At 60.8% G+C, this 68,482-nt stretch overlaps 2 protein-coding genes across 3 annotated transcripts in view; one reads left to right on the top strand and one right to left on the bottom strand.

The window, feature by feature from the left end:
- TP63 (tumor protein p63) overlaps positions 1–5,716 on the top strand; it is an 88,190-nt gene extending 82,474 nt beyond the window's left edge. For both annotated transcript variants that reach the window (XM_044456200.1, XM_044456198.1), the window contains exons 10-13: positions 2,008–2,165; positions 3,066–3,210; positions 4,609–4,702; positions 5,420–5,716. In XM_044456200.1, coding sequence (XP_044312135.1) covers positions 2,008–2,165; positions 3,066–3,210; positions 4,609–4,702; positions 5,420–5,716 — 694 coding nt within the window. The remainder of the gene's footprint in view (positions 1–2,007; positions 2,166–3,065; positions 3,211–4,608; positions 4,703–5,419) is intronic.
- Positions 5,717–24,494: 18,778 nt separating this feature from the next.
- On the bottom strand, positions 24,495–50,544 carry P3H2 (prolyl 3-hydroxylase 2). The gene is made up of 14 exons (XM_044456207.1): positions 50,412–50,544; positions 48,870–49,059; positions 45,477–45,608; positions 42,565–42,707; positions 41,546–41,635; positions 39,314–39,354; positions 38,745–38,839; positions 33,087–33,214; positions 31,740–31,835; positions 30,336–30,486; positions 29,883–30,000; positions 27,626–27,701; positions 25,699–25,839; positions 24,495–24,638 (listed from the first exon to the last, which is right to left on the bottom strand). The coding sequence occupies exons 1-14, from the start codon at positions 50,493–50,495 to the stop codon at positions 24,546–24,548; spliced, it is 1,578 nt and encodes a 525-aa protein (XP_044312142.1). The 5' UTR covers positions 50,496–50,544; the 3' UTR covers positions 24,495–24,545.
- Positions 50,545–68,482: the final 17,938 nt, after the last annotated feature.

Genomic DNA, 68,482 nt, shown 5'->3' with positions numbered 1-68,482 from the left:
ACACTCTTGTGGGTTCCTGAAGGGCTCATCAGGAGAGCATCCTCTTGGAATGTGCTGCTTCCGTGTGCAGCATGTGCCTGCAGAGGCCTCCGAGGGCTGGCCGGCTGGCTGTGGCGTTTGCCCTCTGCCCTCCAGCCCCCTGCCCTGGCGACCCCCTGCCGCTGCTCATCCCTTCTGCGTAGAGCACGTGTCCAGGACGGTGCGCACTGGTCCTGGGGCCCGGCCCTTCGGTTCCTGGGGGCAGGAAGCCTGCGACGCGCTCCTCCGGCGGCCCAGTGAAGGGCGCAGGGCTGCGTCCACTGAGCGCCTCTGCCGCGTGTGCAAGAAGGCCGCTTCACGGGGCTCTTCTTGCGCGGCTGGTGCGCAGGGGAAGGTGCCTGGAGAGTCTTGGCAGAGGCGGCAGCTGCCGCGTGAAACGGCGCAGGAGGGCTGTGGATCGGTCGGTCGGGGTGGCGCACCGGCACGGCACCGGCACGCGGGATGGTGCTGGCCGCCTCTGTGCGGCCCAACGGCTTTTGGCAAGTGAGAGGGACAAGGGCTGGGCCGAAGTCCAGGGGAATGGGCCATCGAGCAAGGTGGCCAAAGGGGCGGGGGCACAGGCCTGACCCCGCACCGGGCAGCTTCAGGGCTGGAACGCTGCGTCGCGCTGGCTTCTCCAGGTCTCGGGAGGCCGTGTCCTGCCGTTTGCCCGCGTGGAGGGTTGGTGCTGGGCAGTCGCTTGCAAGATGCGTTGGAGCCGCGGGGGTGTCCATGGGAAGGGGGCCTCGGGTGGCTGCCCCTCGGCAGGGCGGGCCCCTTTGCTGCTCGCCCCACTTGCCCTGGGCAGGGCGTGCCCAGGGCATGGGACTTCCCGCACCCGGGTGCCAGGCCTGGCAGGGGTTCCACAGCGCCCCCACAGCCGTGGCGCTCTTGCCGGCCCGGCTGGTGAGCAGAGGCGCCTCGCTCGTCTCTCTCGCGGCCCCAGATGTGCGCGCGGGCGGCAGGAAAGCTGCCGGACGCTCCCAGGGTAGATGCTGCCGGAACGCTTCGCCCACTGAGGAGAGCGACCCCTTCGGCTGCACGGAGCCCCCCCCCCCCCCCCCCCCCCTGGCGGGCGCCCCCTCCCAAGGGGGGGGCCCCCCCCCCCCCGTGGAAGACCAGCATGCTGAGCAGAAGGGTCCCCGTCTGGCGGTCTCCTTGGCAGGCTGCTTTTCAGTGAGCAAGGAGGGATGGATCCGCTGGGCAGGTTTGGGTTTTTTATCTCATTTTCCCAATTTCAAGTTGATCTTTGACTTTTGGGGTTTTTTAACAAGTCCATATGAAATTCTGTCTACGTTTCTCCTAATACTTGCATTTTTCCAACATGAGTTGGTGAGACATGCGCAGTCTCTGCCAGCCATTTCGCTGGAAGAAGTGCCATGTTAGGCTAATTTTCACCAAGGCGAGAGTTTCTGTCTGCGCTTTCTTCCAGGATGCAAATTTTTCTTTGCCTTTTGCTGCATTCGGAAGGAACTCATTTGCAACCTTTGGAGAGATGCAGACTGTGGGGTGGGGCATAAATGTGATACATAAATATTTTTACGCTTAAGGGGGATCCCTGACCTGATCGGGCACTTGTGTTGCGAGTCGCTCTCCCCACGTGCGCCTCGGAGGTGCTGGTGTGCCCGCCCTGAAAGGCCGGTCCTTCGGGGCACACCTTCAACATGCCGCCGTCTGCCTGCCCTGGCGGTTCTTCCCCTTCGCGCTGCATTCACCCCCTACGGTTTTATTCCGATGTGCCTCCAGAGAACTGCCTGTGGGATCCCCCACCCCTCCTCCAAACTGGGGGGGGGGGGTTGTCCACCAGACCCCATCTGGGTAGTCCTCGTCCTCCGAGTTGCCACCAGGGTGTGCGAGACGCCCGCTTCCCGCCCTGGTGCTGAGCCAGTGTGGCCGGGGACGCCCGGCCTGCCCTGGACGGGACGGGACGGGACGGGAGCCGCTGCTCCCCCCGCGTGGCCCTGACCTCCCCTCCGGTGCTCGCCGCAGGAACGCCATCCAGTCTCCGTCGTCGTACGGGTCCAGCTCTCCCCCGCTCGGCAAGATGAACAGCATGAACAAGCTGCCCTCCGTCAGCCAGCTCATCAACCCGCAGCAGCGCAACGCCCTGACGCCCACCACGATTCCCGACAGCATGGGAGCCAACAGTAAGCGGGCCCTGCCCTCTGGCCGGGGGAGGCCGTGGGGAGCGAGGGAGCCGTGGCCGGTGGCCTGGGCAGGGGCCACGGGGCCGCCGGGCAGGCCTCTCAGCCGGTCTTTGGGGAGGGCTCTTGCGCAGAGGAGGGTGGTGACGTGGCACGTCCTGGCATCCCGTGGGCCCGCACCGGAGGCCTTCGTGGAGGCTTCTGGACCCAAGGATGCCGCCGGGGGGAGGAAGGCCCAGACCGAAGCCCAGTGGGCTCGGGAGCTGCCCCGTTACTGCCGGAAGCCCTTCCCAGGGCAGCCGCCCCCTGACATTCTGCGGATGCTTTTGCCTGCGCTCCGGCAACAGTAGAGGACTGGCACAAGCACTTCGCTGAGATGTTCTAGCCACCCTGGAAGGCAGGCGGGACCCTCGGGGGGAGCAGGAGCCCCCGAAGGCCCCCTCCAAGGCCTTCGGGGACCTGTGCAAGCCCAGAGATTGACTGAAGAGTTCAGGGCTTCCCCAGCCGCAGACGTCCTCGGGAAGCGCACGGAAGTGCGGCTCCACTCCACGCAGAGTGGGCCACGCTGGCTGAGGATGATGGGTGTCGTTGGCCCCGCATGGCTGGAACTTCGGGTTAGGGAAGGCGTTTCTCTTGCCGGGGAGGGCCCCGGCACGCTAGAGGATGATGCCATGTCCCTGGAGAGAAGGGGATCTCTCTAGCATGAAGGCTGTGGAGACAGAGGGAGCACAGCAAGTTCCTAGTCCTGTGCAAGGGACCTTTGCTCCCAGATGCCAGATCTGCATCAGGTGCCTCTCATCCTGGCAAGCGGCCGACTAGCGGGGGGGGGGGCTGTGTGGGGGGTGGGGGGGGGGCTGGGCTTTCCCCCCCCCTAAGGGTTCCCCCCCCCCCACTCCCCTGCAGTTCCGATGATGGGGACCCACATGGCCATGGCGGGCGACATGAACGGGCTCAGCCCCACGCAGACGCTGCCCCCGCCCCTCTCCATGCCATCGACGTCCCACTGCACCCCGCCGCCTCCCTACCCCACCGACTGCAGCATCGTCAGGTGAGTGCCGGCGCCCCGCAGCTCGCCTGGGTGGGCCCTTCTCCACGTGGCTCGGGGCCACGCAGGACACGCCGGGCCACTGCTCGGCCCTCGCTGCATCGCTTCCTCGCCTGCTTGCGCCTTCCGGGAGAGGGATCTGGCCTGGGCCGGTTGGGGGATGCCGCCGCCCTGGGGCTGCGGAGGCGTGTGATGCAGGCGGTGGCTGTGCCCGGACGGGGCCGCGCCCTCCCTGCGCACGCTGCAGGGCGAAGCGTCTCTCATCGGCTGCTTTGGTCGCGTGCACTCCTGGCAAAGCAGCCGCCTGGAGCCAGGGTCAGACTAGATGACCTGGGAGGCCCCTTCTGACTCCCTCTGTTTCTCCGCTCTGGGCCAGCCGTGCTCCAGCCTTCTCGGCCTGGCTGCCACAACTCTCTGCGTGGGGCTGCCCTGGGAGGCAGGTCAGGAGCCGCAGGTGGCACGGAGCCCCGGGGGGCTCCCGGTCAAGACCCGGGGGGCCCTTGAAGCCCTCGCAGAGGTGCTGTGCCCGGCTCGAGCTGCCAGCAAAGGCACGAGGTCCATCCCTGCAGCACCGCCGCCTCCGCTTTGCTCTTGGCCGGGCTTCAGTGCATGCGCCGTGGCTTCGTGGAATGGGCGCCTCGGCTGCGCGTGCGGGGTAGCCTGCCGCTGGGGAAGCAGCCCCCGGGCTGGGCGGGAGCCCCGGCCCCCTCCTGCCCCCCACTTCCTCCTCTGGACCGGGCCGTCCGGATTCCCTTCTGCGCTGTCACAGCTTTTTCGGGGCTGAGCTGCCGCTGGCCCGTTCCTGGTCCGCCTTCCTGCACTTCCATTTCCTTAAGCGCAGTGTTTTTACTTTGCTTTTCCACGCATTGCTTTGCGGCTGCGGAAAGCAACACTCAAAAGACTTGAGTGAGCCACAAAAGCTCTGGGGGGGGGGGGATGCCAGGCACCCGCCAGCGAAGCCGCAGATCCAGGTGTCCCAGGGCCCCCCCCCCCCCGGCAGCCCAGCCACGAGTTCTTCGGCTTTCCTGATCGCACAGGGAAAGGGGCTGGTGTGGGGGCCCGCTGAGCAGCCGCGTCTCTGCTGCATGGTCCCCGTGGCCCCACTTCTCCTCGTGCGCGGGCCGGGCTTCGAGGGCCGCTGGCTGGGGTGGGTGGCCCCCTCCGCACCCGCCCGGGTGGCATCCCCCCCGCGACCCCCGCTTTGCTGCTGGCAGCAGATGGAATGAACGGGGGGCCGGGGTGTCGGTGTGTGTCTGTCCGTCTGTCCGTGTCAAGGCTTTCGCGCAGCGGGGGGCTGGTGCGGGTCTTGCCACGTGGGGGCTGCTGCAGTCCGGGTGACCCTTCTCATCTCCGTTTCTCCCCCCCCCCCGCCTCTCGCTGCCCCCTCCCCGTCTCCTGCAGTTTCTTGGCGAGGCTGGGCTGCTCCTCCTGCTTGGACTATTTCACGGCGCAAGGGCTGACCAGCATCTACCAGATCGAGCACTACTCCATGGATGTAAGTAGCTGCCCCCCTTCCGCCCCCGGGGCCCCTCCCACCCGCTGCGCTTGGCCGGGGCACGCCGGGGCGTCTCAGGGCCCCCTCCCACGAGGGGCAGGGGACCCTCGGACCGGGATCGCGCTGCTTACCCCACAGCTGCTTTTGGCCAGAGCGTGGCAGCGCAGGGGGCCAGAAGCGTGGGCTCGGCTGGGAAGCCGCTGCTGGGGAGGGGCAGCTTCCGGAGGGGCATTCCCGCCCCTCTCCTGGCATGAGCCCCCATTTCCGGCAGCGGCTGCGGGAGCTTTGCTGGGGCTGCCCTTCGGAGGAGAGCGAAGGCTTCTGACCCAGCCCGGCTGAGCTGCGAGGTCCGCCCGCTCCGGCCTGCGCTGTCCGCTCGGCGGCACTGGGCGGCTTGTGCAGTTTCGGAGGACGGTCCGAAGGGTCTCGCGTCTCCCCCCCCCCCCCCCCCTTTGCTGTGCGCCCTGAACCCGGAGGCTTTGCTGGGGCTTGCTGTGGCCGCTGCTGCTGCTGCGCAGGGGGGCCGCGGCTCCGTGCCCTCGGGCAGGAGAGCTCTGCGTTTCCTCCGGGACCTGGCCGGGCCCTCTTGCTCCCGAAGTGAGTGGCCGGCCGGGAAAGCCGGAGCGGTCCATCCCGGGAAGGGCAGCGGGCTGCGGGAGCGTCCCCAGACCCGGCCGGGCCGCGCGCTGCGCTGAGCCGAACCGCCTCTGATTGCAGGATCTGGTGAGCCTCAAGATCCCGGAGCAGTTCCGCCACGCCATCTGGAAGGGCCTCATGGACCACCGGCAGCTGCACGACTTCTCCTCGCCGCCCCACCTGCTGCGCACGCCCAGCGGCGCCTCCACCGTCAGCGTGGGCTCCAGCGAGGCGCGGGGGGAGCGCGTCATCGACGCCGTGCGCTTCACCCTGCGCCAGACCATCTCCTTCCCACCCCGCGACGAGTGGAACGACTTCAACTTCGACCTGGACGCCCGCCGGAACAAGCAGCAGCGCATCAAGGAGGAGGGGGAGTGAGGGCGCCCCCCCCACGGGCCGCCGCGGCCCGCTACCCTGCGAGGGCGTGTGGGGGGGTGAGGAGCGCGGGGCTCCCCGGGCTCCCCAGGGCTCGTGGCCCCACAGGCCTGGCCGGCCAGCCCACCAGGCCTGCTCCCCCCCACGGCGCCGGCTGGGCGGCCGTTCCCGCTTTCTCGTGAGCCGCGGCTTCTGTGCGGGAGGAAGGGGTGCTTCGTGGCTTTTCTTCCGTAAGGACTGCGCGTTGTGAGAAGGGCGGATGCCGGGGACCCGCGGCTTTCCCCAGCGGTGGCGCTTACCCCCTCTTCCTTCTGCTGGACCAAGCGCCCGTCGCCCACGAGTGCGGCGGGTCTGACCTGGCACAGAGCACCCGACTCCCGCAGCGCATCATCGCTGTGCCTCCCTGTGCCACGGGCCATGCGCCTCTCGCAGCCGGTGCGGAGGTCCCTCTGGGTGCCTGCCCGGAGGCGGCATGGGCCTGCTGGGGCTGGCGCTGGTCCTCTCCGTGGCCTGCCCCTCGTGGCCTTTGTGCGCTTGATTGTTAAGCCATCCAGACAGGCAGATTGGCCCCGGGGCAAGGGGCACGGTACGCTCGGGCCCCACACTTCATCGGCCGGTCACTTCCTGCTGAACCGTTGCGCCACGGGGCACCGCCCTGCCTGTGGCCCCCACGTGCAAGCGCACAAGTGCCCGTCAGCTCGTGCCACTTCCACGCGGGGAGCTGGTGTGGGGAGCGTCAGCCGGCCCGGCAGCCGTTGCAGTGCCGTCTCGTGGTGCTCCGGGTTGCCTTCGGTGCGCGGCAGCCGTGCTCCCTGCCCTTCCACAGGCAATTGTGGGCCGTTCTGAGAGAGGGCCGTGCGCACCGGTCCTCCTGAAGGCAGCCAGGTCTGAGCGCTTCCTGGGTCTGCGCAGGCTCCAGGAGGACTCGGTCCCGCCCCGCCTTCCTCACGCTGGCGCCCAGGTCCCCGAGTCCGTGGCGCAGGACGGCAGCCCCCGGACTTCCCTAGCCAGGTGCCCTGCAGATCCGTTGCACTGCTGGCGGCTGCGGTCCAGCGCATCCGGCGGCCCCGGGCCGGGGAAGTCTGGCTTGCGTGTCGGCCACGGACACCCGGGCTGGCTTCTCCCAGATCGGAAGCCATTCCCCTCTCCCCTCCCGTGCTTCCCAGGGTGCCGCAGGCTGCCCGACGCGATGCCCTTGCTGCAGGAGAGCGCCTGAGCACGCCCGGACCGGATGCTTTGGCCTTCGCCACGACTCCCCCAGAGGCGCTGTCGTGCCTCCCCCTGCGGGAGGGAGGGGGCCAGGACCTCCCCCGCATGTGCGGGGCTGCAGGGTCCCCCCTTGAAGCCAGCCAGCCCGCCAGCCGGGGATGCCGCAGCCGCACTCACCATTTCAAGGGGATTCTTCCGGCCAGGCCGCTCAGGCTCGAGTTCCACGGATCACCTTTGCACACAAACGCACAGAGGGGGGCTTCCAAGGCTGGATCCCTACAGACATGTTTTCTTCCTCCTTTTTGCCATGTCCCCGCAGTGTCTTGGTTGCTTTGGGAAGTGCATGCCCCTTTGACTTCTGTTGCATATTGACTGGAGAAGTCAGTGAGGCAGATTGGTTGAATAGTCAGAGCCGAGAGCTTTCCGGGTGCATGCGTGCACGTGTGCGCGTGTTTCCTGCTTCTGCCATCCACTTCGCTGTGCAAGAAGTTGTGGCTTAAACTCTGCGCCAGCTGTCTGCTTCCTCGGCGCGTGCGTGGCCATGGCAGCGCCTAAGACCCTCCCCTGCTCTCCGTTGCCATAAAATGGTGATTTTAGGCGGGCACGTCGTCCTGCATAAGTTCTGCACGGATACTTGGTGCGCACACGTTCAGTGCGATGCGAGACATACTTCCCTGTAAAGTTTGTAAGTATGCGGTTGAGTTGTACGTATTACTGTTCTTGTCATTTCCTGAAGCAATCGCCTATAGATTTCTGGTATTTTTAATTATTATTTCTTCTTGGGATATCGGGCCTTTCAGAACCACATTTTTGTTTGCATTTTTTTAAATTTTTTAAATTTTGTTTTTATGGAAAAGGCTATCTGCATTACGACTTATAAAATGCTGGTGCTGTTTGTACTGATGAATCACAGTGGGCAGGGGCACATAATTCAAAACCCTCCCTCTCTGGAGGGCAGCGGGGCTGGGGGTGGGGGACTGGGGGTTGACTTCAAGAGTCCTAGATTTCAAAATAACTTCATTTGCTCAACTTCAAGTGGCAGGCATCCACAGGTTCTCCATGACTTGTAAGAAGTATTAATTCGATGGAATATACTCTGTTGTCAATGCCAATGTAAATAAAACCACAGTTCAAAAGCAACATGGAGCGTCTCCCGTCTTCGGGGTGGGCGCATTCGGTTTTGGGTGGTCTCGCAGGCTGGCTGCCGGTCTGGGGGCAGGAGGGACGGGGCTCGCCCAGGCCATGCGCCCCCCTCCCAGCCCAGGTGGGCGCTGCAGGGGCCTCTCTTGCCTCTGCCACAGAGTTCACAGGCCAGCCTGGGTAGCTTTCCAGTGCCGCCAGCGGGCCGGGCTGAGTCCCGCATCCCAGGAATGGGAACGGTGTGCTCCCAGAGGAGAACACGAGGCCCAGGCCAGGCCCACTGGGCCAGGGCTGGCACATCATCGAAGCAGTTGTGCTGCCGCCCCCGTTCAGCACGGTGCGGACGGAGACGGCACAGCCCGGAGGAATCCGAGTGGAGAGCAAGCGGCGCAACAGCGAACGAGGCCGAGATGCGGCATGAGAGGGGCGGAGTGTGCGACCGAGGCGCAAGTGGGGCCTCTGGGTCAGGCGGGGGCCGCCTTGTCCCGTTCTCTGTGCCCAGGGTCCACAAGCAGGCGGGAAGCTGGGTACTCCCTCTTGCCCCCGCCCTGCCAGCGGGCGGTTCTGGGGCGCTCGGGGAGCGCTTTGGGTTCTTCCGCCGGTCGCCATTCCTGTAAAAGGTGGGTGGGGGGTCTTTGAGCCAGAGGGAGAAATGGACTCGGAGATGCTCTTGGGCAGGCATTCCAGGGGGTGCGGAATCGAAGTCGGGAGGTGGGCCCGGGTCCTGGATGCTGCCTCAGGTTCACGTAGCTGAAAGAGCTGCGCCTTACGGACAGGTGTTCCGACCTGCAGGATCGGACTGGAGGCTGTCCAAAGCAGCGCTTGGCACCCACAGTGGAGCCAGCTGCCAACGGGGCCACCCAGGAGGATACATGCGAGCAGGATGCGTCCCCCTGCCCAAGCGCCTCAGCCACTGGCACATGCCCCTGCCAAAGGGAGCAGCCCCTGCGGGGCCAGCAGGACTGGGCACCCTCCGTACCCCCCTTTACCTGTCCCGGATCTCGCCCAGCATGGTCCGGGGAGCCCCTTTGGGTTCCAGTCTCGTGGGAAAGCAAAAGGCCGCCTGTGCATAATGCAGAGCGCCTCTGCCTCGCCTCCCTCCAGGACGAGGCCCCCGTTGCTGCAGCGGCTCCAGCCCCGCACCTCATCCAGCTCTGCCGTCTCTCGTTCGGAGTAGTGACCGCCACTGCACAGAGTATTCGAAGCGCGGCGACGCCGTAGTTTGCACGGCGGTAGCGTGACATCGGTCATCTCGCCTTGGGTCTTAACTATGCCTGACGCGGAGTTTGCCTTTTCCGCAGCAGGTGCATGTGGGGCGGACATGTGGCCCAAGCCGCCCCACCAGCCCGAGCCCCATGCCTTGGCCAGGGGCCACCAGCTCAGGTCGCACCGGCTCTGCTGGAAGCTGCGGAGCGCCGCCCCCTCCCTTGACCCTTGCGCCCACCGAACCACATTGGCCGCTTGGGTGCTCTTTCTCCCAGCTTGGGGCGATCCCTGGGGAGCTCCTCGCAGGCCCTAAATAGCTGGGTGCCATTCAGCGCTTACTGCTAATTCCAGGCGGTTTAATAATCGTCCTTGCACAGAAGTCGGTGGAGCTCCACTGGGGACACCCCTCCATGCGCAGGACTTGCCGTTTCTTTCCACTCTCTGCCTTCTGTTCTTCAGCCAGTCACTGATCCGTAAGGGGACCCCCCCCCCCCGTTTTATTCCATGGCTGCTGGTTTGCTCAGGGGCCTTTGGGGAGGGGCTCTGTCAAAGGCCTCTTGGAAGTCCAGGCAAACAACGAATTCTTCCAGATTCCCTCGCTCCACACGCACACTGACACTCCCAGAGAACACCGATAGGTTCGTGAGTGGAGACTAACTTTTCCAGAAGCCATGTTGCTTCCTTTCCAGCGAAGCTTGTCCCTCTAGGTCCTTCCTGAGTCTATCTTTAATAACATTGTCATCCAACTTGCCTAGAACAGACTTTAAACTAAGCAGTCTGCTATTCCCCAGATCAACCCTGGATCCCTTTCTAGACATTTATTTTATTTATTTTTCCATTTATATCCTGCCTTTTCCCTACAAAGGGCTCAAGGCAGCTCACATCATTCTCCTCCTCCATCTCATCCCCACAACAACAACCCTGTGAGGTAGGTTGGGCCGAGAGTCTGTGCCTGGCCCAAAGCCACCCAGTCGGCTCCATGGCTGAGCGGGGACTCGAACCCGGATCGTCTGGGTCCCAGTCCCATGCCTTAACCACTGCACAATGCTGCCTCTCTTGATGTTGTTACACTGGCCATCCTCTGGTACACAGGCTGGCCACAGGGGCATGTTATATATTTTCGTAAAAAGGGCAGTAATTTCGTATTTGAGATCTTTAAGAACGAGGATGGGCAGACATTTGGGCCTGTTGACTTACTAACTTTCAGTTTGTCAGTGAGGGGGAGAATACCTTCTCTGGTCCCCACGACCTGCCTGGGGTCCTCAGGCCCCCCTCCTGAGTTTGGGAACAGGTGCCTGCGCTTCATTCTCTGCATGGAGGAAGGAAGGGAACGAGTCACTCAACTCTCTTCAATCCTCTTCGTCTCCTTTAGTGCTTCTTTAGTTCCAGCCTCATGGAGAGGCCCAACTGACTCCCAGCTTCTGCTGCATTTGAAGAATTCTGCACCGTTGGCCTGGACGCAGCCGAGGGCTCCTCAGAAGGCTGCTTTGCATCTCCTATTCTCCACTCGCATCCCCCTTGTGCAAGGTTTGGTTTTCCTCATTTGGGCAAGACTTCCGTTTCCTGACGGATGCCTTCTTGATGAAATCCCCAACAGCCATGTGTTGGGGATTGCATGAGCGGAGCCGGGGTCAGACTAGACAGCCTGGGAAGCCCCTTCTGGCTCGCTCTGTTTCTACGTTTCTACGTTTCTTCTTCCCCAGCTCTACTTATAAACCCTTTGGGTGATCTTTTGGATTTCACGACACCTTTCCTGACATGTGGGATGCACCATATCTGCCTCTCCTTTACACTGGTCCTGAGCAATCTTCGAGCGTTTGGAAGGGACTTAATCCTTCCGAGCCGGCTCCCCCTCCAACTTCTTTGTTGCCCATTTCCTCACTTGTAGAGACGTTTCCTCTGCTGAAGTCGATGCAACTGGTGCCAGGCCTTTTTAACCACCTTCCGCCACGTTGTCCATCAAATTCGGATGTGCCGCCGTCGCCATTCCCCCTTGGCTCCACCCCTTCCACGCCCTGGAGCCGCACTTCCCCAGGGGCTGCTTGGAGGGAATAAGAGAACTCGCCAAATCTGTGAATCCACCAGGCAAGGCAGCTCAGAACCCCGGGAGGGTCCGGTTTGGCCCTGGGGTTCCCCCGTCCTGCTCTAGAGCCAGACCCGCAGGCCCACTTTTGCAGCTAAACGTTTGGGGCAGCTTTGGGGCAAGACTGAAGGAAGAGCAGGAATCCTTGCACAGGTTCTTCTCTGGTTCTGCCTCCAGGACCGGCCCCAAGAATCCACGCGGTTTCTGGACACCGCGGCTGTGGCAGGAGCCCTAACCCACCGGAGGACGTTCCAGGAGCGCTCGGTGGGGTGTGCCACACGCCTTGGGTTGCCTGAGGCAGCACGCAGTTGCGGAGTTGCGTGGCGGTGCCCTCTGGATTTGCGCGGGATCGCCTGCTTCTTTCCTAAGCCCCACTGGGGCTGTTTTCCTGCCCCGAATATCGTCCTCACGCTTACATATCACACTTCCCAGTATTCTGGGACTTTGCCCGATGCCGTGATTTGCGTGGGCAAATGCACCGGGGCAGATAAGCCTCCAAGCGCTCATCTTGCCTCGAGCACCCCGCTCTGCAGTGTGGAAGAAGTAATTTGCCACGCTCAAAAGCAGCAAGCCAAAGACGAGCGCACCTGCGCGTCTGAATCGGTGTGCAGCTCCCAGGGCAAAGACTCTCACTGCAGGATTTTCTTCCTGAGCTTGACTCCGGTACAGAAGTTTAGGTGACCATTTCCCCTTCTTTCCTTTGGACCCATTGATTGTGAAGTCAAATCAGCAGCTGCGCTGAGATAGAAGAGGGAACAACGTCTGGAAGGGGCACCATCTGTGACATGCTCTTGAGTCAATCCAAAGATGCAGCTTGGCCATTTCCAAGCCACAGGGTGCCCTGAGGGGCCAGGGGCGCATCTCGGACAGCCAGGCCACCATATATCCAGAGAACAGTAGAGTTGGAAGGGGCCAGGAAGGCCATCCAGTCCACCTCCTGCTGTTGCAGGACAACTCACACCATCCCACTCAGCGGGCTGCCCAGTTTCTTTTTGGATGTCTCTACTCTGCTACTGTTTACATGCAACTTTGCGCACGGAGACACATCCTTTCTGCTGACACATGAGCAGTGACACTGGAACGGGGTGCCCCAGGATCTAGGAACACTACTGAAATTCCTGATATTTATTGATTTACTTAAAGTTTTTCCATGCCATCCCATTATTTAAGAAGTTTCTGGACAGCTTACAAAGAACAAAAAAAAGGAACAAAAACCATAACAACAACAACAACAACAACAACACACTGCACACTGCATCTAGCAATAGTGATAAAAACAAGGATAAATCCAATTAATTGTTACAATACCGGGAAAATAAATAGGTCTTTGCCTGCCCCCGAAAGGAATGGAGTGACGGCGCCAGGCGAGTCTCCTTGGGGACCGTACTCCACAGTCAGGGTGCCACCGCAGAGAAGGCCCTCCTCCGCGCAAGGACCCTCCTGCCATGTTACTCGGACGTAGTGGCGCTGGGGCAAGAAGAGGGTGCGAGGCCGGGCAGCACTCGCGCAACCCTGCAGGGGCTGGGGAGGACAGCTTCCCGGCGCAAATGAGGGCCGCCCTCCCTCCCCGTCCCGTCCCGTCCCGTCCCGTTCTGGATCCATCCAGCCTCCACCCTCCAATTCTGGCTTAGCAAAGCCATCTGGGCTCCCGGGTTTGAAAGTCTGTGAGTTTCCCACAAAAGAAAGGGAAGGTGTTGCCACTTTCTGGCTTCTCAGCTGCCAGAGGATCATCTCCTTGAAATGCCTGTCCCGGGCCATGGGCGTCTGCACCTTCCCAGGGTGCGTTGCCTTCTGTGGCCTGCCCATGCGGCTGGAGGAGATGCTGCCGGCGCGCCCTTCTCACGCAAGCGTCGCCTGCGTCGGCTCCCCTGGGGGAAAAACAGATCTCGCGGCTGCCTTGTCCCAGAGCCAACCTCCGCTCCAAGTTCCTTGTCTGGTTCGGCGGGCCTGATGCTCCTGAGAACCGAGTACCCAACCAGCGGCTCCTGCATGAAGCAATCGCTGCGCTTGAGAAATTAGCATCTGGTGGGAATTCAAGAAAGATCTGGGACTGGTCCGTGCCAGGAGCATGACGTTCTGACACCAAAGGCTCCCGGTGCCAGCGCGGGGCCAGCCACGCCCTGGGTGGGGTGGCCGCTGCCCCGGGGAGGTTGCCGAGGTGCGGCAAGCGCGGGCCGAGCACTGAGGAGCACGAGGCACGCGCCCCCTTTCTGAGGAGGCCACCAGTCCCTTGTGGGCGCAGAGGGGGCACCCCGGACTGAATGCGGCCACGGGGGGCCTGCGAGCTGCAGGGCGAGGGCTCTGGGAGGCGCGCGAGGGCGAAGGGGGCGCATCCGGGGCCCTCAGCAAGTCGCTCCCGCGGAATGCCGGGCTGCTCTGGGACCGACGGGGGCTCCCCCACCCCAAACGGGTTGCATCAGCCCTCCTGCACCTGGGCCTCTTCAGATGTGCTGGACTACAAATCCGGAGCCACGCTGCCTGGGCTGCGCTGGGCTGCGCTGGGAGTTGCGGTCCACCCCCTGGAGGCATCGCGGATGCATAAGGCTGGACTCCTGCGGGAAGTCCGCCATCGGCCTGAGAGGAGCTGCCTGTGTGCGCGAGTTTCGCAGCGATGCGCACGCCACGTGCCCCTGCCCGCTTTTCCACGGATGTCGTTGCCCGCTGGGAAATGCGCAGGGTCGCACCACAGCCCGGGGCACGTGGCTGGGCCCATCCCGAACCAGGGGCCTTTCCCTATGGAGTGGCTTTCTCATCCACCCTTCATCCCGGGAAGGAGGTGGTGCAGAAAGGCCAGCGGCCGGCACCAGATGCCCCTGCGCCACGGAGCATCCGCCAGAAGCACGGGCGGCCCAGCCCGGCAGCGGGAGGGGCCCGTTTCCCCTTGAGCCACCGTGAGCCATGGCTGGAAGGGTTGCTGAACTGCACGTGAAGGGGCAATGGGCGCCTTTCCCCGGAGGGCCTCACAGTGCTCTGTGGGGACACCAGCCACAAGCCCATCTGACACCCCCCCGACGCCACTGCCAGAGGATGCTGATTGAGCCGAGCGGTTGGGCTGGGGGGGATCCGATGCTTCAAGAGCAAATTGCGCCCCCCCCGCCCGCCTCCCTTTGGGGTGGTGGGAGGCCCCAAGGCAGACTCAGGTAGCCTTTCGTGTATGAACCGGCTGCAGCCCCTGACACATCGGTGCTGAGAAGGAGCTGGAAGCCGCCAGCAGTGACCTCATTCAAGCCTCGTAAAAGGCCCGGCCTCGCCGTTTCCCACCCTTGCAGGTAAGCCAGAAGGTTTCTCCATCGACAGGGATGACGCAAAGCCCGGGCACCGAGCGCTGGCATTCCCTGTGCCCCTCGCTGGCATCCGAACCTGCCGTGCTTTCCAGCCCAGGGCTTGATCAGTCGGGCTCCTGCCTGGGCACACGTTGAAGCTACGGGTGATGCAGGGTTGCGGCATTGGTCCAGTTCCCCTGCGCAGCCACCTTAAGGGCCACTTCTCTTGGTAGGTGGGCACAAATCATGTTGGGGTGGTTGACCTGGCCTACGACTGGAGCCCCCTTCCAGGAGGAAAAGGCCAAGATAATGGATTGTCCTTCAGAAGATTCTTAGAGAAGCGCCTGCCTGCCTGCCTGCCTGCCTGCCTGCCTGCCTGCCTGCCTGCCTGGGGAGGGGACAGGAGGCCCTCAGGTCCCACCCCCTGCTAGTGGGGGCACTGGGTTACATCACCCCACTGAGATGGCTGTCCAGGCTCTTCTCGAACGCCTCCCGTGTGGGAAGTGGGCAGCCCCCCCGGCGATGGGTCCCACTGCCGTCCGGCTCTGACATGCAGCTGGCTTCCCAAGAGGCTTGGTGCCCCGTCAACCAAATGCATTTCCAAAGGTGGCAGTGCCAACTTGGCACCAGCAATTGTGAAAGGCGGGGGGTGCAAGCCCTCCCCACCACGGCCAGGTCGCTGCACCAGGATGCCCGGAAGATCACGAACAAGCGGTCTCTCTGGATTGGTCAGGCCTTAAACCGGGGGCTCGATTCTCCTTTTGGGCACGCATCTCCGATCCGTGTTTTGGGTGTGCTTTCCAGGAAGGGCGTCTCAGACTTGCTGTCTTCTTTGGGAAGAGGGTTTTCTTTGCAAGTCACCAGCAAGACAGAAACTTAGACGAGATGTTCTGTTCTGAGCAGGTGCTTAGGACCGTGCCGATATTCTCTAATGCCAAAATCTGCAGAAGAAGGAAAGGGAGGCATAAAGAGCAGCATTGCTAGCACAGACCATATGAATGCATTTGCAAGAAGTCCAGAGAACCACCCAAAGCAAGAGGCACTTTGGGTATTCCCAAAAGGGAAGGCGAATCCCAGAAACATGTGGTCCCTGCTCAGAATCCAGATGAACACCCAGCTAGCACGGAGTCCGCATGCCTTTGCCACACTGTCAGCCCCACCGTCAGATGTATGGGGCAGGGAGTCATGGGCCACGGCCTGTGCCCGCGGGGGGTCGCGGGCAGTCTCCGCAGAGAGGTTCTGCAGCCTCTTCAGTGGGCCCGGGTCTCTGGGGCTGGCCCAGCCTCTCCCTTGGCCTTCGGTGTGCCGGGGGGTTGGGGGGTCCCCGGCAGCCGCACCCCCGACCTCGGCAGGGCGATCGGCAGGCCGAGCACTTGGCACAGGAGCTGCTGGGGAGCAGCGAGACAGACATGCAAACCCGGTTCACGCCCCAAAGCCCAAAGGCTGCTTCTGAGAACAGGAACAAAGGCCAAATCTGCCGGGACTTCAAGAAGAGAGAGGGATGCCTCCACCCATCATCCATCCAGTTTTGCCTATGAATCAAGCCAAACAAACCCCGTTGCTGGCAGGATCTGGGCGGCCCTTTGCCAGCCCTGCTCTCCACCCTCCTCTCGCCATGCCAAAGGCGGGAGTGATGCAACCAGGCGGAGGCAGCCGGCCTCGGAGCACCCTTCCAGGCTCGGAGACAGTGCGGCTCCTCCAGACCAGGCCCTGGGAGAAGTGCTGGCCTCTTCTGTGAGCTCTGCATCTGATGTCCCCAGTTCCCCCGTGCTCTTCTGCCCAGGTGGCTGCGGGACAGCAGGGGTGGGGGTTACCTTTCACCCGAGGAGAAGGTACATCTAGTTTTCTAAGCAGGAGTCTTGCAAAACCTGCAGATAAAAACCAGGGTGATCTAAGGTGAATTCACGTAACTTGTGGGGTGGATGGCAGTCGATGTCGCCATCCTTGCTGGGTTTCTTCTGTCAGGCCTCCTCCTTGCTTCCCTGGAGGACGGCTCTTTCAGAAGGGCCCCCAAGACAGATCTTAGGAGCTGGGTAGGTACATTTGCGAGCAGGTGGTCCTCAGGTTCCCTGGTCCCAGGCCATTTATTTATTTTTTCCTATTTACTTAGGGCTTTATATGTTAGAGCAGGCAGCTTGAATTGAACCTGGAGCTCCAGTGGAAGCCAATGAAGATGGCGAAGCATTGGCGTCACATGTGCGCAGGGACCGGCTTGTGCTAGCAGCCACGCGGCCTGTTCTGCACCCGTTGAAGTTTCTGGACTGTCTTCAAGGGCAGCCCCACACAGAGCAAATAACAGTAGCCCAGCTGAGAGGCTGCCAGAGCGTGGCTGGGCATGGCCCGTCCGGATGGGGCCATGGTCGGTAAATCAAATGCAGCTGAAAGAAGGCGCTCCTGGCCACCCTGTCTACCTGAGACTCAAGAGACAGTCCTGGGTCCAGGAGCACCCCAGCTACGAACCCTGTTCTGTTACTACTGCGTGAGGAATTCACTCCACAGAGCTCGCTCGCTCACTTGCTTTCTGATTTATCTAATCCACACCTCTGGCAGCTGAACGCCAAGCTCAACATTCGATATGGTCCGAAATCCGTGTGTTTCTGAACTTGCAGTGCTTTCTGCAAGAGAGGAAACGGTGCACACATTTGAAAACAGTGCCAGCAAAATGGCAACGAGCTTTAGTCTCTGGATGCATCCAGAAGAAAATGCACGTGTGTAAATATGTGAACACCAGCAATGCACACAGAAGGCATGCCGTGGAGAGCCATGCGCCTCTGCGAGATCTTGCCTGGCAGATCCGCCCACCTCTGCTGAAGACCGCGGCCGGGCGGATTTGTGTGCCACAGGTGTCCACAAGGACTGGCAACGAAGCACCTCCGGAGAGGAGTCGCGCTGAATCGTGGAGCCGGGGAGCAGAACGTGCCCAGAGCGTCTCTTGGTGCGACTGCCAAGCACATTCTGTCAAGGAAGGACCCTCTTCTCGCCTCTGCCCTCAGGAAGCAGCAGTGCTGGGCTCGGGATGGAGCTGCAGAAGCCCGTTTTTGTTAAGAGCATTTCCACACCCGCATTTTTATATTCCATAAATTAGGAATGGGGACTCTCTGCTGACAGAGTAAGCAGGAGCCTCGGCTGAGCCCCAGCACCTCCCGCCAAAGCGGAACCCACGCGCTTGTCTCTGGTCACTGCTTGGAGGGCAGAGGGGGGTTTCCTCTCCCCACACACACGTGCCCACGGTGGTGCCTGGCCGGACCTGCCATGGTGGAACTCGCACACCCGCGGGGCCCACGCTTCTCCATGGAGCTGAGCTGCGGTGTGAGGCAGCAGAGGCGAAGCGGCCGGCAGCTGCCGCCAAGGCTCCCTGGCCAGGCACCTCTGAAGTTTACCTAGGATGACACGACCGAGTGCCTGGCTGGGGCGATTCCTTCCAGCTTCACGTGGGGACCAGGTGCATGTCCTGGAGATGCCGTCAGCGCCCGGGTGGCCCTCGCAGGGTATCCTCTCGGTTTATTGCAGTGTCCACTGCCAACTGCTCTTTGCATGCAGACACACGGCGGAAGTTGCTCCTGTACAGCCAGGCCTGCGGTCCTGTACTCCCAAATCTTCTGCAGTCACTGAACGCTCTCCTGCAGGAGTTCAGGGAGAAAATGGTGCCTCCCCTCACCTGCCATTTCAGCCCCTGAACGGGACAGTGCCTGCACGGGTGTCCTCTACCCCCGAGCTCAGGTAGGGCTGCCGGAGGAATCACAACAAGAGTCAAATGACTTTGGATTCCTATGAAACCCACCTGCGGATTCCACAGTGGCCGGCGTCCAAGTTGTGCAGCTTCCTTGGACTTGCAGGGCCTTTTTTAACTTCCCAGAATTGTACACAGGTTTAGTTGTATGAGAATACCAAACATGCAACCTTGCATGCACGCACGAGCCATTTTAAAACACCAAACCTGCTTGATGCCTCTCTCCTCTCTCCTGCTGTTGCTCTGAAGGATCCTGCGTCTGTGTGCTGTGCCCGCGAGGACGCAGCGGAAAATGCTACATGCCGGTGGATGTTCTGTAAGTCGCAACGCACATTTTGGCACGCTTTTCCGAATAGGAGAATCCTCACCGACTCCGTCAGTGGGTAGAAAGGCACCTGGGGAGCGGGAACGCCTGTCGAGGCAGTTCGGGAGACGGGGGTGAGAGAAGCCCGTCCGGTGCCATTGCACGCAGCGGCTTGGTGCAGGAAGAGCCTTCCCCTTGGCCCTCTGCAGCGCAGCGCCGGCCAGCGAGCTTCATGGCTCTTTAGAATGGCTGCAAGGGTTCCCTGGAAGCGGCCCGTCAGTCTGCCCTGGACGGCTGGTCTTGCTGCACTGGGGCAACCCCCAGCCCTCTCCTGAGGAGGGATGGAGAGAGAACACGCCCCCGGGGTCGCCTGTGGCCCTTGCATGCTGAGACAGCCCAAGTGATGCCCTGGGGCCCGAAGGGGGGGCACGGAAGGGCATGGGGGCCTTCCTGCCGCCGGCAGCTTCTTCCTGCTTTGCCAGGAGTTCTGGCCTCCGAGGCTGCGGGAAGGCAGGGCAGAGACAGCCTGGCCTGGGAGCCAGGTGAGGATCTGACCCGTCTCTTGGGCCAAGCCTGAAAGCCATGGGAGGGGGCAGTTTTCCCAGGAGAAAATGCTCCTAGCCAGCCTGGAAAGACCAGATCGGAGGGAAAAGCTCACGGCGGCTGAAGCAAGCCAGCCTGATTCCCAGGGCTGCGGCTCGCGCCGTTCTCCTCCCAGCCTTTCCAGGGTATTTTCCTTCTGCCGAGGGCCGCAGCATCCCCTGTGCCCCCACCAAGGGGCAGACAAGGAGCCTCTTCCGTGGGCCCAAGCGAGGCTGCATGGAAGCTCCAGAGCCCCAAGGTCCGTGGAAAGAGGGCCACGGAAAGGGGCCTTCTGCAGTGAATTTCTCCTGCCTGCTCCTTGGGGTTGCAACCAGGTTGTCAAACCACCTCTTAAGGTCTGCATGGCCCAGTAGCTCCGACTCGGCAAAGCCGACCCAAAAGTGCGGCGGAGCCATTCGCAATTTCCCCGAAGATGCTGCGGGATGCACTTGGATCAGCAGGCAGGGAGCTGGCCTTCCTTGCAGATTTCCTGCTAGCGAGAATTAAAATCTGCTCGTCAGCAAAATACTGTACGGGTGGAAAATGGAGCCCAAGAAAACTGGGCGGCTCGATATTGAACGTGCGATGGGAAGGCATTGCAGGGCGGCCCCGGGCACGTCCCCGCCCAAGAGCTGCGCCCATCCAGGCAAAGATGTGGCACACAGCGGGAAGCCGAGCCCCTGACTAGGGACAAGGACGTGGCTGGATCCGTCCTCATTCTGACAGGGCGGTAGGGAGCCAGCTCGTCCCAGTCTGGGCCATTTGGGGAGGGGTGCTTGGTTCCCAAGCTCCCAAAACACTGTGGTTTTCAGCCACACAGTAGCTGTACAATAAAGTTACCAAACCAGTCTGGGTCCCACCCTGCCCCGTTTTCAGCCCAGGGTGGGGCAGCGTAGGATAAGCAAGATTCCGAGCAGCACTCCGTGGCTTACCTCCCAGGGATAGATTTAATAATCCGTTTGCTTCAAACTCAGTGCACTGTATTGTAAATAAATCTTTCATCCTCTCAAGGTGTGGTAGACAATTTGGCAGCTTTTCCAACCCCACAGTGAAGGTTCCTTTCCTCACCCCGGAGCTTCATAGGTTTGGGTTAGCGCTTTTCATCCTTCAGGCTCGGTTAATCCGAGAAAGCAGCTGTGCAGCTGCCCCGCACCACTGCTGAATGATGGGACACCCCCACGGCAGTGCAGCCGGGCCCTTTGTCTGCTCGCAGCATTTCTGACTGTATGCAGTGTGGCAGTAGCGCCACCTGCTGCCAGCGCACTTCAATGCGCTTCAGCGTTGCTCACTTATCCATAACGCAGCCCACAGCAGGGATCCAGCTCTCAGTTTAGCTGCTGGCCAACTTAAAGGCACTTTTAAAGAATGTATCATACATAATCTAACAATGCGGTGCTTGCTATGACCGTCGAGGGCTGAGTGATCCCTGCCTGGCACTGGCTTCATCTGCCAAAGGGCTACGGGATGCTTAGATGCACCCAAACTGTCCAAAATTCGCTTTAAAAAGTTGCCCCCCTGCAGGAGCCGGTGGAGCTGTGGGCCGCTGCAGGTCCCCAGGAAGGCTTCGAAAACCCGCTCGCCTTCCCGACATCTGTGAGGTGCAGGTTTCACTGGTGCTGGTGTGGTCGCTTTTATGGGGATCGATTGTTTTCATAGTTACGGGAACAAGAAGGGCGGCTGCTTTGGGCGCTCGTTCTCAAGGGCTGCTGGCTGGACTTCAGAGGAATGGGATCCAGAACCAGAACCTGCAGGAGAGCAAGGGGGCGAGGGCTGTGGCCCTTCCCGAGATGGGAGAAGCAGAGACGTGGCTCTCGCGGCAGGACCCCCAGTGGGGCAGGCAGACGTGGGGCTCCCCGGCCAGCCCCTTGCAGGAGCCGCAGCAGATGCGCCTGCCAAGAAGCCCCAGGGTCCAGGTGTTGGGTCCGTGATGGGCGCATTTTCTGGGCTCGGGTGACACCTCGAGCCACCGGGGTGCAGAGAGACCCCCCCCCCCGTCCTGCTGCCGGTTCCCACCAACCAAATGTGACACCCTGAAACACCGCAACGGCGCTTGGACCTCGCGCTCCAGCATCGATGTACAAGCCCGTGGGTAACTGTGCCACGCAAACGCGCCTGTGGCCAGCTCGTGTGGCACCGTCAAACCCAGCGGGCCTGGGACTTGCAAGCAGCCGCTCGCCTGGCACCCCCCCACACACACACACACCGTGGCATTTGCTGGTGTGGGCAGCGAGCAGCTACTCAGTGAGGAATCGTGTGGGGCAGAGGCCAGCGCTGGGTGGCAGGCGGCCCACCCTCTGCCGCTGCGGCGACCTGCCCCTCCGGTGCCGCGCAGGAGAAGGCCCCGCTGCCTTGCCGGGCGCCCACTGAGTCGCGTGAGGCGCAGCTGCTCCAGCGGCAGAGGCTCCTTGGGGCGGCGTTCGTGGAAGCGGTGCCTCCCCATCGCGGGGAGAATGCGCGCCGTGCACTCTGCGGGGGGGGGGGGGTCGAGTGCCCCTGTGCTCAGGAAAGGCACAGGCAGCCTGGGTGGTCCAGGGACTGGAACAAAGCCCAGTGGGAGAGATGGGAAGAACTGGGCATGGGACCCCAAGGAAGGCCGGGATCTGCTCTCGACCATCCCAGAGCGCAGGGCGCCGAGTGACGGGCTCAGCTTCCAGCTGGACACCCGGAGAGCTTTGTGAAGGTTGGAGCAGAGCAACAGTGCGCACCGAGACCGGGGGGGGGGGGGCCTTCCCACAGGGGGGGCACTCAGGGTGCAACTGAGCAGCCCCTGAGCGGGAGGGGGGAAGTGAGGGTCCTGCCCTGAGCAGGGGTGGGCCCGGCGGCCCCCTGGCCCCTTCTGACTCGACCTGCCTGTGATCTTCCCAGCTGATGAGCTCCGCAGGGGGAACTGAGGCAACAGCTCAGCCGGCGCCAAAGGTGGGCCTAGTTGGGCACCGCTCCAGAGCCGAGATCCAACCACAGGACGCCCCCCCACACACCCCGCGTCGTTCCCCTCTCCCTGGGGCCGCCTGCCCGGTCACCTGCCGCTCGCTCACGGAGGCAACAGGCGACCGCCCCCCCCAGACACACGCCCACTCCTGGGTGCTCTGCATGTCTGGGAAGAGCAGGCGGGGGCCGAACAGAGGGCAGATGAGGCTGTTGAGTCAGAGCAGCCGTGAGCCATGGGGGGAGGCAGGCTCACCGAGGGAGGGGCCCGTGTGGGGTGTCTTGCCCAGGGGCCCGAAACCTGGGGCTGGCAAGCGGGTGGCATCAAAGCACCCATGGGGCCTCCAGGCGCCAAAGCCCAGCCAGACATGCCCCCGCTCCCCCTGCTTCCCTTTGCTCCTCCCGATTCCACATTCCCCAAGAGAATGGCTGCCTGATCGCCGGATCAGGAGAGGCTCCCGTGAGCTGGCACGCCAAGTGACCGGACGCCACAGCTGGGGGCCGTTTCCCCGGCTGGCTCCAATCCCAAGCCCTTCTTCAGCTCGGGGCAATTCCGCCAGCCCCCCCGTGCCCGTGCGCCTGCATCCCCACGGCCACCTTGGGGCGACACCGTCGTGCAGGAGCGAATCGCACTCCCCCCTGCGCACACACGCAAACCCCGCACGCCAGGCACCTGCCTCCCTCGGTCTGTCTGGCGACATGCGTGCCTGGCCCCCCCTCCCCGGGCCCTCGGCCCCCCGCGATTCCGAGGCGCAGGCTGTGGCTGCGCGGAAGGAGGGAGAGCCTGCGGCAAGGGGCGCGGCATGGGTCAGCTGGGACACACCAGGATGGTCCCGGGAGCGCGGTCCTGCCGAACCAGGAAGCCCCAAGCTCCAAAATCAAGTGCAGAACTTGGATCCGGAGGCACCTTTTCGCCGCACCCACGGGGATGCTGTGCCACCCGGGAAGGTGCACCGGCCCCCCCACTGCTCGCCTGTCCTGCTGCTTCTCAGAGCACCGAGCGGACGAAATAAAACACAGGGAAAGCACGCCAAGCCGTTTTCCGGTTTTAGTTTATTCCCCCGGTCCAAACACAGCTCAGTGCAGACGAGGCTCGGGTCCCCTTCGCCTTGCACGGGGCGGCCCGTTTCTGAGGAGGGTGAACGGGGGCAGGTGGTGCTGCCCCACCAGGTGCCCCAAGCCGGGCTCCAGCTCTCTTTCATCCACTGACTCTTGTAAGGTGGGGAAATGAAGGCACGCCAGGGGACCAACCCACAGGGAGAGCGGAAGGGACCCGAGTGGGGGATGGACCCGCCCCAGGCAGAGACCTTTCCCGGGGCCCCGTCCCGACCGGGCCTGGGCTGTGTTAGGACACTGCTGGGGCCCGGCCTCGGCTGCCCGGGCTCTGCTCTGCATCGGGGCAGCCCCGAGGCCCAGACCCCGACCATGTGCCCCACGCTTGCCCGGAGCGGAGCCCTGTGCGAGCTTTGCTGTGCTGCGCATGTGACCAGGAGAGGGCTGCCCGTGGGGCGGCCTCTGTTCTGGAGGGCTTGTGGGATTCCCCTCGGCCGGGCCGGGCCGGGCCAGCAAAGCGCTCCGACAGCCCTCCCAGCTTGGCCCTCGGGGGGGGGGGGGGGCCGCCCGGGAGGCCCCAGCTGCCCATCTGACGTGCCTCTCGAGGCCGGTGCTGCGGACGAGCTCCGTCGTTCTGCCTCACACAGCGCGGCCATCCCCGGATTCTGCGCCGACCCGGCCCTCTTCGCCATGGAGAAAGCCAACGGCCACGAAGTCTGGGCGTAGCAAGGTGGCGCCCGCTCCCCGATGGGGCACTTCGAGGGCACAGACCTGCGCAGCCCCGACGGACTGGAGGAGGGCCGCATTCTCGCCGCTCGGCCAGGCCAGGCCCCGGAGCAAGACGGGCGGTGCGGGGCGGGTGGGTCCTGACAGTCATACCAGGGGGCTCAGGCCTGGTGCGCACATGCACGCCTCGTGGGTGTGTGAGGAGCGTCCCACGAGTCCCACCAGCCAGCCCTGACTGCCCTTGGGGCTTTCGAGGCCCCCAAGAGCCGGAGGCGGCTGTGGGGAACGGCACCCCGTCCGTTTCTGGCACTGCCCGCTGCGAGCTGCCGGGAGCCAGAGGGGCCGCGGCTTCAGATGGGAGCCTGGAGCACGGCTGCAAAACCCCGAGTGGCGCTCGGAGGGCTGGGAGGAGGCGCTCCGGTGCGTGCAGAGGCGTGTGGGGAGCTGCGCTGGACACGGGGGGCCAGGAGGGGCCACGGGAACCTGTTTGCCCTTCCCCACGAAACCCGTTCATTAATTTATACCAAGGCTTTGTACAAAAATAAAGGGTTCTGATAAGATTTGAGACAAATATTAAATAAATATTTCAATTTGTGTGTCCTTGGCCTAGCTCAGAGCTCATCCTTGGGGTTGATGCCAAGCTCACGGGGTCCGAGGCGCTCCTCATCCAAGGCCGCGATGACTTCATCTGCTTGGATTCGCTCCTGAGGGGGGGAAGAAAGGAAATTGGGAAGCATTCTGGCTTGGGGGCGGGGGGGCGGGGATGAGGGTCCCTCTTCCAGGCACTCCTTCTGTGTGGCGAAGTACTTATTAATTGACCGGAAATCACAGGAGCATGCCTCAACAATTTGGGCAGAGAAGGTCCCACAGCTCCTGGCATTCCCCTGTGATGGCCATGCAGCTTTCTGAAGAGCTCTGTGTGACTCAAAAGCTTGCATATGCTTTCAGCCATTAGACTTGGTCCAATCACGGGTACAGCTACCTTGCCAGTTCTTCAAAGGAGAACACCGTTCTGGACGCCGTCCTGCTAATCCCCCAAAGACCCACGAGGTGGCGCTGGTGCCCCAGCTCAAGCCCCCCCCCCCCCCCCCCCCACCAGCTGCAAACCCAGCTGCAAACCGCAGCTGGGTCGCCTCACACTATCCCGCCTTTGAGGGAGGTTTTGCAGGCCGAGAGCAGCCCCCGGAATCGCAGGGTTCGAGCTATTCCAGACGAGAGGAGGGACCGGGCCATGGGACTGATAGGAACCCGGGCCTTTGCAACAGGCCGGTGCACACACTCTTCCCAGAAAGGGGAATCCGTTAGCGTCCCCAGTTGAACTGCAGCTGAAGGGCTTTTAAAAAGTCTCTCTTCTGAGAGCTTTACCACAGACTGTCATTTTAGGAAATGCCAGTAATTAATCCCAAGTCAAAACTCTTCCAGAGCAGGTCCAATGTCAGGACAAGACGAGCAAAAACATGGCCATAATACAGCTGCCAAAAGCCTGACCCTGCCAGAGCAGCTCTGGACGCAAGACGCGATTCCTGTCCTGACCGGGCGCCCATGCTGCCAAAAACCCCAGGGACTTTGCTCCTGCCTGCGCTTGGGGTAGGGGATGGGGCACACCTGCGTGTTTTGCCAAGAGAAGCAAGGTGTGTGCGTCCCTCGTTGGAGCCTTGGGGAAATGACCTCCCGGGAGTGAAACAAAATCGAGGCACGGGGAGGCACAGCCCCCCCCCCCAGACCCCGGGGCATCGGTGGCAGGAGGCCAGGGAAAACACTCACCAGCTCCCGGTACAGCGGGTTCAGAGTGAACCACAGGGCGACGGCGCAGCGCTGGCCTTTCGTGACCGCCTTCACGCCGTGCGGATTCTCCCCACCGGACGAAAAGCTGATCATCCGCCCGCATTTGGGCTTGACCGACGCCTGGGAACGGCGAGGCGAGAGAGGCGGGGGTGAGAGGCGAGGAGGCGTCCCGTGCAGCACCCAGATCCCTCCGGGGGGGCCGCTCCGCCACGGGGCCGACTAGCGGGGCTCTGGACACTGGGTCTCTCCGGAGGAGCAGAATGGAGTGGGCCGCCCAGAGAGCCCCAGGGCGACGGGGCGGCAGAGAAGCGAGGTGAAGGGGCAGGAGGGCACCCCTCGCACGGACACGCACCCACGTGGGCGGCTCATCGGCTGGCCTTTGGAGGCACCCCAGGATCTTCCATCGCCCTCACGGCGAGCAGCCGAGTCAGCCTCCGGGCCGGATCGCCTCGTCTCCGCCAAGCCCTCCGTGCCGGCAGGCCTCCCCGCGAGCTCTCGCGGCAGCCCATCCCGGCGTTGAACTGGGCGCCATGCACAGGGGCTGCCCCAGGGTGTCTGTGGGGGGGTGCGGCCCCAGGGTCAAGGGGCCCGCCTCACTGCTCTTCTCCCAGCAGTTTGCCTGCGGCACTTGCATGACCCCCTTTCAGAGCCCTGCCATTTCAGGAGGCAAATTCCATAAGGGAAGCTCCCACTTGTGGGGCAAAGCGCTCCCCCCAGGCCGTCTGAAATTGCCCAGAAGCTGCTGCATTTCAGGAGCACAGAAAGGGGAGAAAACCACCCCCTCCATCGTCTCTGCACAGTCCCCCCCCCCCCCGGACCGGGGAGCATCTTTCTAAACGAAGAAATTGCCGCGGCGCATCCCCTTTGGGCCCAGGTGGAGCCCCTGCTCCCAGGCCCACGGCAAAGGCGCCCTCGCCCCGTCTCGCCAGGGCAGCGGAGGCCGGGCTGCCCACCCTGCACAGGCCACGCTCCACGTTCCTGCACTCAGTCTCCCGCGGCCGCTCACAAAATCTACCGCCCAGCAGATTCCGCCCAAAAGGGCTTCACGGATTCTCTGAGCAGCGGTTCGACACAGCGCGACCTCCCACAGTGGCCGCCCTCCACAGATGAGGGATGCAGCTCCCATCATTCCCAGCCGGCACGGCCATTGCTGGAGGGCGCCAGCTTGCCCAAGGAGGGTCTGGCTGTTATTTGCCAGCACGGCCAGCAGGGGGCAGGACAAGGCTGCAGGATCTCCAGCGTCCGCTTGGAATGCTATTCCTAGCGAGACTACTTGGGCCAGTGGGAAACTTTCAGCCCCATGTGCCCCTCTGCAAGCTGGACCAAGGAGCTCCGGCAGCCTCTCCAGGGAGCTGGGCCACATCCCTAAAAGGAGCATGCCGGCGATCCCTGCAGGGAAGCCTCAGCCCGCTGGGATGCACATGCCAGCACTTCTGACCGGGAGCCGAGAGAATCCCATCCGGCCTGCCATCCCAGGGCATCTCTGCAGAACCGAGCAAAGCCGCACTCCCGGTGGCTCTTCGCTGCATGTTGCAAGCAAGTTCGTGGATTTAAAAATGTGCAAGAAGCATCTGCATGCTAGGGACATGTACACTGAATGCACGTATCAGGGAAATGCATGCAGAACCCTTGCATGGCCTGTGGGCGGGGGATGCATGCATTTAAAAAAGCGCACCCAAAATGTGTGTATCAGGAGAGACCTGCACAAAATTATAAATTTTCAGTTGGGCATTTAAAGATGGAAATGGTAAATTGCAGTTGTAACTGGGCAGGGTGAATGTGGGGGTCCAGCGGGTGGCATGAGAGCCTGGGCCCCCAGGTGGGGGTGCGGAAGGGGAGCCACAATGCACATCGAGCAACTTTCTGCACGGGTTGGTGGCTCACAGAAGGAAAGCGGGCCGCTCACCGTGACCGTCTTGGCATCCATCTCGGTGAAGATGAATTCTCCGCCTTCGAAGTCGCTGTTCATGTACAGGAGAGCACTTCAGGAGGGAGGAAACAGGGGTGGTTAGGGGAAGACCCGCCCGAGTGGTGTCATCCTGCCCAGGCCGGTGCTGGCGAAGCGGCCCTGGGTGCCCAGCGCTGCTCCGAACGCTGCAAGAGTGATCTTGGTCCTTGGACGGAGGAAGCCCCCGTTCGGACCGTGTGGCTTCCGTGGGCTGATGGCCCGCTTCTCGGACCTGCGTCAGTGATAGGCGGACTTGCCCGGTCTTACGGGGCTCTTGCACCCATGGCTCTGAAGGCAGGAGGGATTCACCTGCCAGCATCCCCTGGTTGGGCCGATTCGTGGCCCGCAAGCTCCTTGGCAACGGGAACCACCCCCAGTGGCAGGCAAACCTTCTTTGAGGCCAGGGGCTGATTTAAAGGGCTCCCCCGGCACCTGGCTCAGCGGCGTCACCTCACAGCCTTTCCTCTCTGCATTCCGGTGAGTTTTATGTTTCTAGGATATTGGCAGGTGCTGAATCAGCAAAAACCGTGCCGAGTTCCTTGCTACCACTATGAGATACTCCCAAAATACTCAGACGGGATGATTGGTTTTGAGTCTCATCCTGTGGAATGTAAAGATGCATTAAGAGAACATGGCTTGGGTTTCCGAGACTGAATTATTGGCTCTTTAGGGCTGATGGACTCAAAATAAACAACTAAAACTTGCAGCGATTTCCAAGAACATGCAGCCAGACACTGAATGCTCTAAAGCTCTACCTAAATTATCATGATCTGATCATTAGCAGCATTCCTGATGTGCGGGAGGGGCAGGGGGGGCGGCAGCTGCCTGGAGAATGCTAAGGTTCCCCAAGTCATGACCTAGGAGCTTAGCCCGAGAGCCTTCATCGTTTGCTCAGAAAGAAACTAATTCCTCATGTGAGGTCAGGGAAGAGTTCTCCTTGGATGCAAAATCTCACCCCATATATGCAGGCTTTTGCTCAAGCGCGGCATCAGGGGACTTTGGGGACCCCGTCGTTCGCCCCGTGTCACGTGGCCTGCCTTGAGTGGATGTCACGTGGCGCTCACTCGGCCTCGCCGACGGCGGGTACCAAGATGGCCACTGCGGAGCCTCCCAGAGCAGAGCGACGGACGCGACGGCTTCCAGGACTCTTGCTGGGGGGGGGGGGGGGGCCGGCGCAGCCGCCAAGTGGGTGGGGGGTCCTCGTGTTGCTTAACCCTTGTGCCAGAGCTCGCAATGCATCCATTTGCTAGCAGTGAGAGCGACGGATGTGCCGAGGCCGGAAGTGCAGCTCCCCTGAGCTCACCTGATTCCTCACCTCGCTTCCGACCCGACACCTGAAGGAGGCTGAGTGGAGGTTTCTTCACGGGCAGCCACTTGTACAACGGCCCAAGGTTTGCGTGCTTTTCCACACACACAGCTGGGAGGGAACGTGCCTTCAGTGCAGCCAGCACTATTGTGCAAAGTGTGTGAAGCCGCCGTGCTTTTCACGTGCCGTTTGGCACACCAACCAGCCACCCGTGCACAGAACGGAGCCCAGAAGCACCCGGTGCGGTGGCACAAGCGCGAGCCGGGCCGAGCCGAGCCGTGGAGGGCTTCGGAGGCTGCCTGCAGCGGCTGGCGCCAGCACGGACTTGGGGGGCTGAACTGAGGAATCCTGATGCATTTCCCCCACGGGTCAGATCCTGACCCGTTCCTGGCAAAAGGTCCAAGCTGCAACATGTCGGCACTTCGGGCATTCCTGGCATTTTGGCTCCCCCCCCACCTTCAGCCTTGCTCTTCGCCCTCCCCACTGGAATGCCGCCCCGGAGAGCCCCCCTCCCCACAACTGGACTGGGCCCTTGGGCGGCAGGAGGCATCCTGCCCTCTTCTGCAGGGCTCTTCCAAACCGTCTTTGTGCAAAGAAGGAAACACGAGAGCACGAGATGCTCCAGCCCCAGACCATTTCTCCCTGTTCTCCCGTCCACTGAAGCCCCTTGACCGGGCGGCTGGTCGAAGGCGCTGGGCAGAAGTTGTGGCCGTAGCAGCACAGCGCCTTGCTGGCCTGTCTCTGGGGCTGCCCCGCTGTCCTCGGCACCCCCTCCCGCAGGCAGATGTGGACTGAAGGGGGACCTGCCCTCCAAAGGGGCCGCTGCAAGAGCTGCTCAGAGGCTCGGACTGGAGACGAGACGGCCTGCAGCTCAGCGGCCCTCCGCCCTCCGGCCAGGGCCCGACCCACCTGTAATCCCGGAAGGTGTAGGCGGGGGGCTGCTTCCAGCACTCGTTGGCCTCGGGGTCCAGGAGGCAGTTGTCGGCGTGGATGGGGTGGCTCAGGTCATTCCTGCGCTCCTGGTGGCCTGGGAGGGGGCAGAGGGCAAGCTCAGCCGGGCGAGGGGCCCCCTGGCAGAGCACAGCAGACTGAAGGACCCTCGCGGCAGCTTACGGGCCAGTGCACGCCCGAGGCGGGGGCTTCTCTGGGCCTGGAGCGGATGCAGCCTGGGGGCTGAGGGGGCGTGGGAGCAAGGGGGCGCCTATTTGTGGGGCTCATGCCCCCCCCGAGCTTCCTGGTGCCCCCTTTTTTCATGATTGCGGCAAACAATCGGGGGGCGACAGAGTGGGGGCCCCGCCATGGTCGTGGGGGCCAGAGGACCCCGAGGGAGGCAGCCAGGATCCCTGCGCCCTCCAGCCTCACCTGACAGTGCCGTCCGGCAGACTAGGTGCGTGTACGAGAAGTAGAGGGTGGAGTTGAGCCGGAAGTAGGAGGCCACGATCCGGCGGGCCTTCTCGCTCACGTCGTAGAAGAGGCGGGCGCCCTTCAGGGGCACGCGGCCCTCGTAGCCGAACTGCGGGCAAGCCTCGGGGTTACTGCCGTGCCGGCCCCATGGCGAGCTGGCCCCACCCCCACCCCTCCGGGAGACCCTGCACCTGCCCACAGCGTTGGGTGCGGGGCCCCTTCCTCTGCCCCCGAGGCCAAGCCGGCCAGCGAGGGCCACGCAGCTCACAGCCAGGAGGGGCCCCGGGGGGCAGCAGGAAGGGCTCGGGAGACCCCACGGTCTGCAGGAGAAGCGGGGGCGAAAAGCGACTTCTAGGCATGCGAGGGGGTGTCACGGAGGAGGGCCGTGAGTTGTTCTTCTTCTTCTTTTTTTTTTTTAATTTATATCCTGCCTTTTTCCGACAAAGGGCTCAAGGCAGCTCACATCATTCTCCTCCTCCATCTCATCCCCACAACAACAACCCTGTGAGGTAGGCCGGGCCGAGAGTCTGTGACTGGCCCAAAGCCGCCCAGTTGGCTCCATGGCTGAGCGGGGACTCGAACCCGGATCATCTGAGTCCCAGTCCCATGCTATAACCACTACACCACACTGTTCTTCCTCACAGCGGAGGGCAGGATGCGTCCCAAGGAGCAAAGCTCAAGGAAATGGGCTTCCAGCGTGGCGTCCTACCACTTCCTGATGGTTAGGACCCCCTCGGATATGGGATGTGTTCCTGAGGGGGTGGTGGAGGCCCCCTCAGTGAGGGTGTTCAAGGAAAGACTAGACAGCCACATGTTGGGGGTTACTTGGGGTCAGACTAGATGGCCCAGGAGGCCCCTTCCGACTCGCTTTTTCTCTGTGCTTTGGTGTCTCTAAGCACTGAGAGGCCCGGGGCATGTCCAGGAGGGCCTGGAGGAAAAGCAGAGAACTGGGGGCAGGGGGCAGCCCCCCGCTGGGCCGGAAGCAGCTGGCCTGAGCCATGGGCAACGAGAGAGGCTCTCGCGCGTCCCCCCACGTGCACCGGCATTGTGGCCATGAAGGGCCACTCGTCATGGTGGGCAGCCACAGGCCCCCCCGTTCTGGGGTCAGCGGTCTCTCCATGCCAGCGGTCAGGAGCGTGGGCAGGGGGCTGCCGTTGCAGGCTCCCCCTCGGGACACAGGAAGTGGACCCGGCCCACCCCGTGGCCGACCGGGGCTTCTCCGCCCTCTGCCGGCGGGCTCCTTGAGCTGGGCCACCTGTGGCCCTGCTGGGCAGGCCTCTCCTCCCGCCCGCCAGCCCGTGGCGCAGCGCCACTGGTCGGGGTGCAGGCAGTCCGTGGGGCGCGGGCAGCTCGACGGCGCACCTTCAGGGCCTTGAGGACGGTGGCCCCCTCGAACCTCTCGTTGGGCGTGTGAGGCGACGTCTTCCCCCGGTACCCGTCTCCGGCCAGCACGATGCCCTGCGAGAGAGGGAGCACGGTCAGGGCGGACTCGGCCCTAGAGAGGGGGTGCTCTGGGCCCCCCCCCTGCACGCCGAGCCCGCACGGTGCCCCCCTGGCCAGAGCTGAGGCAGGGGCTCCAGCCGGGCTGCGTGAAGGCGCATTTCTGCCTCGGCTCGTGGAGGAGCCAGCGAGGGAAATACAGGGCAATTTTGTCTAATAAAAGCTAGCTTTTAAAAAGCAGGCTTCCAGTATAGGGGCTTGTTTGCTCAGCTTCTGACAGGGGCAAGCTGGGGGAGGCTGCCCCCCCCCCCGCCCTGCCTTGAAGAAATTCCAGTTGCTGGGATGAAAAACTGGTGACGTGTTTAGAGAAATGGGGAGGGTTGAGGTGCCCAGGTGGGAGCCAAGGAAGGTGTCGGGGGGGGGGGGGTTGGGATGCCAGGCCCGGGGGAAGGCAACCCCCCCCCCCCCCTGGTGGTTTGGCCCCCCCCCTCCCCCCCCCCCGGTGGCTGGAAATGTGACCCTCTGCATTTGGATCCACATGTATGGGGTGGGGGGGGAAGGGTGCGCATTTTCCTGCAGGTATTTTGCGGAAAGATTGGCAAACCGAGGCAGGAACGAGGCAGGACGAAGTGGAAAGCTGTTCCGCGCTGACCAGGCCTCGGCCGGCCGGAGGCAGAGCGGAGGGCACCCCACGGCCACATTGGCATCCCGGCTGGCCAAGCTGCGGGACCACATTCCTCCGAATCTGCCCGTGCCGGGAGCTCCCGGACGAGCCGGGCCGGCGTGGCAGGTGCAGGACGTCTGCCTGGAAGGAGGCGCCCCTCGCCACTACCCCTGCTGGCCGATCCGCGACCGAGTGGCGGAAGCGCCTGAACATGGAGATGCTCCGCTCTGCCTGCTTGCGTGCCAAGGGGGTCACCTCGTGTGTCGGCTGCAGCGGGGCAGTAAGCCCCCTTGGGGCACCTGAGCAGGAGCCCACGCCTTGGGGAATGCTGCAAGCGGGGCCGGATCGCGACCCAGCGGGCTCCCGGGCTCCCCTTCCCAGGGCAGAAGGAGGCAGGGAGAGGGCGGCACAGGCGTGGACGGGGTGGGTGTCCGAGGAGGGCAGCCCTTCCCCCCGAGGAAGGCAGATCCTGGCTGCGCCCCAGGGGTCTTCACGGCGCCAGAGGACCCTGGGTGGCTTCCGCTCCTAGAAGGGAGCGCCGCTACCCTCTGGAATTAGGGCAGTGGCCACTGCACCCCTGGGCCACCCGGGGCCCCGCTACTCACGCTGGCCACGTGCTGCAGCTCCCGGCACTCCTCCTCCGAGATCACGTTGTCCAGCAGCACCCGCTGCGACCCGTTCAGCTGCTCCGAGTTGTAGACGAACTGCACGTCGCCGAAGAGCAGGGGGCCGCCTGGGGGCAGGGGGGAGAGTGTCTTTCAGGGGGCCCTCCTGGCAGGCAGCGCCCCACGAGACCGGCGGGGGGCAGCCCCCACCTCGCGGTGCCCCTGGACCAGAAGCCAGGCAGGACGTGGGCCCCTGGGCGACTCGCCCCCTGCGGGCGGCACCCCCAAGGCCCCCCAACGCCTTTAGACAGGGAGAGAGGAGCTTAATTAATTTTGTTGCTGTTTATTGTTGACTGGCCATCTGTGCATATTTAACAGGTTTTGGGTATCGATCAGTGTCTTTAAGAGCGATGCCAAATTTATTATGTTGTACCATTATTAAGAACTACCAGAAGTACAGGCAGGATTTCGAAGAGGGAGAGGAACTAGAGATCAAATTGCCAACGTTTGCTGGATCATGGAGAAAGCTAGGGAGTTCCAGAAAAACATCTATTTCTGCTTCATTGACTACGCTAAAGCCTTTGATTGTGTGGATCACAACAAATTGTGGCAAGTTTTTAAAGAGATGGGAGTACCAGACCATCTTATTTGTCTCTTGAGAAACCTATATGCGAGTCAAGAAGCAACAGGGAGAACTGGACACGGAACCACTGACTGGTTCAAAATTGAGAAAGGAGTTTGGCAAGGCTGTATACCGTTGCCCTGCCTATTTAACTTATATGCAGAGCACATCATGAGAAAGGCGGGCCCAGATGAATCACCAGTTGGAATTAAGATTGCTGGGAGAAATATCAACAACCTCAGATGTGCAGACGATACCACTCTCATGGCAGAAAGTGAAGAGGAACTAAAGAGCCTCTTGATGCGGGTGAAGGAGGAGAGCGCAAAAGTTGGCTTGAAACTCAACATTAAGAAAACTAAGATCATGGCATCCGGTCCTCTCACTTCCTGGCTAATAGATGGGGAAGAAATGGAGGTCGCGACAGATTCTATTTTCCTGCGCTCCAAGATCACCGCAGACAGGGACTGCAGCCAAGAAATTAAAAGATGCTTGCTCCTTGGGAGGAAAGCTATGGCAAATCTAGACTGCATACTAAAAAGCAGAGACATCACACCACCAACAAAAGTGCATCTAGTCAAGGCGATGGTTTTCCCAGTTGCAATGTATGGCTGTGAAAGCTGGACCATAAGGAGGGCTGAGCGCCGAAGAATTGAGGCCTTTGAATTGTGGTGCTGGAGGAGACTCCTGCGAGTCTCTTGGACCACAAGCCGATCCAACCGGTCAGTCCTAGAGATCAACCCTGACTGCTCTTTAGAAGGCCTGATCCTGAAGATGAACCTCAAATGCTTTGGCCACCTGAGGAGGAGGGAGGACTCCCTGGAGAAGAGCCTGATGCTGGGAACGATTGAGGGCAAAAGAATGAGGGGACGGCAGAGGATGAGGAGGCTGGATGGGGTCACTGGGCCAGTGGGTGTGAGCTTGGGTGGACTCCGGGGATGGTAGAGGACAGGAAGGCCTGGAGGAATGTTGTCCATGGGGTCGCGATGGGTCGGACACGACTTCGTGACTAAAAACAACAACTGTTATCAAGTTGGGTTCTTATCCCGTGTTCATTGCAAGCCGTTCAGAGAGCCTGTGGCTACTTGTGGACAGTTTCAGTAACGAACGAACGAACTTGCTCATGGGTCTGAGCCGTTTTAGGCTGTGTGTGATCGGCTTCTCCAGGGCGAGGGGCCTTCCTGGAAAATGCACGCAGGCGCGTTCTCAGCACTCCGGAGGAAGAGCTTGCACTCAGCACGTGCAGGATGGATGCAGGCAGCCCTCTTCCCAGGGGGGTCAGGACAGCGGGCCCGCTCAGGGGCTCACTGCAATGGCAGAGCATTCAAGCACCCCTCCTCGGGGCGAAACGGCATGGCCCGGGAAAACCTGTTCCAGTTAATTCTGCGGACTGGGACTGGATGGACCGCTGGGCACCCGTTTCTGCAGCGTCTGAGGGCACCCTCTTGTGCTTGGCCTGGCCCTGCAGAGCTGGCTGAGCCTGGATCGAGCCCCTCCCAGAGCGGCTGCAGGATGTAGGGGGGGGGCGCTGCGGATCAGCAACCGACCTTCTTCCACCCCCGATGCCGCGGGCAGTGGCGGCCCCGGGGGCAGAAGAGGGACGCTGCTGGCCGTTGGCCAGTGCCTACAAGCACGGGGAGCGCCCACCCGGACTTGGACTTGAAACCAGGGGAAGAGCACATGAAAATGCATCAGCGAGGGAACTGGGCAGAAAGGGGCATGCAGGTAGGTAAGGTGGCCTGCAAAGACGCGTGTCTCGGAAAAGCAGGTACCAAAATGCACTTCTTAGGATATGAGGAGAAATGCACACCAAACTGCATGGGAATTTTTGCGCAGGCTTTTAAGAGAGTCATAAACTGATATGGAAACAGGGCTGCCCAACCTTCACGTTGGAAGAAGGAGAGCGACGCTGAACTTGCCCTTCCTTTGTCCAGGAGCGCTGCAGATTCCGAAAGGATGCCACGGATCCGACCCGCCAACGAATGGGCCATTTCACCCGCCAGAAGCCCCCGCTCCCCAGTTCGTCTAGCGAGTTCCCACCGGGACCGCAACCCTGTGCGAGACCCGCTGGGGTCCGATCGCTCACCACTGGCGGCAGGGAAGGGTGTGGGCGGCTGGCTCCCCGGGACGAGATGCCCACACCCTGCTTTTCTTACATCACAGCTTAGCCGGGTTGATGTTGCCCATTTTCTGGGCTGCTAAGCCATCCTGCAAATGGCTTCCAGCTGAGCAGGAGTCCTCCTTGGGACGGCTCAGCAGCCGCTGAGAGGCGACGGCGTCTCTTTCCAGCCCAGGCAGTGAACTCGTGCCCCTTTCTGAGCAGCAGAAGGAGCTCTCAGAAAATTCACGTGGGACCTGCAGTGAGCCAAGCTCCTTCGGTACAGATGGTCTTGCCGATAACCGGTTAGCCTCCAGTCGCTGCAGATAATAATAGGGCCTGTGTGTAGAGAGGGGCCAGCCCTGTGTTTCTCTGACCGCTTGTGGGAATCCGGAGGCTGCACTGGCATTCGCTGTCGCTTGGGTGGGAATGCCGTGTCTCATCTCGCGCACCGGCCTGTGCCGCACGCAACAGTGTGGGAAGGAGGCATCTGCCTGCTTGGCTCCAGGCCGGCTTGGGGCCTCCGTGCGATTCCCAGGATGTGGAGAGGAGCCGTTTCTTTGCGCTGGACAGCTTGACAGCAGCGGCAACACCTCCCACCCAAACCAAAATGCATTTGCCAAGCGAAGACAAAACACAGGCCCTTGGACACGCGGCCTCATGCGCTGGAACGGCGCAGCACGAAGCGAACCAGATGGAAGAAGGGGGAACGGCTCTCAGTCGTGCAAAATGCATTCACGCCCGCACCACTGCAAGGATCCTCTTTCCAGGGACTGGAGGGGGTTGTCTGCGCGTGCGGGGAGGGGAGGGGGAAACAGAGGAAGGACCTGCCTCAACGGCAGCTCTGCGGAACATTTCCGTTGAAGCAGGGTTGGCATCCGCAGCACAATTTCTGCCTGAGGCAGCTTAAAACCCCCCACCCGCTGCTGCAGGTTTGCTCTGCGAAGAGATCTGTGCCCTTCCCTCAGTCTCCCCTCAGTCTTCTCTTCCTGAGGCCAAACACAGCCAGTTCTTCATTCTGTCATCACAGGGCTTTGCCTCCAGTCCCCGGATCATCCTTCCTGCCCTCCTCTGAACTTTTTCCAGTCCTCTGCATCTTTCTTTGACTGTGGTGCCCAGAACTAGACACAGGACTCCAGATGAGGCTTCACCAGTGCTGAGTAAAGGGGAAGTGGTACTTTGCAAGATCCTTCAAGGAAACAGAAGAGAGTAGCAAAAGGGGAAAACAGGAAACCTCCATCAGACGTTCCAACAAATCAAAGGGAAGCTCCAGCCGAGATGAGGAACGTGGAAAGACAAATGGGGAACTCACGCTCTGACCAGGAGCAAAATAAAGAGAAGGTGGAGACGAGCTGGATGGAAGGATAACATCCCTCTTTGAAGCGGAATCCTATGCAAAAGAGCCACATAATTACAAAGCCACGGGACAGCTGCTCAGAAAGTGCTTGCAAAGGAACGAGCACCTGGAGCAGGTAGGAGACTAACAAAAAAATGCCAAGCTGCAGAAAGTGAACCTAACAAAAATATTCTAACAAAAATATATCAGTAAATATGGAAAACAAAACAATGCCCACAGACTGGGGACTCTCAGCATATATTCCATTCCCCAAGAAAGGAGATGCAAAAGAGTGCGGCAACCACGGGAGAACTGCGTGGATCTCACACGAAGCTCTCAGCAAAGTGGTGCATCGCAACAAGCAACGCTGGGCTGCATGAAATGAGAAATGCCGGGCATCCCACCTGGATCCTGCAAAGAACGAGGTACCAGGGAGCGTGTGCCAAACAGACGTTGCCCACTGGAACGCACCCAAGGATTCCCGAAGAAGATCAGTCTGCGCTTTAGAGACGACAGCAAAATCTTGGACTGTGTGAATCATGGGAAGCTACCGAGGGTCCTGAAAGAAACGGGCGTTCCCTGTGCACGATTGTTCTGGTGTGTAACCTGCAGAAGGCGACAGTCAGGACGGACTCGGAAGAACCGGAATGGTTTCCCCTGCGCAAAGGTGTCTGACAAGACCGTTTTTTATCTCCCTATACAAACTGCATGTGGAAAAGATCATCATTATTCCCATCATTATTACATTACATTATTATAATGATTTCCGCCATCAGGAAAGATGGATTGGGATCACAGGAAGGAATGAAACTTGGCCAAAGGCACGTCAGACTATCTGCCGAAGACAGGCAGATAATCCCATTTTGCCGAAGGAAAGCAGCAAGGACTTGAGGAAAGTGAAAGAAGGAAGTGCAAAGGCACGGCTGCTGCAGAACATCGAGAAAGCAAAAATCACGTCCACAGAAGAATTACAGAACTTTACTGTTATTAATGAGGAAATCAAGATTGTGAAAGATTTCACGTACCTTGGCTCAGTTATCAATTCAAAGGGAGGCTGCAAGAAGATTGAGACTTGGAAGGGCAACAGGGAGGGAACTAGGGAAAAATCGCTGCCGTAAGGACGTTTCCCAAGAGAGCAAGGTCAAGGCCGCCCACGCCACTGCATTCCCAGTCGCAATGCCTGGGTGTGAAGGCTGGACAGTCGGGAAACCAGTGGGAAGCAAACGGAGTGTGTTCGAAATGAGGTGCGGGAGGAGAGCACGGTGAATGGGTGGGACTGGCGGAAAGAGGAACATGGGGGTCCTGGATCAGATCGAGCCCTGCAAACAGAAATGGCAAACCGGAGGCTGTCCTGCTCTGGGCAGGAGAAGGCGAGGCTCCCTGGAGGAGACCCTTACGCCGGGGAAAAAGGAAGGCAGAGGAGGAACGGAGGGGCTGCCTATGGGGAGCGCAGAGTCCTTAAAGGAAGCCACAGCCTCGAACTTGGGGCGGCTGAATGCAGCAGCCCTGGTGGGCCAAGTTTCTTGGAAGTGATTATTCTCCCGGGGGGGGGGGGCACATTCTGCAGAGCAGGTATCAGCAACCCGCCTGCCGACGGCATCCTACCTTCCCTCGGCTCGCGGTCCGGCTTCGGCAGGGCCCTTTTCTCAGGCGGCCCCCCTGAGCAATCTGCTTGCTCACTTGCGACCTCTGAGGGGAACCTGTGGAGCAGAAGTCCAGATAAACTCTGTGCGTGTTTATGTGTGTTGCCTCTCACCCCAGGGGCTTCTCTGCAATGGAATGTGGCCCACGGGGTGGAGAAGGCCCCTGTGCGGCCCCCAGCGGTGGGCTTGAGGGCCTCTTGCCAGGGTGGGGCAGTGAGAACTGCCCCGGGGCAAGCCCTGCGCCCTGCAGCCCCGCCTCGGGCCCCGCAGCTCCCTGGGCAGTCGCTGGGGCTTCGGTCCGCGGTCCAGCCCTCGCCGCCCACGGGGGCGATCCCGCTCAACCCTCTGTCGAGGCAGAAAGGCGGGGAGTGGTCCTGCAGGGGCTCTGACCCGGCCTCGAGCTCAAGGCACCCTGGCCAAGTCGCCCCCAGTTTGCCTGGGCCCGGCGGGACACGAGTCCGTGCTGCGCGAGGGGGCATTTTGCACGTGCTTCAGGCACGCGGGGGGGGGGGGGCAGGGCTGGCTACCTACCTCTGCCCGTCCTGGCGGTCCCCAGAGACACTCCAGTACGTCTGTAATCAGAAGCAGAGGCAACGCCTTAGCACACGAGGGGAAGAGCCCCTCCACCCGCGCCCCGTGCGACTCGAGAGCCGTGCTCTCCGGGCTGCCCTTTGGGCGTTGCCTGCAGCTCAGGGGGGCCTGGCGCCCCCCGCCTGGCTTGGAGCGGCCGGCCTGGCTGGCCCCTCCTGGCTCAGAGGGCCGACGGCATCGCTGGCGTGACGCAAGCAGCAACTGGGCATCCGTCCGTGGCCACCGTCCGGCACATGCAGCCTGTGTTTGGTGTTTGGCTCTCCACTATGGCTGGGTTCACACAACACCCCTCAACCCGGGTCTCCCCAGCCTGGGGCAGCATATGGGCTGAGCCCCCTTGTAGGTGAAAGAACCCACGGCGACCCATCCTGGATCCCCCTGCCTCTCCCACTCCAGACCCCTTTCTCTCCTTGCCCCCCCAGACCCCCCCCCCACAATCTGTTGGTTCAGCGGCATGTCATCAGGGGACAACTCTGCACAGACACCCCGGGGGTCCCTGCTCAGCACTCTTCCAGAGCGTCCCATAACATTGGTGTCCCTCTTCTTGCATTGGGAAAGACCACTGGGGGGGGGGGGGGGCTGCTGCTTCGAGGAATCTGGGCCCCTGGGGTGGGGGGTCCCACATCTCCTCCGACGCTGAGCTCTTCCAGCAAAAGGTGAGGGGAAGGAGGCGCGCATCAGCCCATGGCCGGCAGGCAGTGACTGAGGCAGCGGGCAGGGGCTGCGGAGAGCCTGGAGGGGGGGATGCTGGGGGCCGGATCTGCCCCTTCAAGCCCATCGTTCTCCACTCTTGAATCAGAAGCGTCCCTCTTGAAGGCTCTGCCCCATTATTGCTGCCTGTTCAGTGTTCCAGCCACGTTTGCGGCCAGCGGTTGCTCCACAGCCTTTCACGAGTCAGTTCCCGTTCCGCTGTGTGTGCACACGTAGGGGTGGGGGATATAGTGCCTTCCTTTTCTCTCCCCTTCCTTAATTTGTTTATTTTTAAATGCTCTTTCCCACTACATGAACAAAAGCAAAACTGAGAAAAAATGGGCACTGTAAGCACCTGCCTTATGGAGATCAGGCGCAGAGTCATTGGAGTCCGGTCAAGGAGCTATCCTCCACTCGCTGACCCGGAAGCAAAACAGGGCAGAATTTACAGAGACGAAACTGCTAATTGCGGGGGCCGGGGAGCTTAGCTGAGTGGAAACGGGCGAGGAGGCATGATCAAAGGCCTCGGGCAGGGCGAAGGCAGCGCCACACCTGGGCAGGCCAGGTGAGCCTCAGGTGGGAGCTGCCATTTAAATCTTGCTCCCAGCTGATTTTGGGCTGGCAGGGATTCAACAGGATGGGAAGGGCTCCGGCAAGAAACAGCCGCAGCCGTCTGAAGGCTCAGTCCCGTCCAGGTTTAGAGAGAGGAGGCTTGCAGCTCCGAGCACGTGGGCCTTTTTCTGCCGGAAAGTGCACACGATTGCACCGAGAGCGCTAGCTTAGCGTGAAGCGAGCGCAAAAGATTTTAGACCACTTCTTTTTAAGGATTAGACCTCGTGGAGCAGAGGCCTGCTGACAGGTGTCCTGGCTCCGTGGAATGTGTGTGAGAACACACACGGTTCTTTTGCATTCCTCCCGACAGCCGAGGCGCTCCGGGTGGTTAACCGAAGTGAAAATGAAGCCAATCTTCACCATCTGCATGTATGGGGAGCGGGACGTCTCCTCCGCTCAGCTTTCCTTTGGCTCGGGGCGGGGGGCAGACGGGGAATTTTGGGAGAGTGTCGCAGTTGCTCGGCTGTTGCGAAGCAGCTGCTGCGGTGGCTGCGGTCAGGCATGGAGCCTGCTTCTCCGGGGCACGAAGGACGAGGCAGAGGGCAGGCCGGCGCTGCAAGCCACGAGCCCTCTCGCGCGCTCCAGCACCGATGCCCCTGCGCTTTGCGCCTGGCCGGCCTCGCCGCTCAAAAAGGAACACGCTGAATAATTTTGAGAAATATGGAATCCTCCTTGTTCGGCTGACCTGATGGAGCACCGCCCTGGGCAAGGGCCTCCCCCGGGCCTCAGGGTGGGGCGCAAAGCTGCGCCCCAAAGAGCATGCAAGGCCGAGCGGGACAGCCCGCGGGGTGGGTGGCACTGTGGGAATCGGTGCCCGGTCCTCCTTGGCTCCGGCTCTCGCGCTGCATCCGCACAGACGGAGGTTCTTACCGGCTCCGTGTACAGGAAGCCCAGCCCGGCGGCCCCCGTCTGCAGCAGGTGCGCCTCCAGCTTGTGTCGCTGCACGAACATCACGGCCTCCTGAAAGGACAGAAAGGGGGTCCGGTGCTGGTCCCGGGAAGGGGCTCCTCGGGCTGCCCCAGCGCCTCCCTCCAGCTTGCGCCGAGCGCCTGCAGAACACTCCTCTGGGAGTCCATGGGTGCAGCCACCAGAGGGCGATCAAGCACCGCACGGAACCGTTTCATGCATGGATTGGGCCCTTGGGTTTCTGGCGTTCACACAAACAACCCGAGGTTGGGTGCTGGGTGTGGCCACGCCTTGGTCCCGGAGGCCACGAAGCAGGTCCAGGAGGGCAAATGGAGGCGGCACCCGCAGCCGTTTCTGTGGTTTGCGGGACGTCCGGATCGGGAGTCTGGGATCCAGACCCGGTGCGCACGGAAGGAGGCTATCGGACCCAGGCACAGCCCATGTGGGAAGGGGCTGCGGGCCAGGGCCCTCAAAGCAAGCGCGCTCAGCACAGGCTGCAGCCCGGCCACGGATCCCAGGCCTCCTGGGGCGCCGGAGACATTTGACGAAGGGGAAGCCGCAGACGAAGGGGAAGGAAGGGGAAGCGAGCAGTGCGTGGTTGCGGCAGATCCGGGAGCTTGGACGGAAGCAGGGCCCGCGTGGCTGGGCTGAAGGGGCGCTGGACCCAGCGGCGTCATGATGCAGCCCTCCTGGGAGGCACTTCCAGGCAGAAGGAGCCGCAAGGGGGCACGGGCGGCTCCTGCGGGGGGAGGAAGCCTTGGCATGGCGCCTCCATCCCTGGGGTGCTCGGGGACCTCCAGGTCTTCAGTGCGTTTGCACAGGGCAAGCTCCCTGCATCCATGTGGCTTGGGAAGGCACCTGTGCACAGGGCCTCTTGCGCGCAGGTGTGGCGGCACCATCCACATGCCGCGGATGGCTGAGGAACACACACACACAGAGGAACGGAGCCACAACCATGGACACTTTGCATGCGAGATGCCTACCTCCCTGGGTCTGATGCTGCGAAGGTCCACAGAGCCGCCCAGGAGGCTTTCGTAGTGGCTCTCGTTATCCAGGACATCCGCATCATCCGGGTGGAACAGAAGGTATGACCTGGCGCACTCCAGCGCCTTGGCATAATCGCCAACTGAAGGAGCGAAAAAGAACAGGTTCCGCGGGTCTGCTGTGAGGTTCTCCCGCTCCCCTGCCCTCGGAGATCGCCAGGAAAGGGAATCTGAAGCCACCGGGAGAGACGAATGGAGCAAACTGGCCCCTCTGGGGCGGGAGAGAATTTTGCGTGGAGCTGGATCGGCACTGCCTGGGCTACGGCGCGGATCAGAACGCTCTCCAGCCTCGCGGTGCAGCATGGTCTGCATTGTCCAGCTCAGCTCAGGTGTTGCACAGAAACGGCCTATCTCAGAAACACTGTGTACAGAAAGGCTTATACTGGGGGGGACTGTATACAAAACAAATGTGCTTTTTGGCTCCCTTTTTTAAAATCAGGGGCTGATGGAGCAAGAGGGTTGGGGACTCAGCGCACAAGACGCCGAAGAAGCTGCTTCGTCCATCTCTGATCTCCGCCAAGAGGACGGCAGCTCAGATCTAAGGACGCCTCCTCAGTGCTCCTGGTCACAGCCCAGAGGTTTAAGGACTGCGTGGGAGCAAGACCTAGGGCAGCGGTGGCAAACCTGTGGCATGCGGGCCACAGCCAGCACGCAGGGCCCTCTCTGTCGGCACATGAGCCGTGTCGCCCCAGCCGCCGAGCACTGGATAACAGCGCACAAGGGGCCATGCGCGCGGTTGGGAAGGAGGAGTGGCGCCAGGTGATGGCCTCACGAGCCACGACACATTAGCCGCCACTCGTCCGAGCTTTCGCATGGCCAGTCAGCGCGCTGCCAAGGACATAAATACATTTGCTTGGACTGGCTGTGAGGTGTTTTTCCTAAACTAAAACCTCAGTGTTCGGGTTTCCTTGCAGTGTTGGCACTTTGCCATAAATTAGTGGGTTATGAGTCGCAGTTTGGGCACTTGGGCTCTCAAAGGCTCGCCATCACTGCCCCAGGCTATGCACACATGATAAAACTCGGGCAAAACTGGGCCAAGGACCTGGCCCGCCCACCCACTGCAACAGATCTCGGCACATCCTGGAGGGAGCTCCGTCCAGGTGCTCCGAGTGTGGCATTTCACACCAGGGAAGCGTGCAAGAACCACCAGAAGCGAGCGGGCCGGCACGCGCCTTGCACAGTCTGGATCCATCGTGGAGGGGGGGGGCGGTGGAGCATGCATGTGCCGCGACGGAAGCACTCGGGTGCTGCTGCACGTCCAAAGGTTCTGTGGAGCGATGCCGATTTCCCCTCCTCGGAGGACTTTTTCTTGCAGGGAAAAGGGCAGCGGCAAACCAGGGGCCTTACAAGGTTGGCCGGCCGTGCCGTGAGCTGGCCTGCCTCCCCTTCCTCCCAGCCAGATCCGGGCGGAAGGCTTGCGGCTGGCCGGCTGGGCTGCCTTCGCCTTGGAGCAGCCGGCCGCTGGGGCAACGCAGCTCGCCCACAGCCTGCTCCCTCCCCAACTGAAGGCGTCAGCGCTGCCTCCGAGGGTCTCCTGTCACTTATGGGGCTTCTCGACTGTGCTCCATCTGTATGGTCTGGCTATGAGGTGACGTCCGCCCCACCGTCTCGGTTTGCGCGCTAGGGTGCCCCACCGAGCCCGCTGCGGCCTGTTCTCAGGGACGGCCTGGCCCCTCGCCCGGCTTGCTGGCCTCGGCCAGTCGATCGAGAATCGACCCCATTGCTTCTCCCACCTCCGGATCGGGATGGAAGTCAAAGGCTTTGGAAGGGTGCGCTATCGGAGCAGCAGCCCCAGTCCCTACAGGGCCATCACCCGGAGCCCCCAGGAAACGCCACGAACGGGGCAGAACCATCGCACAGCTCAGAAGCGCGTCCCCCAGAAGGACCTGACCCCCGAGTGTCGCATTCATCTTCACTGGGGGGAGACGCAAGCCCAGCCGTCCAGGCCGCCCTCCCCGAGCTCCTCTCCCCACCAGCTGCTGCACTGGACTGCCCTCCGTCCGCCCCCGCCCTGCCAGACAGCCCCCCCCCCCCCGGTGCAGGAGGCGAAGGGTTCCTCGCTCACACGCAGAGCCGCCCCTTCGACGCGCACGTGGGGGGAGCCTGGGCACGCCTTGGCACGGCTTCTCCCCTCCTCGTGGCAAGAGCCGTTCACCGCCGCTTCTGCCAGCAGAATCGCTTGCACACGCCGTGGCCCGGGCAGAGGGCTCAGTCCCGAAAGCGCTAGCGGAGGGAGAGGCTCCAGGGAAGAAATGCCGGGGGCGCCAGGGGAGCTGCTGACAGCTCAGCCCCAGCAAAATCCCACAGGCTCCAGCTGCTCCCGTCCACCCACGGCCTGCCCACGGCCTGAGCTGCTTTCCCAGGCTGGTCTCCGCGTCGGGTGGATGCGGGAACCTTCAGGCCAAAGGAACGTGCTTTAAACATCCGAGGTCCACTTTCAACAGCCTCCAAAGAGGGGCACGTAGAATTCCCCACTCGCTTTGGGCACCATAAAATGTGTTCTCCAAAACTGGGGCAAGTTTGTCCTACGGGCTTTCAGCCGCATCTTTCCTGCCATTGTGATTTTATTTTTTTAAACCAATGTTTTAGGTAAACCCCGCTGATAGCGAATGAAGCATCTATTATAATTGATTTTGGGAGACAATCCTATGCCCCTCCAGACAGAAAAACCGCCCACGATGCCGAGCACGTGCAGTCAGCACGGTAGAGGCAGGACAATCCTTCCTGTCTAAATGCGAAGAAGGCCGTGCCCTTGACGCAGCTTTGCTCTTCCCCATCTGCTCAGAGGCTCTTTATTTTTATGTTTAAATGTGGCAGCGGTGATTCCGAAAAGTGCAGAGAAGAAGCGTTACCTCTGTAGTAGGCGAATTGCAGGAAGTCGTAGTGCAGCGGCAGGAAGTTGTCGATGGGCGAGAGCCGGCCGGGCCGCGTCGCCAGCTCCCGCACGCACTCGTGCTGGCACACCAGGACCTGCAGGTAGTGCTCTGCGGGGGAAGCACAGGACAGGCGCCACCAGGTGAGCATCGCGAGGCGGGACCCTGCACGCGGGTGTTCCCGGTGGCGGAATAAATGGCACCAATAATTCTACCGTACGGAGAACGAGCTTCGCGAAGGAAGTAGCTGCTCTTTGCAGGTGTTCCGTAAAGAGCTGCTGCGAGGTCCGTTTATGGGATGGGATGCAAAGAGAAAAGGGGCGGAGGGAGAAAGGGGGATAGACCTATCGGGACTACCTGTGCCAGGGGAGGCTGAGAATCTACCTGTGGGGTTCCCAGCGTGGCCTCTTTCGGCACCCACCGGGCTCCCTGCCTTTCCTGCCGTGAGAACCTGTGGGGCTTGGCTCCGACCCAGACGAGGGGGGTGCCGTCGCTGGGAGGCCACGACAAGCCATCCTCAAATGGGGGGAAAGACGAGTCGGGGGCGGGGCCAGGATCTCGGGGGCTGGGGGGGAGCTGCCATATGCAGCGGGGGGGCCCTCCAAGCAGTTGACTGGCTGAGAGACGCCTCCGAGATGGCGTGCAGCTGGTCTGAACTGGTGCAGCTGGTCTGAACTGGGGGGCGCCAGGCATCTCCTAGGACTCTGGCCTCCGCCGGCAGCCCTGGGCACTCAGACACTCTTTGGTAGCCACGGTCTGCCTGGCCTCCCATGTGAAGCGCGATCGACTGGCCACACCGGTAGGAAAAGGGGGGCGGTTCGTCTCAGGCACGGGGGCTTGCAACAGTCCCCCCCCAGTGACGGAGTCCTTGGGCATCCTCAGCAAGTTGGTTTTCTTTTCGTTCCCTCGTTGGACTTCAAGGGCGCAGGCGCTTTGTGGCCCGAAAGCGACGTCTCAGCCTGAAGAGGCCCCCCCATGTCTGAGGCTGGCCGTTTCCTGGACGGAAAGATGGCTTGGAAAAGGCAGCAGAGCCTGGGGGTGGGAGGGGGCCCTCCCTCCCAGCATCCCCACTCAGCCCAGTGCAGGGTTGATGGGACCTGTAGGCCCAAGCACCTGGAGCACTGCCGGTTGTCCACTCCAGTCTACAACTGTGAAGCCATCACGATAACCATGGATCTTCCACATCCAGGGGCAGTCTACCTGGAGAGGGTGCCTGCGCTCCCGCGCTCTTCCTGCCCTGAAGAGATGTGTGCAGGTGATGCACGACGGGCCTGAACGTGGGCATGGTCTGGGGCTCCGAAGGGGGAGAGCAAGACCGGGAGAGACGGAGAGGATTCCGGGAGCCGGGCCCCACTGCCTCCAGGAGGGCGCAAACAGCGCGTCCACGGATGTGCTCAGCGGGCAGTGGGCTTTCCTCAGAGGGGGCTGCTTTCTGTCCTCAGATGCCTTCCTCGGCTGGAGAGAAGCAATTAGGGCTTCGGACAGATTGTTACTTTCACCCAGCTGGGACACGCTCTGCTGAGATGCTGAGCAGCTGCTTTCACGGAGGGCCCAAGAGGGAATTAGATAAAGTGCCGCGTCTGCTGGCGTTCAAGGTCAGCGATCAGTCATGAATCAGCAAGAGAGGCGGGGAGGCGGAGGCGCGCGGCTGAGCGGGGCCGCCCCTCGGAGCGCCAAGCCTCCTCGCCTCGGCCTGGCGGGCAGCTCCCTTCGCAAGCCCCTCTGCCTCCGATCGCTGTCACGCCGGACCGCCCCGTCATCCCCGAGCACAGCGACCCATGCGGGGCAGGGTGCTTCCGTGCAGCCGAAGCCTCCCCGCTCACGGTGCAGAGCTGGGCTTGTGCTTCTCGGGGATCCGCCGCAGTCGACACCTCAGGGGAAGCAAGCGGCCCGCCTGGACGGAGGCAGAAGAGCGACGGCGGGGGCCTTGCCTCCCCCACTCCCGGCAGGCACCCCGGCTAAACGAGGGCTTTCCGGACGAGATGGGAAGGCTTCCGGGCAGGCCGTGCCACCCGCAGGCTCCCCTGCCAAGGTCAGCGCTGCCATCCCAGCGGCAGGCCCTCCGTCGCTCTCGCTCGCCTCTTCCCTCCAGATGGTCTGAGTGCTCGGGGTGCAAATGCAGGCTTGAAAGCGCAAACGTGGGAGCCCCTGCTCGCTAATCCCAAGGCCTTCGTTCCAGGGCTGCAAGGTCATGAACGGTCTCCCAGCATCAGGCATGTGCTCTGCGCAATTCTTCTTTTTTCTCGGGGGAAGATTGGTAGAGCGGGCCCTGGACGCAAAATCGACTTTTCCAGATGGTCCGAAAAACACTGCGTCACACAGAGAGGCTTCTGTAGAACTCGGCTGAATCGCTAACCGAGATTGTGGCCGGGGGCCTTCATCGTAAGCAGGGGGAAAGGATTCCTTCCAGCCTGTTCCACTCTTCCTTAGTTCCAGCTCACCCAGGAGCGGTCCTAAAAGGATTCTGGAACTGCGGCTCCCATCGTTGGCATGCACGGTCGGGGTCGGGGCCCTTCTCCTCCGGCCTTCTGCAGGCCCCCCCCTCTCGCAGGAGGGCCTCGGGGGGGGGGGGGGCCTGACGTAGTGGAGCGGACAAGCACGGCTGCATTTCTGCAGGACCGTGGATGACCACGGCCCCTGCTGCACTGCAGTGAGACACCCACCAGCTTCCGAATGCCGTCACACGTGCGCCCCCACCGGGGAAGCCTTCGCGCTCCCTCTCCTTCCTCCCCGGCAGCACTCCACCACTTGCCAAGGGAAAGGGCAGGTGGGAAGGGAAGGCGTGTCACCTGTGGCCCCGTGGTCCAGCCAAATGGCCACCGGCGGCAGGGCAGCTGAGTCTCTACCTGAAGGCGGGGTGCAAGTATCGCCACGAAGAACCCCTGGCTGCCTGGGCCCACCGTGGAAGTGCCCCTCTGAGCCCTCCCCGCCTGCGTGCTCCGGGACAGCCGCCATCCAGCCCCCGAGGCCCTGGCTGGAGGGACTAAGAGAGGGACAGGAGGAGATGTGCGGTGGGCCCCCGGGCCCCCAGGCAGCCGTGGGAGGGCCCTCTGCTGCCAGCCTCAGCAGCGCCAGTGCCATCGCCAGGCCTGGCCCCGCAGCACCAGCCGCTCCCACTTCTCTGGACAGCGAGTGCCGAGCTCCAGGCATCGCACAGCGGGGGCGAGAAGCCTCTGCCCCCGCCCTGTGGCCAAACAGGCTCCACTTTACTGCCCACGTCCTGGAGCGGAAACCGTGGGGCCGCGGCCATTCGCACGGGCTGCCCGGGGCGCCGGGAAGGCCCCAGGGGCAGCCCACGGACTCCGAGCGGGCCCCCACCTAGGCCGGCTGGGCTGGGCAGGGCTGGGGAGCCCCCCTCCCCAGAGGGCTTACCTGCCACCGCCTCGAAGAGGCTGGCCTTGTAGTCCAGGTACTCGTATTCCGCAAACCTCTGCGGCGCCTCGCACAAGACGCGGCACTCCAGGTCGGCGACGCCGTACTCACGCAGCGCCCGCTCCAGCAAGTCGATGGCCTGGTGGAACGCCTCCTGGTCGTAGAGCCGGACCCCAGCGAGGTAGTCCTCCTGCAAGGCCGAAGGTGGGTCAGACACGGGCGGCTGCCCGGGGGTCCCCAGAGCCCGCCACGGGGAGCCCCCAGGGCCGGCAAGGGCGCGCGGCACCCGGGCGCGCAGAGCGTTCAGTCCTGGGCGGCCGGGACGCAACCCCTCCTCACAGACACAGGAAGAGCTGTGCTGGATCGGGCCCAAAGCCACTTTCCACCGTGGGAAGCCCCCACGGAGGTCCCGAGCGCAACGGTGACCTCCCAGCCGTGGTCGCCAGCACTGGCAGGAAGAGGACTGCTCCCTCTGAGCTACAACGAGGAGCCGGCAGGGGGGGTCACCTTCCATGGATCAGGACATCTTGTGGCAGTGAGACCGCTTATGGGGGGAACCCCCTCCCCCAGAGAGGCTCCCTTGGTGCTTATGGTGTGCTCTTTTTGGTGCCAGGTATGCAATTTTTTCGGAAAATATGTCCAGGTGTTTTAGACCTTCAGTTTTAAAAATTATGTGAATACACTTTTGGATTGTGCATGGCTGCTGGATTTATCTTGGTTACTCTTTTGGTTTTCTTGTGCTCTCAGCAAATGTTTTCCTAGGTTCTGGTAGTTACAGTGTGAGGTTTAGTCCTGCAAACCACTGAGAAAACTTTGACTAATGGGGCAGCATAGAGAATTAAAAAACCAATAAACAAACCAAGAAAACCCCTCGAAAACCCACCACGGCAGCAATTGCCACTGGCCTCACACTCGGCACCGCTTTGCTACCACAAAATAATTTGTGCTGCTGCTTGTGTCAAAAAGATGCTGCCCAGGAGGAAAACCGTGCATCACAAATGCATTAAAACCAACTAAAAACCGGAGCAAAACCCGGCAAGGATCCGCAAGTGCTCCGGTACAAGAAGCTGGGCTACTGGGCCACCAAAACGTGCAGGGGAATAAAATTGTCCACCTGGTGCCCGGGAGTCTGCACGGAAGGCGGCGGGCAAGAGTGCTGGGGAGGGCATTCCTCGGCTCGGATGGGCCGCCTCCCCAGCGGCCTCCCCCCAGAGCCAAAGCAGGGGCTGCCAGAGGAGGGCCTGGGAAGGGGGGCTGGGAATCCCCATGGAAAATCTCCCGGGGACCCTTTTCCAGGCTGTGTGGGGCCGAGGCCAAAGGAGGCAGCTGGGAAAGAAAGAAAGGAGACACACCAGCTTTCAGGAAGGGGCAGGAGTGCCAGCGAGCCATCGGCGTCTGGGGGAAGGGGGGTGGCCTCCCGGAGAGTCCTGGCCTCCCCAGGGCCGGCTCTGGTCGTGGGACTGAGCTGGCCCCCCGGGCATCCCGCCAGGCGTGGCCCACGCGGGGTCCAGCCCGGCCGGCTGCGCCCCCGGCAGGCGTTACCATGTGTGGCCTGGCCTCTCGGTCCACCAGATCCGCCTTCCCCGCCATCGTCCGGTAATTCTCGATGTCCTGCTGGACCTCCATGTGCTCCGGGTTGGCGACGAAGAAGGTGTGGGCAGCTTCCGCGGCCTTGTCCAGCTGGTTTAACTGGGAAGGGAGAGGGGGAGGAGTAGGTGGTCAGGGGCCTCTGCTTCGTTGCCAATCCCACCCAGATCACAGCAACCTTTACGGAAGAGCCGTGACGATGGCTGCTCAGGTAGTCCAAGGGCCCGACGGTCGCGGGGACCCATGGAACCGAGTGCAAGACTTCAGACAAGAAGGGCTGCAAAGCCGTTTTGCGAAGAGAGGGTGAAGCAGACCGACTCTGGCAAGACCCCGCTGGCAAGTCGTTTGAGCAGTAACGGACCATCAGCAACGACTAATAATAGCAACAGCGATGACGACGACGGCAGCGACAACCAGCACCAGCACCAGGATGTCCGTACCCAGATGTGCCTGCCAGAGATTTCAGTGCTGACTATGCTAGTGAGGTCCCCCCTCGCTACCACACGTCCCATCAGTCCCACACTCGATGGCCAAAGCGGCTTCTGCGCTGCAACAGCCGCTGCTCCTTCTGGGGGGCTCTTGGTGGCACCATGGAAACCACAGCGCTGGTCTGGATGATCAGAGAAACCACAGTCAAGTGTGGAAACCACAGAACAGCCCTTGCGGCTGGAAGCTATGACCGGAATCATAAACCAGAATACCTAATATTTATTCCTCCCTTCAAGGATTCAAGTTGTTTTTCTCCTACTCCAATTTAAATTCTATTTTCTCTGGAATGAAATGGGGGGGGGGTGTAATTTGATTAAGTGATGCGGCAGCTTTAAGGTTTGCTGCTATTGTCGTGGCCTAGGAAATGTTTGGCACAGGGCAGGGTGCAACTGAGTTGAGATGGGATCCAGTTTCTGCTGGATCGATCATGATGGTTCAAAAGGCAAGGCACCGAAACCTGTTTCCACCGGGTGTGTTAGAGAGCACGCTTCCTTTCTCCCCTGGGTTCCCCGGGCACGTTCCTTCCTCTCTCTCTCTGCCCTTCCTGGGGCTCAGCTTTGTTTTCCAGATGCTACCGGCCCATTCCCCACCCGTTTCAGTTAATGAGCTACTGGAGTAGTTAATAAAATTATCTCTCTGTTCTCTATTAAAGACAACAAGGCCGGCTGCTTCTGAGCCAAGCCTTCCTAGAGGCACGTGATGGAGGCCGCCTGGCCTGCTCTCCCCGACCGGGTTTGCCTTTTTGTTCATCCTCCCGGCCGGTACCTTGCTCCACAGCCAGAACGTTTGCTATGGCGATTGCTGCTGCGGATTCGAGCCCATTCCAGCACAGGCGCAAACTGCTGGCCAGGCCCAAAATGACATGCCAGCCGCATCCTGAAACAAAACTCTGCGGTCAGAAGGACGTCGAGTGCAAGAAAGATACCAATAGTGGCAAACATGCGAATTGTGGCCATCCATGAGTCGGAGCTGGTTACAAGGCCAGCAGCCTGTGCGGAAATAAAAACCCGCAATCAGGTTTGGGGCAAAGGTGCTAGAAGTGAACTTCTGGGGAAGCTGTTGCGGTTGTATGTGAACCCCGGTGAGAGTTTCAGCCGGATTGCGGTGCAGAAATGCAGGCTGCTAGCGAAGGCAGGCACATCACGTCTGGGCAGACAAAGTGGCCCCCAGGCCGCTGGCCTGGATCGCGTCATCAGAAGAGGAGGCAGCGGGTTCCCCCTCCAGTCCTGCCCCAAGCAGGGACCGGACCCCACAGCCCCACCGGCCCCTCCTCCCTGCACTTGGTTTCCGTGCTCTCTGCCCCAGAGGCTCCTTTGTCCAAGGATGCCCACTTTAAATAATGTGATTAAACAAAGCCCCTTCTTTCCTCAAGAAAATAATGTTCATTGTGTCCGCGAGGCCAGCAACTGCATGTCCTGGAAATTTCAAATGTTAAGGCAACAAAAGCAGGGCAATCAAATTAGAATTCATTCCCTAATGAATTCATTCCCGAGGGTTAGAAAAACGAGGAGTCCTGGCATGGTTTTGGTGGTTGGAACGTGTTTAGAAGGGGCAGAAAGGATGAGCTGTGCAGAAAAAGCTACTCAAGGAAGGCTTTTTCCAAATCGTCCTCTTTGTCGGCACGGGAGCCATGTCACCCCAGCATTGCCCCAGCAGCTGAGCATCAGATAACAGCGCGCATAGGGGCCACGCGCATGCTCAGAAAGGAGTAGTGGTGCCAGGTGATGACCTCATGAGCCACGACTCATTAGCCGTGACTCGTCTGAGCTTTTGCATGGCCGGTCAGTGTGCTGCCAAGGATATAAACATATTTGCTTGGACTGGCAGTGAGGTGTTTTTCCTGAACTATAACCTCAGTTTTCATGTTTGATTGCAGTGTTGGCCCTTTGTGATAAATAAGTGTTTTGGGTGGCAGTTTGGGCCCTCGGTCGCTCAAAGGCTCACCATCACTCATCTAGCCTGTTAGATTTTCCTGGCGTGGCGGAGAAAATGCATTTTGGGAAGGATGCTCTTTGGGCTTGGGGTCAGATCACTATGTGAGGTAGCAGGGAAACAGTCCCCCAGTTTAAAAGCGGCTCCTTTTCTCTGCCGCCCCCCACGAAGGGTGGCCAGAGAGCACCCACTCCTTCGGCCCAGTTCGCACAAGCCCATTGCAAGTGCCTGCACTTCTGTGTGCAAGATTCAGAAATGTCGAACAGGACAAAGGATTCCAGAGGCGCGCATTCCACTTCTGAAAGACCGAGCACGCGAGCCCAAGCCTTCTGTCTTTCGTTTCCTCTTGTTTTAACTCCATGCATGCATTTCAAATCTTTCCAAGGAAGCAAGGCTTTATTTTGAGTTTGATTTTATTTTGCAGGGTCAAGCGTTGACACTGCATTTTATCATTTTGGGTCCGGCCCTTCCAGCTGCTGTGAACCACGGAGGGAACCTTGTCCATGCGGCACCATACAAGTGCCACAATCAAGCACTCATCATTCCTGAGCTTGGGCCTGGGACTGCATATTCCATGCGGAGGCCCAATCCCACCGCCCGGCCGCCCCTCCATCCCCGGGCAGCGCCTCGGCGCCTCCCGCTGACTCGCAAGAGGAATCCACACACCGCTTGGCCACTACACAAACCACAACGGCTGCTTCTGAAACCCAGGCGTTTGGCTGCCTGCTCCACAAGAACTACCGAGCAGACAGCGTGCGCTTCCTGGCCACCTGGATCCGATTACACCGCGCGGCTCCGTGGTGGAACGTGCTGCTTGCCTGCTCCTTGCTGTGAGAAGCCAGCTTCTCTGGCCGCCGGACGGGGAGCACGGAAGGAAACGCACATTCCACGGAGAGACTTTTGTGGAACCCTCAAGACTGATATACTCGGCCTGAGCACCTCGTGGCCCCTGCGCTGGATGCGGCCATGCCCGTGTGTCTCGGCCTGTCGGCGCTTGCCTTCTCCCCCCACACCCATGGGAAGCAGGAAGCGCACCCCAAGGCCGAGTCCAGAATTACCCAAGGCTACTTTGCAGCGGAGAGATAAATGAGGAGGAGCACAAGCAGTGGCAAAGGCCCTCCGTGTCCCATGAAGAACAGGAACAGGTTCCCTGGGGGGCAGTTCCCCAGCACTGGGGCTGAGCAGCAACTCCAAGGAAGGCCCTGCTGGATGCTCCCCTCCGGCTTTTCCCTGCTCATGTTGGATTTGTCTGGGCTGGAGCACCACTTCTAAGGCTTATTTCCTGCTGGAGTTTGCTGCTCTGGAGAACGTTTGCTGCTGTTGCAGTTTGTACGGCACAATCCCAGTGCTGGGATGATGGCCAGATTATTCGGCATCCCACCTCTGAAAAATGACAGAAATTGGCTCAGACGCTGGAAGAAAACTCACCAGGTGCTTCTCCAAAGTTACAAAAGTGATCTCAGGGAAGCGGCTGAGTGGGCCTTCCAGCTGGAGGGGAGAGAAGCAGCCCGGTTCCACCTGATGCGCAGCAGCCTCCTTCGTTCTCCCTCCAATGCACCAGCTGCCAGCTCTCCTCCCCACCTGCTTGGGATACCTGGAATTCTTCAAGTCCAGAGGGTTCTGGGCCTCCTGAATGGATTGTGTTCTCCCTGCATTTTTATTCTTTTTATTACTGTGTCTGTTATTTTTAATGTGAATTAAAGTTGTATGTTCCTGGGCTCCAAGATCACCGCAGGTGGGGACTGCAGCCAAGAAATTAAGATGCTTGCTCCTGGGGAGGAAAGCTATGGCAAATCTGGACAGCATACTAAAAAGCAGAGACATCACCCTGCCAACAAAAGTGTGTCTAGTCAAGGCGATGGTTTTCCCAGTTGCAATGTATGGCTGTGGAAGCTGGACCATAAGGAAGGCTGAGCGCCGAAGGACTGAGGCCTTTGAATGGTGGTGCTGGAGGAGACTCCTGCGAGTCCCTTGGACCGCAAGGCGATCAAATCGGTCAGTCCTGGAGGAGATCAGCCCTGACTGCTCTTTAGAAGGCTGAATACTGAAGGTGAAACTCAAATACTTTGGCCACCTAATGAGAAGGAAGGACTCCCTGGAGAAGAGCCTGATGCTGGGAATGATTGATGGCAAAAGAAGGAGGGGCCGGCAGAGGATGAGGGGGCTGGATGGGGTCACTGGGGCAGTTGGGGTGAGCTTAGGTGGACTCTGGGGGACGGTGCAGGACAGGAAGGCCTGGAGGAGTGCTGTCCATGGGGTCGCGATGGGTTGGACATGACTTCACGACTAACAACAACTACAAAGTTGTATGTTGCCTTTGATGGAGTCATACCTTGCAAGATGGCCAAGTATTTTAGACATGTAAAATAAGCCAGGAAGAGTGAGTTGAAACCATGAGAAGGAAGGTTCTAATCAAAGTTGCAGGAGGGCTTTGCTGAACTCTCCTGAGGACCCGTATGGGAAGGAGTTGGCCAGGATGACACGCAACACTGAGCAAGAGAAAGCTGTTTTCCCAAAAGCACCAGCTATTTGGCCGTATAACAATGCAATCAGTAAATGAGCATCGAGCAAACAAGTCTTGATTTATGTGTCCTGGCTTTATGTCCTGCGCATCTCACGGTGCGGCCTCGAGCCCAGTGTTAAGAAACAGAAGGGCAAATTATATTTGCCCAAGTTCTCAGGCACATGCCGTTTTGCACACCTCAAGAATGCCCTCTCGCATAGCCCTTCTTTTTATGAAATGGAAAAGACCTTTGCCATCACCCTCCCTTGTGAGAAAGCTCCTTCAGCGCCCCATCGTCTTGGCTGTCCTTTCCTGCACCTTTTCCAGCTCTCTGAGAAGAGCCAAGTGTCTTTGACCTCAGGATTTTCCAGGGACCGGCTCATCTGGGTTTACACTGCACCCCACCACGTTCCTGCAATATTATGCAGTGAAACATTAAGCTACGGCACTCTAACAACGCTCCGAAAAATATGGCACCAATTATCCTCACACTCTGAATCTGAAAAATTAAGAACAGCCTAGGAAGAGGAGATGTTTGGAAAAATAGTTTCCACAGGCAGAAGGCTCAGATTTTATGGGTATCGGGAATCTGCTGGAATCCACGGGACAGTGGAGATGGCAGACGGCGTCTCTGTCAGCTGCCGCAGCCCCAAGCGTGGGGCCAGGCACCTCTTGCAGAAGCCCCGCCAGCCCCACGCAGGGATATGTGGCCACACCGCAGAACCACCCAGGGGGAGCCGCGTGTGGGCTGCGGATGTGGACAGGTGCCCAGGCCAGGCTTCCCGTTCTCGGAACACGGAGACGCCTGTGCACGACAGCGCTCACCGCGCAATGTCTTTTACAGAAGGAGCCCAAATTCTCCTGCCAGATCCAGGCCCGGGCCATTCTTTCCCGACTGGGGAAGTGCCGCTTTCCCAAATGAAGCCAGGGCTTTTTCTACTCCTCTACTGCAGAACGGGGATCTAAGCACCACGTGAGTGGCACTTCCTTTCCTTTCTGCTGCAGAACCTGCGACTGGCACCGTGGTATAGGGGAATAATGCAAACACACAAGTGGAAGCGGCATTTTCTTTCACCTTCAGGTGTAGTACCTCATTTTCCCTGCTCAAAGAAACCTTCTGAAAGAGGTTTCTCTTTACAAACAGAACTAAGGTCTTCTAAAGACCCCACGAACAGCAAAGAGAAGGGAATGGGGTCTGTGCCTTCAATGCACCCAGCAGGAAAGCAATGGTCCCTCTGCACCCATGCATTTGGGGAGAACGGGGAGGGGTTCTAGACTTTGGACCCCCCCCCCACATGCTTTTTTATCAGTCTTGAGTCTTCTCACTCCACATTCAGGAAGCAGCTCCAGTTGCAAGGTTTTAACTTGGCTTTTCTAGCACTGTTACAGCGTTTTAAGGTGTTTCTACGGTTTTGCTATGTTACTCTGTAATTATGGTTTTCACCTTTGGAAATGTGTATAAATACCCTGGCTGGCTTCAGAAAGGCTGTGCAGAAACACCATCAATAAAATAAATATAAATGAGCAATTTCTGCCAGTGAGCTTCATTGAGGGAGCCCAAATTCTAGAGTGAGAGTGGAAATAAACTGTTCACACCACCCAACTTATAACTTTACATCCCATCATCATTTTCCACACACTGAGCCTCTGTTCTCCCCTTCCCTGAACTGAAACACAGAAACAGAGTGAGTCAGGAGGGGTCTCCCGAGCCATCTAGTCTGACCTCCGGCTCCAGCTGGCTCTGCTCACGACAGGCCCACCATGTGCATGAAAAGGCCAAAAGGCTCCAGCGCTCGTTCTAAGGAAAGTGCTCCATCTTCTTTGAAGATTTTTATGTCCTTTGGGGTCTCTCTTCCAGCTTGAGTCTAAGAATTCTGTGTGACCCTGAAGTTTGGCCTTGTCACTGGACCAGTCTGACCAGTGAGGCAGCTGCCCTTAGATTAATGGCCACATTGCAGCTGAAATGGACCATTTTAAAAAATTCTTAGAAATGAGTGGCAAGTCTGGCCAGGGATTGTTCCACTGGAGGCTGAAGGCGTGTAGACCAGACGGGGTGCATGTCTGAATGCTTCCCATGTTTTGGCGAGCCTGCACACAGAAAGCTAGGAAGTCAGGATGAGGGCCTGCCCCTGCTCGGCTATTTTTCCGTATGTGGGGAAGGTCTCCCAGGAGGCAGCATACAAGCACGCGGCACCGCCTTCCCTCCGCTGCCCAAGAAACGAATCGCCCTGCGGCTGGGCCAGCCGGATGGGCTGCGGCACGACCGAGACAGGCGGGTTCTGGCACGGCCCAGGGGAGCCACAAGAGAAGCCAGGGCTCGCTCCCTGTTCCTCCCAGTGCCACCGGGGCGGGCGCACCTTGTGGAAAGAATGCAGCCCTGGTCGGAGCCGGCTGGAGCCGGGGGTCAGACTAGATGGCCCGGGAGACCCCTTCTGACTGGCCCCGTTTCTCTGTTTCTATGCTATCTGTCCCTTCTGTGTGGCACAGCCATGCTCAGCCTGCAAGGGCCCTCCCCATCCCACCCCTCCCCGGTCTCCGCAGCCGGCTGCTTCACCCCAAACGAGGACACCAGCCCTGAGGAGGGGAGCAGCACTCTCCTCGGGACACCCTCCCCGTGGCCACTTCCCCTGTGGCTCGGGGAATCCCAAGCATGCGATTTCCCATTCGGCCTCTTTGCAGCTCAGTTCCCCCGCGGCTAATTTGGTCAGAGAGAGCGCCACAGGACTGGCCCCCCAGGGGAGCCAGAGGCTGCGCCACGGAGGCCGAGTCGGGCTATTTTCGGTGCCCCCCTCCCAAAGGCCCCACTCCCAGGGGCTCGCGCCTGGGACGCTCACAAGCTCCTCTTTCTCGCCGCTTCGGCAGCCCTTCCACACCCAAGTCCTTCTCTGCAAGCCAAACACGCCTCATGCTGGAGAGCCCCGGCCGGGGAGGCGCGGAAGAGCCATAAAGAGAAGGGTCACGTCAGGTCAGGCCTCCCCCCAGCGCCTGGCAACCAGGAACGGCGCGACCCGACGTCTCCGCTTCCTGCCGGACAAGGGCCTGTCTTTGTTCGGGGGCCCGAGTGGGGTGGACCCCTCTGGGCCTAAACAGAGTGCTTTTTGAAAAGAGGAGTCTGTGTGTGCGAGTGCGTGAACCGTCTTGGAAAACAGAAAACCAAAAAGGAAAGATGCTGCTAAATACGGGTGTCCTTCCTCTCTCTTTCGCAGCTCTCAGGCAATTACCCGTCTTGTGTTTCATGAGGACTGGAAACTTCATGGCATTGTCGCCCTACTTGCAGCTTACATGTGAGCAGCACCTGAAGCAGGTACGCCAGTGACAACCCTGCTCGGACGGATAGGCTTTCCATGGCTGTCCATGCCCCGGGAACATCCACTCCTCTACGAGGTATTTGAAATGGGGCTGCCCCCCAAACTTTGGAACGTGGCTGGTTCAGAAAATGGCAGCCAATGTATCGATTGATTGGATCACCAAGGCAAATTTCTTCCACACAGGCAAAAGCTTAATTGGCTTCTGCTTCATTTTTTTTCTTTTTTTAACTTAGAAAGCACAGTGTGGTCCAGGCCGGAGGACCTGGAGACATACACACATAGAAACAGAGCAAGGCAGAAGGGGTCTCCTGGGCCATCTAGTCTGACCCCCGGCTCCAGCCAGACACCTGGCCTGAGGTGCTGATCCATTTCCTGAGCGCCTCAGGCTTCTGGCACTATGAAGACGGGGCATTTCTGGTGGTGGCACCCAGCTGTGGAACTCGCCCCCGGAGCTGCACGGCCAGTGCCCCTCCAACAGATTATACGCGCCAGCTAAAGCCAGTTTTATTGTGCAGAGTGTTTAACGGATGGCGGGTGTTACAAAGACTCTTCCTTCGCTGCTCCTTTCACAACTGTTTTGTGGTCTCTTTATTTTGTCATGTTATTATCTTAATTTCATATTAATGCTCGAATGTTAAATTCCGTTAGTTTTTCAGCCCCTGAAAAGCCTTTGCTGCAAGGTAGGATAGATATATTTGATGTGAATGGAAGATACTATTTACTACGTCCTGTTCTTATGGTATACCTCTATCCCACTTAGAATTATTTTTAAATCTGGTCAGTGGTACATGAATCTATTCAACAAATATGTCATTTCTGAATCAAGCCAGCTAGCAAATCCCAGCTGCCAAACAGTTCTGGCAACGGCAGCATGTCCTGGAGAGACGCAGCTAAATCACAGCCCAGCTGCTACTTCTGAAGCATTTGGGGCTGGAAAGCACATTTGGAATTTTGGGAGTGTCACGGGCACTCTCACAAAATGGCCGCCTGCTGGGCTTGACCATCCCTAGCATGGCTGCCACACTGAAAGGATCATTCCCCCTTTTCAAGTTGATTGCCAAGAAGAAAATCCCCCAGGTTCAAATGAGGACCATCCTCAGACCCCCCCGAACGTCCCTCATTGGCAGCGATCGCTTCGACGGTACTTGGCTGAGCGGACAACATCCAGCGAGATTCTGATCAGTGGGGCTGGATCCAGGAACCATAGAACAGAATCCCCAGTTAGTGCCGCTTCACACATCACAAGCACGGGGCCTGGATTGGATCAAGCCAGGCTTTCCCCAGAAGCAAAAATGGCAAACCGGAGGCTGCCCTACTTAACGGGAAGGCGAGGCCCCTGAGAAGCCCGTCCCGCTGGGGAGCTGTGAAGGCAGAAGGCGGCGGCCAGATGGGAGAGGGTCCGATTCTGGAAAGGGCGCTGCAGCCTCGGATCCAGAACAGGCCGGCAGGGCTGTGCAGCGCAGGCCTTTCTCGGGGGCTTCTGCTCACGGGGTCGCCGTAAGTCAGAGCGGCTCGATGGCACAGAGCAACGACGCACATCATAAAAGGCGCACGGCCGCTCGGGCAAGCACCGAGTACCGCCATGTCTGTCCTCAGGACCGCTACGCACCCGTCTTGCACAGATGGGCTCTCTCACCTGGCTCCTTCGGAAGCGGCGGCTTTGGGGGGCACGGGTGGGCCCCCTCGCTTTTGCAAACGGGTGTCCAACACGCGCCCCAACTCCTTTGCAGCCGGTTAAAGAACCCGGCAAGACCAAGGGTGCAGAGCACTCTGGGAAGTACGTTGTGCTCATCGCTGGGGTTCTTGCCAAACACTGGGATGGCCCGGCCCAGCTCCTGGGAATTAACACAGTCCGACCTTCCTCAGAAACCGGGCCGGGGGCAGGGGTGGCTTGCACCAGGGTCCGGTTCCCCAGCGGGGCTCCGACGGCCGGAGCTTCCTTGAGTGAGAGGCTGGGGAGGGTGGGCAGCCATCGCGGCCAAACCAGCAGTCCCTCGCCACACATGCAGAGACTGTAACTGGGGAGGGGTATCCCTTGGTTTGCTCCCCATTTACACGAGCCCAGGAAGTGAAGCCGTGCCCCCCAACCAGAGAAAAGACAGCGAGACTTGGCACTAGTCCAGACCAGATGCCGGGGGGACCGTCATCCAGGGTGGGCCGCGGTCCAGATCAACATTCCTCTCCTTGAGGGGCTGTATGAGGATGGTCCTCCATTTGAAGGGACGTCCTTCTTTTCTCCAAGTCCAGGATAAGAGGGCGAAGAGCCATCAGAAGGGAGGGCTGGGCCCGGCCAAAGCCATCAAAAGCTGCCGAGAGGAGACCACTCAAGGCCTTGCCCTGGACGGTCGTCCCCAGTTCCTTCGCAGTTGCCCTTCCCAGTCTCCTTTGAACAGATGCCTGAGCCGCGGGATACAAAAGCCTCCCAGTTTCAGCCACAATGTCGACCTTCTCGCTGGGTGACCCTTCCATAGGCCGTGATTTCCATTTTCTCAGTGTCCGGCTGCAGCCCTGATTTTGCACTTTCTTCCTTCACTTCCACCAGGAGTCGGTTCTGGTCAGTGCTGCTTCCTGCAGGTAAAACAGGGCCACCCACCCACCTAGCACTGCAGGTGTGTCTTCCACCAGTGGCCCTTTCCAGCTATTCTCTTGCCCCTGGGAGCTGTCGCCGCGAGAGGGACGTTTCTGGCTACTCACAAAGGACTGGAAAGGAGAATTCCCCTGGAAGCTGCGACTCTCAGCATCGTCTGGGGGAAGCCCTGGAGCTTTGCCTGATCTGAGTTTCTCCAAGCTTGGTACATGGAGGCCCTCAATGGACCCATCCTTTGAAGGTCGGAGCCCCTGCCCTGCTCTCGCTGCATCAGGAAAACAGTGGCTCCTCTCTTACACGCACGTCCATCTCACACCCAGAGAACACGCATGAGGGAGCAGAAAAAAGGGAAGGTTTGGAGCGCATGGAGGTCAAGCCGGAGCTTCTGCGCATGGTCGCATTCTCTCTCCAGGCACATGGCCTCGTTCCCTCTCCTGCTCAATCCGGTGCCTTCCAGACAGGTTGGACTACAGCTGTCGGTGAGTCAGAATGCCTGCTTCTCGCAGCCGGTGTCTGCAGCCAGATTTCAACCAGCTTTATCTGCGTCTGGCATCCTGGCGCTTGGAGTGACATCTGGTGTCCCTCAGCCAGCCATTACAGCACCGGGAAACACTCCGTGGCTCTCCCACTCGCTCAGGATGCAGAGTCGCCTTGCCAGGCTGGCCAAGGCATCAAGGCCAGTCCTATACATGCCGTGACCTCATGCTGTTGGGAACGGGAGGACGGTGGGGAGGCGAGCGCGCTCAGCTCGAGGAAAAACAAACGCCGTCACCCCAAAGCGGCTGTTGCTGCTGCGCTCGCCCACGGTTGGCTCCGAAAGCCCCAGATGCGCACCGCCCAAGCGGGGGAAGAGGTCGGGGGCAACAGAGCTGGAAGGGACTCCCCCGGGGGTGCGACCCGTCGCCCTTCAAGACAGCCCTCGCTTCACGCTCAGCACCCACCTGGATCCAGCCTCGGGCAAGTGCAGACACGGTGTCGTGCTCATCGGGCTGGTCCCAGCGGGATGTTCTGCTCGTCTGGAAGAATTCCAGGGCGTTTGCTGCGCCAGATGTTGTGTGTCGATGGGGCAACTGAGGGTCTCCACGAAACCTCCACGGCTGGGGAGATCCTGGGGAGGACCTTTGTGCAGCGCCAAGTGCTGAGCTGGACCAGCCTCCGGGCTCAGGGCAGCCGCAGGGTCGCGTCACGGCTGGTAGCCACGCCAGGTGGGAATCACGGGCGCTGCCATCCAACGCTGCGGAAGGCGCCACACTGGGGACGGCCTGGATGGGGAGGGCCTCACTTTGGGGACACGGTGGGTTTCAGGGCGGCGTGGCTGGCTTCACTCCCTCTTCCCTGAGAATGGCAAGGCTGGAGCCGGACGGCTGCCTGGCCACACCAGCCGGCTGCCCTTGCTCCCGTGCATCCCCACGAGCGGGACAGATATTGCTGGCACACCTGGCAAAGCAGTCCCCATTTCTCAGGGCAAGGAATCGGGCTACTCTACGCTCTGGGCCAACTTTCTGGCTGGTTCAGAGGAATGACGGGGAATTTCTACCTCCACCCTCTCAACCGGCAGCTGTGGATGGGGAGCGAGTGGAGATGAGCAAAGGAATGCCAGGAGAATTCTTTTCTGCCCATAAAATGCTATTTTAAAAAGGCACGGGCCCTTAAAATGAAGCTTAAAAGAGTCAGAAATGTACACTGGCCTTAGAAAGTTAAGCTGAAAGTTAAGCCCCTGCTGTGGATGCAGATAGTGCCGGATTCTGGCCCATGCAGGGCTGGGGGCACTCCTGCCTGACACCCTGGAGAGATTTGCTGCCAGTCTGTGCTGGCAGTGCTGGTCTAGGTGGACCTGGGTTCTGTCACAGCAAAAGGGTTGAAGGGAGGGAGATGGGGGAGCTGCTTAAAATTAAGTGCTCAGAATGAAATCTAAGTTCTAAATTAAATCCAAGCTCTAAGCAATACCTTCAAGGTGTTCAAGGATAGGCTGGACGTCCACATGGTGGGCATGTCGTGAGCAGAGCCAGCTGGAGCCAAGGGTCAGACTAGATGGCCCAGGATGCACCTTCTGACTTGCTCTGTTTCACTCCCAGGAAACTGACATGGAGAGGTAAGGATTGAGTCTTCCTCATGCAAACCACGTGTGACCCCACTGAGGTATTGCTGGCTTCTTTTCCAGGGTTTGGAAACACTGCTCCGTGAGGAGAGACTGGGAGAACTGGGCATGTTTGGCCTTGAGAAGAGAAGACTGAGGGGGGACGTGCTATCCCTCTAGAAGTCCCTCAAAGGCTGTCACAAAGAGGAAGGTCAAGATCTCGTCTCACTGGTGCCAGAGTGTAAGACATGGAATACTCAAGTCAAGTTGCAGCAACCCAGGTTCAGGGTGGACATCAGGAAAAGCCTCCTCGCAGTCAGAGCAATGCAACAGTGGGACCAGTTGCCTGGAGGGGTGGTGGGCACTCCTATACTGGAGACATTCAAGGTGAAACTGGACAGCCACCTGAGTGGGATGGTGTGACTTGGTGTCCTGCAACAGCAGGGGTTGGACCCGATGGCCTTCTTGGCTCCTTCCAACTCTACTTTTCCGTGATTCTGTGATTCTATGAGGGGGCTCTCCAAGCGAACTTGCCAAATCTGAAGTCCCAGCATCCTTCAGGAAAGGGCACTGTAGTTGAACTGCTGTTATCGCCAGCCCAGAACTGCAGTGCCTCGAAGGCACCTAGCCCATCAGCAGCCATGCAAGCGTTTAATTCCGGAAACCAAGAGAGGGACAGTCCCGACAGCTGCCACGCTGTAACCCACAGTGCCAGAATCCTGTGATTAGCCGCGGCACTCCCGGAGCGGCCTTGGAGAGGCGATGTGCCCTCTCAGCCTCACGTTTCCCATCTGTAAAATGGGAACCATCCATTAACCTTCCAGGCTTGCTTGGAAAGGCTCCAGTCCATGGCACCAGTGGCGGGCGGGCGGGCGGGGGGGGGGGTTGATGGTTGACCACACAGGTTTTCCATGTCAAATGCAAGGAATTAGACTGCAGGGCGCTGAGCCCTTCCCCAAGCACTTGCGCAAAGCTCAGGCGTGGGAGAGCCCGGGCGGCCGGCCTTCTTGCTTGGAGCGCCTTCAGGACCGTCCGGGACAGCGCAGAGCCAGAGGGCATCGGGACAGCTCTGCCCCACGCAGGGAGCTCTGGACCCGCTGGGCACCGGCGGGAGGGCGCCTGTGCCGCGCCGTGCGCGCCTGATCCGCCCGCGAGCGAGCTCTCCCCTCGCAGCTGCCCCGCCAAGGCGCCCGGCTGACAAAGCGACTGCTTTGCCTGAGCCTGCGAGCAGGACTCGCCCGGCCGGCCGGCCTCTGGGGGGTGCGGGGGGAGCGCCCGGGCCGCAGGCGTGACTCACTCCCTGCTCTCCGCCAGAGCGGTAGTGCCGCGACGGAAGGCTTAAATTAGCAGGGGGGGGGGGTGTGGGTGTGGGTGTGGGTAGGGGTGTGTGTGTGTGTGTGTGTGTGTGTGCGCGTTCGTGCGTGCGTGTGTGTGTGTGTGCGGGCGCGCGCGTGGGGCGGCGGGACTCGGCCTCCTCGCAAGTTGGCTGCTGGGAGCGCCTGCTCTCCACCAGAAAGCCAGAAGGACGCCCGGCCGGCCGGAGTCCCAGGCAGAGGCAGCTTCCCTCGCAGGCCGACTTGCATTCTGCTTCCCCAGCCTGGGGAGGAATTGCTGGACTGCCATTCCCATCATCCCCAGCCAGTGGGTGGCACAGGCTGGGCTCGGCCACCCTACCCGATGCCCACCTGGGAGGAAGGTGCGCGAGGCCAGGCTGAAGAGCGCCAACGCCAGAGGGAGGGGGAGCAGGGCGTACACGGAGGCGTTTCCTCGGGCTCCTGTCCTCGCTGGGCCGCCCCCACGCCTCCCCCCTAGTCACCTGGCCCAGCCTTCCCGGGTGCAGCACAGTCGAAGGGGGATCCAGGCCCGAGGGAACCGGCAGCCAGCTCCACGGGCAGCCAGCGGGGCTGCCACGGTGGCCTCGCTGCCCGGCACTCAGCCCTCCACCGACGGACCAGAGCGAGAGGCCGGCGCACAAGCGGATGGCCCTGGTGCAGAGGCGAGCAACTCGGGGACCCCTGGCCTGCTTCCCGCGCGCCCCACTCGGGCTGAGTGCAGCTGCCATCGCTCCGCAGCATCGCCTCTTAAAGCAGGCGAGGAAGCGCTGCACCTGCTGCAGGCGGCCCCTCCAGCTGCTCCGCTCTGTCCCTGCAAGGCCCAGCGCCCCGTTGGTCCCAGTCCCGAGGGGCCCTGACAGCCTGACAGCGGCTGATGAGCTGGCTGGGCGTGGGGAAGCCCCCGGGGCCGCAAGGCCTCCCTCGCTCTTGCCGACAGGCCAGCCATTGTCTGCTGGAAAGGTTGGATTTCAAAGTCTTGGAAAGGCCAGCTTTGCTCCGGGCTGCCACCGCCGTGCTCACAATATTCTCCTTTTATTCCTCTGTCCTCCCACAAGGTTTCCTTGAGCTTGACGGATTGCTCGGCCCCTCTGCCAAGGCTCGATCTGGAGTCCTGCGGGGGTGCTTGGCTGTATTGTCCTGGCCTTCCACAGTGGAAACTGGTCTCTGCGCATAGCATCTGCCAGGCATCACCAAAGCGGACAGCGCTGCGCCGGAACTGCCAGCGCCGCGCCTCTGGCGGGGGCAGGAATGTATTCGTGTGTCTATTTATTTGGAGCATTTTTATCCCACCCTATACAAAAGTCTCAGGAACCTGGGCAGATGCACGGAAACAGGCACCTGAGCTGCCCCAGGCAGCCTGGTACCCTCCAGGTGCGTTGGGCCACAGCTCCTGGTGCCCCCAGCCGATAGAAGCAGCCCTCCCGCCCGTGGCCAGCCCGGCTCCTAGGAAGACATTCAGCCCCTGCAACTGCCTTGGAGGAGGCCATGAGGTGGGTCTGCCCAGCCCAAGGCTGGGACCAGCAGCTGCTGTCCAAGATCCCGCGCAGGGGTCTCCTCCTCCAGGCCAGTTTGCTGAGAGCGCCTGCACAGGGGAGAGCGAGATCTGGGCCTCTGCCTGCTGCACGCAGGTCACTCGTGCGGCCACTGAGCTGCGGCTCTAGCCAGACGTCTAGGAGGGCGTTTCAGCCATGTCTGATGCGCCTGCAGATGCGCACGCAGCCTGCCTCCCCTCCCCAAGGAAAGCTGCACATGCGTTCTGGAAAATGCTGTGGCACTCCAGCCGGGGGGCACTGGGGATCCTGCCGGAAGCAGAGGGATTGGCCCACGGAAGCGGAGGCAGAGAAGGACCGGGAGGTGGGGCAGTGAGGACCTGGCAGGCTGGGACGAAGGTGCTCGGTGCGCTTTCTGCCTTCCAGCGGTGGCAGGACAGGGGCGAGATCTGCTTTGCTAGAGGCTGCCCGTGCGCCGGGGCAGCAGGGCAGGGGCAGCCGGAGCCTGAGCCTGGCTCTGCACAGGACAGCTGCGCTTCAAGCTTGGACCTGGGGGCACGTTCTCCGATGCCAGCCTGGGGGGAGTTTCTCTACTGGGAAGAGGCAGCCGCACGGTCTGGCGAAGAAGGCTGCAGCTACACGTCATGGTTTGCGCCCTCCTGGCCCTTTTGCACAGACGCCTGCTCGTTCCCCCACAGCCCCTTCCCTGGCTTCCCTGCTGGGGTCACGAGAGCCCCCGTCCACTGGGAAGCCGCAGCCACAAATGCAGCCCGGGCCTTGCAGGAGGAACCGGAGGAGGCAGGAGCGTTAAAGGGCTGACTGCTGGAGAAAGGGGTGGGCCCGGGACTCGTCCCCAAAGCCCTGCCCTCGGTCCTTTGCGCGGCTTGAAGCCAGAGCAGGCCAAGACAGTGTCAGGCCCGGCTTCCAAGCTAATCCGGATGATTCCTGGCCTCGGTCGCCATCCCAGTTCCAAGCTCCCGCACATTCCTAAGCTGTCTTTCTGGCTCTGCGACCTCGGCAGAGCGATGCTCACAGCGGCCAGGGTGGCGGGCAAAATGCTGAGTGATGGACGGCACTTCGCAGCAGGCGTAATGAGCAGGCCCAAAGGTTGTGGCCTCGAGGGGAAGGGCTGCTCCCTGGATCCATCCAGCCCGGGGCTCCGTCTCCAGCAGCGCTCAGCCTTCGCAAGCTTGCTGGCAGCAGCCAGAGGGCCCCCCGCCCCCCAGCGGTTTGCACGCAGGCAGAACTGATGGCCTGCCTCTTGGGGAACCCCGGCTCGCTGGCCCTCCAGCTAATCGCTAAGTCTCAGGGCTACCCGGGCCCCGTGGCCAGGGTCTCCTTCTGCCGCCCGCTGCTTCCCGTTGTGCGCTAGCTCAGGGCAAGCCGATCTGCGGGGCTGAGCCGGCCCGTGCGGCTGCTGGCCGGCCGGCCCTTCCCAGCCTTCAGCCCCGTCTGGCTCCGTGCTTCTATTCATTGTGTTCTTGCTGGCAAAGCCCTTTCATGAGCAGGCGGATTAGGGGCCAGGCTGGGTGGAAGGTTTCACCTTGACACAGGACCCTGGAGTTTGCGCAGTGAGGCGGCAACGGGGATCCTTCCGCAGGAGAGGGAGGGATCATTCCAGGGACCCACGAGGGCAAAAATGTGGCGATACCGAGCTGAGCTGCTGAAACTACGGGAAGAATTTTTATTGTTTTACTGAAACATGGCTGTCAGTGCCTAGATGGCATGTCTGTGGGAGGCTCTGAGGAGCAGTGCCAGCTGCAGGGCGAGATCACGTGGTTTGACGATTTGGGAGCTGAGTTCCTGACTTGCCCTTGATGCAAACTGGAGATGCAAATGTGCTTTTCTGCACTGTGCAAACTTTTCAGGGCTTGCTCTCAAGGAGCACACAAGAAGAGGTCTCTTGCTGGGGGGTGCCAGACGCCCCTTCCCTAAGCTTTTCTCCTCCAGGTGTCCTGAAGGTCCGTTCCCACCAGTCAATTCTCCAACTGAGTGTAGAGAGGCATAACCTCACCCTGCCCTGAAGTACAGCGTAACGTATGCAAAACTTCAAGAGTGCTCTGGAGTAGTGTTCTAGCAGAGTGACGCATGCTTAAAGGCTCGTATTGAAGTGTCTCTCGGGTCGCAGCTTCTAGAAGCACCAGGAGTCCCCTCCTCTGCGCTTTGGATGTGGCCTGCCCACCGCCGCTTTCCCCAGGCTGTCGCCCACCAGATGGTGTTGCACGACGACGCCTCTGATCGTGTATCTAAAGGAGAACCTCTTCCCATATGCACCCACCTGGCCCCCTAGATCAGCATCAGAGGCC

Source organism: Varanus komodoensis, unplaced genomic scaffold (genome assembly GCF_004798865.1).
Source record: "Varanus komodoensis strain SLA01 unplaced genomic scaffold, ASM479886v1 scaffold82, whole genome shotgun sequence".
Taxonomy (NCBI): Eukaryota; Metazoa; Chordata; class Lepidosauria; order Squamata; family Varanidae; genus Varanus; species Varanus komodoensis.
This window is presented reverse-complemented; position numbering and strand designations above follow the sequence as displayed.

Excerpts from the sequence above, each read along its gene's own strand:
- P3H2 (XM_044456207.1), bottom strand. The coding sequence starts at position 50,495 with ATGGAGGTCCAGCAGGACATCGAGAATTACCGGACGATGGCGGGGAAG. Across the intron at positions 41,636-42,564 it reads GCAGCATCAGACCCAGGGAG|GAGGCCGTGATGTTCGTGCA; the intron begins GTAGGCATCTCG and ends CTGTCCTTTCAG. Across the intron at positions 39,355-41,545 it reads GCTTCCTGTACACGGAGCCG|ACGTACTGGAGTGTCTCTGG; the intron begins GTAAGAACCTCC and ends TTCTGATTACAG.